This window comes from Staurois parvus, unplaced genomic scaffold (genome assembly GCF_062004578.1).
Source record: "Staurois parvus isolate SC_StPar_1 unplaced genomic scaffold, SC_StPar_1.0 ptg000634l, whole genome shotgun sequence".
In the NCBI taxonomy this organism is placed as follows: Eukaryota; Metazoa; Chordata; class Amphibia; order Anura; family Ranidae; genus Staurois; species Staurois parvus.
In genome coordinates, this window is record NW_028318430.1 from 5592504 (window position 1) to 5664592 (window position 72089).

The window sequence follows — 72089 nt, forward strand, 5'->3', positions numbered from 1 at the left end:
GTCAGGAGCCCCCACTGTACCCACCTTATTGCATCAGGATTGCTAACCTGCACCCCCCTCTAATGCTACAAGGAAGGAGTGATAACCACAAAGTCACTGTGGCCTCTCGCTTCTCCCACTGTGTTGCTATTAAGCTGCTCACTGAGACAAGCTTACCTGGAGCTTGGTCTAACCGCACAAGCTTGCAGGTAGAACATGCAGATTAACCTCTTAGCGTCGGCCACACACAAATGTGCGGCCTCCAGGCGAGCGGCCGCACATTTGCGTGCAATTAAGAAAAACATATGTGCTGAGAGCCCGAGCGCCCTGCACGCTCCGAGCACACATGTCCGGTACTCACAGAAACGTCCCAATCTCTGCTTTCGATCGGGACCTTTCCCGATCATGTGACAGCGAATCAGGACAGTCACATGACCCTAGAACCCTGCCCCGCCTCCCAGCTTCTGAAACCCTTAAAGGGCCAGGAGGTGCCGGCGCCAAGGGGTTAAGAACCACCCCCACTGTCTTTCCATTAACCTCTATGGGGGCTGACTCTGCTCATATGTCAAGCACACTAGAGCAAGGACACACTACACCTCTGTCTCCAATCTGGCAAACATTTTCCCAGAGAATGCTCAATGTTTTTGGCCCCTTCCACAAGGACTTTCTGATTGTGTCTGTTTTTCAGGCAGACCCGATCAGAACCTCCATTCTCCTTTATGGAGCGGCAGGTGTAAATGGACATGTGTCCATTTACACCCGCCAACATCCATTCCGATCCGCCAAAAAGAGATGGATGGGGATCTGTTCCCCTTCTGTCCTCTGGATCGGATGGAAACGGGCAGGCGGTACCTGTACCACAGTACCATGCAGTTTGATGCAGCGCAATTTGTGAAAGTAGCTCCTGGATTACTTTTTGCATGTTGCAGTGCATTTGGTAGCCCATTGAAATAAATAGGCTGTCAAAACCGCAACATGTGATTTGTAGTGTATTATTATTATTCAGGATTTATATTGCACCAACAGTTTGCTCAGCGCTTTACAATATAAAGGGAGACAATACAGCAACGATACAGTTCAATACAAGAGGATTAGGGGGGCCCTGGACTGGTAGGAGGAATAGAAGATTCCGTTATTAGCTGAAGGCGAGATAGGCTTCCCTGAAGAGATAGGTTTTCAGAGATTGCCTAAAAGTGGGCAGAGTAGGCAATAGTTGGATAGATTGGGGTAGAGCGTTCCAGAGGATGGGGGAGGCTCTGGAGAAGTCCTGGAGATGAGCATGGGAGGAGGAGAGAAGGAAGCTAGAGAGCAGGAGGTTGTGGGAAGAGCGGAGAGGATGGTTTGGGTGATATTTGGAGACAAGATTGGTGATGTAATTAGGGGCAGAGTTATAGATGGCTTTATATGTTATTGTTAATGTTTTGAATTTTATTCGTTGGGCAATAGGAAGCCAGTGGAGGGATTGGCAGAGAGGGATGGCAGATATGGAACGGTTAGTAAGGTGGATAAGTCTGTCAGCAGCATTCATGAAAGACTGAAGAGGGGATAGCCTGCAATTAGTGTAAACCAGTCTTGCAAAAAAAAGAAAAACAACTGTCTAGCTCTGGACTGGTGGCAACCCTACAGCTCAGTGAGTGCTGTTGACATACTATCCACAGACTGTTTGTAGTCTGCTCACTAACCTTACAAGTCCGGCTAGTTAGCAACCCACATTTCCTGACCTGTTGCTAGGATGTAAAAAAAAAAAAACATTGGATGCTCACTCCTAGTATTGCAGGAGTGAAAAACAATCATTGTCACACCCCAGAAACAAGTCAGGACATGGGGATTGCTAACTAGGAGTTTTTTAGTCAGGCTTCTGAGGGGACCCAAATGGCCTACAGGTAAAACAAAAAAGTAATGATCATTGTACAAAAATGCACAGATTTTCAATATCTACTTGGGCCCCTTAATTGCATAGGTTATTTTCTGGAAAGGTGAACTGTAAAGTCTTGTTAAACCCAAAGCCAAAAATCTAATAATACATTGCAGCTTATCAGTCGTTAGATGTGGTGGCTGCAATATTTTTATTTTTTAAGCTTTTTCCTTCTGTTTTCACCTGGCAGTAACACACCTCCTGTATTAGGGTACCTACACTCTGGATAAAGGTGTAACAGAGACACCTTTGGACAGCAGCATTGTCAGTCTGGGGGGAGGGAAGTGTTAGATGTAATAGCAGATTTAAAAACACTAACAAATTGAAGCCTACCTCCAGCTAACATTTTTTAAGTTGTTACAGCAACAGCTTTTTTCTTTTTGGGATAAAGGTTTTATATATGTAGTGCTACCCTCGTGAGAACCCTTGTGTTGGGAGAACCCCTAAGCTCTGCACAGCCAGGCAACCAGCATTTTCCACCCTTTCATTCACAGTGAGTGAACAGCAAGCTTGGTTTTGTTATTTTATTAGGGGAAATATAGAATATACCGTATTTTTAGCTCTATAAGACGCACCTAGATTTTAGAGGAGGAAAACAAGTAAAAAAATATTCTGAACCAATGGACTGCAGACATAGTACAGGAAATGACCAGAGACTGCATATGTTGCAAACGTGCGCACCAGAGACTGACGCAGTCCGCCATTTTGTTAAGAATCTCTATGTTCTCCCTCATTCTTCCCCTTCCCTTCCTGAGAGGCCCAGGGACATGTGGCCAGTATGTGTGTGAGCTAGGAATGTCACAGGAGGGTCATAGGAGCTATAAAAGCCCCCAAGGGAGTCAGAGCCTCTCTGTCCACAGAACCTGCAAATTGTAACACCTCGTGAGGAGGTGAGAGATATTCCAATCTAATAAAACCTAACTCAGCGTAGGTGACAGAATCAGATAACCTCTGTTAAATCCATTCTTCCCCTATATTTCATATCTTGGAATATGAGAGACTTACATAAAAACCGAGCATATCGCCAGATGGGCTAAGAGGAGCCGAACATTTTGGTAGGTCACTCGCCTTGTCTCGGACACATAGGAAAGCAGAAAAATAGATCTTGTGAACCGTGCAGTGCACACTTTCATAATTCATATCTAATTAATCCTCAGACCTGTCTGCATAATAGTCTACCTGCTGGTGGAATGTCCCTTGTGCAGATGGACAGTTATGGACCAAAATATGAGTTATGGGAGATTTTTGCTCTAGTTGAGGCATCCACCCATATCTCCACGCCCTAAAGCGGGGATTGGTCCTTGATTTCAGAAACACCACCTGCTGGGGACAACAAAATAGGCTGTCAGGCCTAAGAGTGGAGGTTGAAGAATTCTCCCATTGACCATCATAACATAGGGAGATCAAAGCACTCTTCTGCTCTGAAACTTGGATGTGCTAACCCAGGACTTTGGCAAGTACTTTAACCCTTTCACCTCTCTCTGATATCTCTTTGCTGTGCTTCTTTGTATATGTGTATATATATATATATATATATATATACATATATATATATATATATATATATATATATCTCTTAGTTACATCTTTTTCCTGTAAATATTTTTATTGCACCCGTTTGACCTTTTAGTAATAAATCTTTCTTTCTGAAAGTGTTGAACTGTTTCTTTAGCTCTGTATTGCAATTTACAAATCCCTGCCTCTAAAGAGAACGCTACTGTTTGTTTAACCCTCTGTATAACAGGCCTGTGTTATGACCGTGTTGTGCAGTTGATTATTTCAATCATTATAGTGTTATAGCTGATAACGCCGAGTTTCCTCTTTTTCTGTATAAAAAGGAGGTGGTGGCAGTGTGAAGGTTTAATTGCGTAATTAACCTGACCCAGTAACAATCACCCAGGCTGCCGGTACATCGATTGTGGTCCGTTAGCTGGAAAATCGTTGTGCAGGGTGCAGCTGGGAGTGGCATTGTTACGCACGTCACATCGCGGTTTTAGATCGGCTAGTCCTTCGGTCACGAGTTTGGGTGAGAAGGTCTGGGGACTGACGCTGCGATCGTGACAGCATACATAGTACAGGAGATGACCAGAGACTGCAGACATAGTACAGGAGATGACCAGAGACTGCAGACATAGTACAGGAGATGTTAGGATCCACCTGGCGGTGTCTCTAGCAGCCCACAGTGCGGAGTTCCTCAGGGCGCAGGGTCTAAGTCCCAATCTGCTATTCACCAGGGCCCCTGATGGTGGGGATGGACTTGGTGCAGACTGAGACCAGGTCGCGACCCCTGAGTGCGTCCGGCAGTAGTAGAGAGCATCGTCAGAAGTGTGCAAGAAACGGAGTCTGATGTGAAGAGGCTGGCAGACTTACTGACAGGGAGTGATCCATGCGGGATGGATGGATGGATCGTCCGGGTAGCGTGAAGCGTAGTCAGACAGGCCGGGTCGGTATTGTGCGGGCAGCGAGGTACCAGAGGAGTAAGAAGAGAATGGTCGGAGTCACAAGCCAGGTTCAGCAATTAGCAGGCAGTGCGGTACCAAGGATCAGGCAGAAGGATGGTCAGGCAAGCCAGGGGTTAATCAGGAGAAGTCAGCAGGGTCAGGTACAAAGCAGAGGTCGGCAGCGGAATAATCACAGGAACAAGAATCAGGAACAGAGCAGGTAAGACCAAATGGCAATTTGACATACCTCTGTTCTTGTTTAAATAGCCCGCCCTGCGCTGTCATTGGTGCCAGGCGCGGGTCCGCGATCGCGAGTGTGCATGCGTGGCCACTGCCGCAGCCGTGCTCGTCCAGGTCCCGTCGCCCGCCGGCTAGAGCGTGTTGGCGTTCTGCGCATGCGCCGCCTGGCGCGATGCTGCAGAACACCCGCGTCCTAACAGGAGATGACCAGAGACTGCAGACATAGCACAGGAGATGACCAGAGACTGCGGATATAGTACAGGAGATGATCAGAGACTGCAGACCTAGTACAGGAGATGATCAGAGACTGCGGACATAGTACAGGAGATGACCAGAGACTGCGGAGATAGTACAGAAGATGACCAGAGACTGCGGAGATAGTACAGAAGGTGACCAGAGACTGCGGAGATAGTACAGAAGATGACCAGAGACTGCGGAGATAGTACAGAAGATGACCAGAGACTGCGGACATAGTACAGGAGACGACTAGAGACTGCGAACATACTACAGGAGATGACCAGAGACTGCGGACACAGTACAGCAGATGACCAGAGACAGTGGAGATAGTACAGGAGATGATCAGAGACTGCAGACATAGTACAGATGACCAGAGAGTGCGGACATAGTACATGAGACCGCCAGAGACTGTGGACATACTACAGGAGATGGCCAGAGACTGCAGACACAGTACAGGAGATGACCAGAGACTGCGGACACAGTACAGGAGATGACCAGAGACTGCGGACAAAGTACAGGAGATGACCAGAGACTGCGGACACAGTACAGGAGATGATCAGAGACTGCGGACACAGTACAGGAGATGACCAGAGACTGCGGACACAGTACAGGAGATGACCAGAGACTGCGGACACAGTACAGGAGATGACCAGAGACTGCGGACACAGTACAGGAGATGACCAGAGACTGCGGACATAGTACAGGAGATGACCAGAAACTGCGGACATACTACAGGAGATGACCAGAGACTGCAGACCTTTGGGGATGGGGAGGGGAAGGGGGACGAGTATCTGAATTTTCGCTCCCACCTCTGCGGAGTTGTCCCCCCCCCCCCCCATAGTCTTCTGGGCAAGTGACAGGTCCCACAAAACTACGGGGCCATTCATAAAGCGCAACGCTTCTCGTGCATGCGCAATCACAGCCAGGTGCCCACACTGAAGATGCCAGCACCAGACAGAGAATATGGAGAAGATGGCCGGTGAAAGCAGGATACCACTGGACCGAGGAATAGGTAGGACTGAGGAACAGGTTCTTCTGCACAGTAGAGCCGAGCGGCCGGCCCGGTATGCTAACACGGCGGCGGTGACGGGGGGGGGGAATACCGGGCCGGCTGCTCCATATTCGCTCCATAGGGCACACAGACATTTTCCCCCATTTTTTGAGGGGAAAAAAAGTGCATCTAATGGAGCAAAAAATACGGTACATACTGTAGAATATAGAAAATAACTTGGATAGGGAAATAGGGATTATGGGATGCCCAGTTGGCTTGAATCAATGAAGGGGGGGGGGGGTAACTTCCTTCCTATGTACAGAAACATATCCTGGACTGTTTTTTTCCTTGAAAGCCATCAGTCTTTGTGGATCAGTAACAACAGCCCTGTATGGATGAGGAACTAGCAGCCCCTCAAATACAGTGCCTTGAAAAAGTATTCATACCCCTTGAAATGTTCCACATTATGTCATGTTACAACCAAATAACGTAAATGTGTTTTATTGGGATTATATGTAATAGACCAACACAAAGTGGCACATAATTGTGAAGTGGAAGAAAAATGATAAATGTTTTTCAAAATTGTTTACAAATAAAAAAGTGTGAAAAGTGTGGCGTGCATTTGTATTCAGCCCCCCAGAGTCAATACTTTGTAGAACCGCCTTTTGCTGCAATTCCAGCTGCAAGTCTTTATGGGGATGTCTCTACCAACTTTGCACATCTAGAGAGGGACATTTTTGCCCATTCTCCTTTGCAAAATAGCTCAAGCTCTGTCAGATTGGATGGAGAGTGTCTGTGAACAGCAATTTTCACGTCTTGCCACAGATTCTCAATTGGATTTAGGTCTGGACTTTGACTAGGCCATTCTAACACATGAATATGCTTTGATCTAAACCAGGGGTGTCCAAACTTTTTTCAAAGAGGGCCAGATTGGATGAAGTGAACATGGTGGAGGGCCGAACATTTTTCCGAACATTCTTTGAACCATTACAATTAAATGCAAATAAATTATTTTATGCCAAGTTAATTGCAAACGACATACTTTTTATTTCAGAACATTAAGATCAACTGACAGCTGAGTTTTCACAATGTATTGAAAATAAATTTAAAAAAAACTTACCTGCACTAATGTGAAGGGTGAAAAAGGTAGCTGGAGCTGAAGTCTCTGCTCGGCAGCCGGGAGGGGAAGAGAAACACACTTCACGCTGGAAGCCCGGCCCTGACATCACCACCCTCTGTCGCTCCCAGCGCGGCGCAGTCACGCATGCGCACTGCTCTCAAGCAGAAGACTGTCTGCCACAGAAGGGAGGGCCGTGCGACAGCCGCATTTACACAGACCAGGGAGAACGCGCCGCAGTCAGGCATGCGCACTGCCCTCTGCTCTCAAGCAGAAGACTGTCTGCCATAGAAGGGAGGGCCGTGGGAGGGCCACATTACACAGAGCAGGGAGGGCTGTTGGAGGGCCGTATTAAACCGACCCCTGGGCCGTAAATGGCCCGCGGGCCGGACTTTGGACATGCCTGATCTAAACCATTCCATTGTAGCTCTGGCTGTATGTTTAGGGTCATTGTCCTGCTGGAAGGTAAACTTCCACCCCATTCTCAAGTCTTTTGCAGACTCTAACAAGTTTTCTTCTACGATTGCCCTGTATTTGGCTCCATCCATCTTCCCATCAACTCTGATCAGCTTCACTGTCCCTGCTGAAGAAAAGCATCCCCACAACATGATGCTGCCACCACCATGTTTCACGATAGGGATGGTGTGTTCAGGGTGCTGTGCTGTGTTAGTTTTCCGCCACACATAGCGTTTTGCTTTTAGGCCAAAAAGTTTGATTTTGGTCTCATCTGACCAGAGCAGCTTCTTCCACATGTTTGCTGTGTCCCCAACGTGGTTTATCATAAACTGCAAACGGGACTTCTTATGGATTTCTTTCAACAATGGCCATGCTTCCATAAAGGGCAGATTTGTGGAGTGCACGACTAATAGTTGTCCTATGGACAGATTCTCCAACCTGAGCTGTGGATCTCTGCAGCTAATCCAGAGTTACCATGGGCCTCATGGCTGCTTCTCTGATGAATGCTCTCTTTGCCCGGTCTGTCAGTTTAGGTGGACAGCTATGTCTTGGTAGGTTTGCAGTTGTGCCATACTCTTTCCATTTTCAGATGATGGATTGAACAGTGCTCCGTGAGATGTTCAAAGCTTGGGATATTTTTTTATAACCTAACCCTGCTTTAAACATTGGAAGGCAATTGGTTCCACTAGATTTTAGTTAGGGGTATCAGAGTAAAGGGGGCTGAATACAAATGCACGCCACATTTTTCAGATATTTATTTGTAAAAAATGCTGAAAACCATTTATCATTTTCCTTCCACTTCACAATTATGTATCACTTTGTGTTGGTCTATCACATAAAATCCCCATAAAATACATTTAGGTTTTTGGTTGTAACGTGACAAAATGTGGAAAACTTCAAGGGGTATAAATACTTTTCCACGGCACTGTATTAGCTTAGCTCCTTGTAACTACATGCAGAGATGTCTAGTCCCCTCCTGTAGAACTGCTCCTAGCTCCACAGCCTGCAGACACTGAAAGCCCTCCTGGCTGCTCTGAAAATCTCCCGGGACAAAGGATTGAGCCCAGCACTGTCCTTTGAAAGCTTGCTACATGTGGCAGTCTCTCCTTTTGTGGCTCCCAGGGTGTGCTGATGTAATCACTCTGTTCTCTTTGCTTCCACTGCTCCAGGTCTCAATCCCATTCATACTGCACTGCTGAATGTATCTTCCTGAGCCAACTCGAGCCCAGCCTTGAGGCCACTCCACCCTCCCCCCTCAGACCTAGGGGACCCCCTCCTAAGCACCAACAGTCTTCTCAGCACTCCATCTTCCACCCGACTTCCCTGTCATCCTGACTCTCCCATATTTATTGATCAGTCCACCACTCTACCAGGGCCTCCAAACCTGGGATTGGCCGGACATGCATAAGATTATGCAGACAGACATAAACATGCAGTTTTGGTCTGCACCCCTTCCTGCTTACTGATTTCTGGAAGCTTCAATGGTCCTCCACAGTCAGAAAGAGGCGATACAGCCACAACCTCTTAAGTCATCCAGCTGACCCTCAATAACCCAACCTCAGTAACAGACTCACACAGTTACCATGAGCCCCCTACACAATGATTTTTCCTGCAATACACTACACTAGCATACTAGAGGCTGCTACACATAAATAAAAACAAAGTGATTATTGTAAGCACCCCTGCCAGTGGTAAATGGTTTGTTTCAACCCTGCAACTGCTACATCCACAGGACAGCTTGGTCTGTTAAAAAACAACAGAGACTTACTGGGTTGATCACCAGCTGAAAATAAAAGAAAGAAAGCCTTAAAAAGAAAACAAATGCAGCCACCACACCTAAGAAATAGTAAGCTAAAATATAATATATGTTTGATTTGGGGCTTAATACCACTTTAAAGACTCATGCAGACAGGCAGTTTTCCTGCATTTGACATACAATTATAATATACAGGTAATACAGATCAACAGATTCCGAATTACTTTAATGGTGCAGTGTGAATGACAGTTATGAGGCTGTGTTTGACCTGCTATTCTTTGCGTTTCCTTGGACAGGGAAAACAAGGCAAATGCAGCTTTTCGCTTTGTTTTGTGTTTGAATGCATGTCTTGACCTTTGACAATATCACCCATCTTCTCACTTTATTCTTCACAGCATAAAATTTGAATAGAAGCTGTGTCTGTTACAAATATTTACAGGTAAAGTTGATCTAGGGAATATCGGATTGCCTCTTGAGGGATCAGGTAGGAAATTTTTTCCCTGCAGGAGCAAATTGGATCATGATTTGCTCGTTTTTTTGCCTTCCTCTGGATCAACTGTGGGTGTAGGATTATAATTTTTGTAAGTTATTATTTATTTATATCTATTTTTTTTATGGTTGAACTTTTGCCTTTTTTCAGCCAGACTGTGTAACTATGGATGCACGGTTTACAGACTCACCATACCACTCAGAAATGTTTCAATGCCGTGTGGCACTGGACTACAGCATGGTCTCACCCTCCCAGTGTCCCTGCTACTCAATGCCCACTGGGTTTTATCCTCCCTATGAACACTGACTCCTGGGACATTTGTACCTATTGATACTGGGGCATTTTACCGCATATTGTCAACCAATGCTTGGCCATTTGTCTTCTTTTCTAACCCTTTTACAAATGCCAGGGCATACACTATGCTCTTTTCCAGCCCATAAGAGCCTAAAAGAGTGCAGGGTATCTTTGTTTTATTGGAAGAAGCTGGATTTACTTCTTTACATTGTTGCTTGATTCATGGTTGCTAAGGTTTGATAAGTTAACTCAAGTTAAGTAAATCTTTTTATTTCTACTGACCACTGACACTGTACTTTATATAGTTCTTACTACTGCATTCTACCAGAGTTTACCAAAATACAGCTCACTGGCTGCCATAACCCAGCGGCATGCAATGAGAGGGCCAGCATTCAGGCCTTTCTCACTGCACTCCATGGGAACCCGATTGCAGATTGGTAATGTATGCTAGCAGATGGAATGCAGAGCTTTCCAGCACCCAGCAATATATCAGCCATTGCGAGGCAGTGTGTTCTCCTGCCCAGTGGTGCCTGTATATTTTTGACTGTGTGATGTCATTGCAAGGAATGGCACCAGATATGGAGCCTACATAGAGGTAGGTATACTGAACACCATTGCTGAGAAACTTTTCCTTCCATTGAATATCTATGGTAGGCCACCAATGCTCTACTACCACTACCACTGACATGGAAGAATGTATTACTCCCACTGACACAAGATCATTTTTTTTTACCTCAGGGGCATTTATTACTCCCACTGACCACTGATGTAGGGGAATGAATTACTCCAACTGACCACTGATGCAAGGTCATTTATTACTCTCGTTGACATAGGAGAATTAATTACTCCCTCTGACCACTAATGCAGGGGTATTTGTTACCTCCACTCTGTATCAAGGTGGGGGAATTTATTTCTCCCACTGATGTAGGGGCAGTTATTACTCTCACTGACCATCAAGGCAGGGGTGTTTTTTACTCCCACTGATGGCTGATGCAGGGGAGTTTATTAGTCCTTTGACCACTGATGTATGGAAATTTATTGCTCCCACTGACCATTGACGTGGGCCATTTTTTACTCCCTCTGACCACCACTGATGGAGGGGCATTTATTACTCCTACTGTTCACCGATACAAGGCCATTGTTACTGATCATTAGACCTTCCTTTAAAAAATTGCTGTATACATTGTCTTCTATTCTGAATACTGTGTCCCATATGCTATGTTGTGCGTTACATACTACTGCCCTCTGTATATGCATAATGAACAATATATATGCTATATTGTACATACTGCAGGTTGTACCCTGAAAAATGTGTTGTACGTTACAGCCCTAGCCAGTAGTTTTGAGAATAACACAAATTTACCTGCAAGGAAACACATGCAATCATCATTGCTTCGCACCACAAGGGATTCACAGGCAAGGATATTGCTGCTACTAGCCCTAGGTTCACACCTAAGCATTTTCCGCAGTGTTTTGCAGAAATGTAGTACAGTCCATGTAACATGATTTCCTATGGGGCATGCAAAAATACAACGCAAATGCAATGTAGAAATGGCTCAAATGCAAACTGCATAGGCGTGAACCTAGCCTTATATTGTGCCTAAGTCAACCATTTATTGGATCATCAAAAACTTCAAGGAGAGATATTCAATTATTGTAAAGAAGACTTCAGGGCACCCAAGAGAGTCCAGCAATTGCCAGGGCCATCTCCTAAATTTGGTTGAGCACACCCAGTGCAGAGCTTGCTCAGGAATGGCAGCAGGCAGGTGTGAGGGCATCTGCACACACAGTGAGGCAAAGACTTTTGGAGGATGGCCTGGTGTCAAGAAGGGCAGCAGAGAAGCCACTTTTCTCCAGGAAAAACATCAGGGACAGACTGATATTCTGCAAAAGGTACAGGGATTGGACTGCTGAGGACTGGGGAAAAGTAATTTTCTCTTATGAATCCCCTTTCTGATTGTTTGGGGAATCCGAAAAAAACTTGTCCAGAGAATAAAAAGTGAGTACTACCATCAGTCCTGTGTCATGCTAACAGTAAAGCATCCTGAGACCATTCATGTGTGGGGTTGCTTCTCAGCCAAGGGAGTGGGCTCACTCACAATTTTGCATGAATAAAGAATGGTACAAAAACATTCTCTGAGATCAACTTCTCCCAACCATCCAAGAACAGTTTGGTGATGAACAATGCATTTTCAAGCATGATGGAGCACCTTGCCATAAGGCAAAAGTGATAACTAAGTGGCTTGGGGAGCAAAACATTGAAATTGTGGGTTCATGGCCAGGAAACACCCCAGACCTTAATCCCATTGAGAACTTGTGGTCAATCCTCAAGAGGTGGGGGAGCAAAAAAACCCACAAATTCTGACAAACTCCAAGCATTGATTATATAAGAATGGGCTGCCATCTGTCAGGAAGTGGCCCAGAAGTTAATTGACAGCATGCCAGGGCAAATTGCAGAGGTCTTGAAAAAGAAGGGTCAACACTGCAAATATTGACTCTTTGCATAAACGTAATGTAATTGTCAAGCGGGCTGAAAGTGCTAAGGACTAATGATTTTGGGACTACTCCTATCCACCTGAGCAAAACCTTATCGGTGCATATTCCTGGTAATTTTGACCCATTTTTGGGGGAGTTTTTACAGGCTTTGCGCAAGTGTGTTTGCAAAGTGTACCAAGCTTTAGACGTGTTTTCTGGGATGGGCAAGTGGAGGAAAGCAGTTCTAGAGGAGATGAGTTTTTCAGGAGCAAAAATGCACACATGTAGTGTGTGGCACGTTTATAGGCACACCCATTGAAGTCTATGGGGGACAACACCTGAATACACTAAAAAAAAAACCATACATTTTCGAATGCAGGGCAACTGTGCACAAGGTTTGAAAAGATATGATTAGAAAGAATGGGATTCTGCATGTTGAGTGTAGTGAGGCATGGCAAACAAGATGAAAAACAAGCAAGTGTAAATAGAGGCTTATGTTACTGATTACAGGAGGTGTTCCTCTTTCCCTACACCTGCATCACTTATGTTCTTTGCTGGAATTTCCACTATATCCAACTGTTTGAGGATTACACACGTGGACTTTTGTTCTTTATTATCAATATTGGTGGCTCATATTTTGGGCCATTTCTGCCTAGTAGTGGTTTTCTATTTATGTAGCACAGTGTGTCACTTGTCAATTATCTGTGTTGTCACACTTTGATGTTCATTTAATAGCACTTTTAGTCCCAACTTTAGGGACTTGAGCACGCTATTTATATTCATATGTATTAATTAATCACTTCTGTGATCACCTATCACATTTCGGATACACATATATGTGGAAGGACTTCGGGTTGGCCCTATGTTTTGTCTTTAGTCAAGTTTCATCCTGACCGTCTTATTGTTTATTTGTAAAGGCACCATTTATGCCAGTTGTTAGTCCCTTTTCACTGCATAGTTTCGGGCATAATTTATGCCAAGTGTCCATCACCTTGTGATTTTGTGATTCATGTCACCTTACCTTTGTTTTAGGGACACGTGTGTTTTTTGCACTATTTCCTTTTACATGCATTCATATATTTGTTTTTTCCCCATATGGGTGTAGATTTTGCATATGATTGTACAATATTGTGAATTTTAGATGTATATACATCTCACACAGCGGACTGTATAAGAGGATTATTTATTTATTTGTTTAATTCTTTATTGAGTATATATAGTATATAGGTAATTGTGTGTGAACGCAGCACCATTTTTTCCTCTCTTTGCCATTCTATACAGGTGTTCTACTGCTGCTTTTGGAGGCTTGTTATTCAGCTGTCAAATAAAGAGTGTAACACTATTGGACTGCAGTGCTTAAAAAAAATACATGTTTCTTCTCCTGCAACTGATCATACACATTATTAAAGGTGTCATATTTTAGATTTGCATTTTAGATTTGCAATAGGCTCTTGCTATTTTTATAGTTATTGTTTGCCAGTCAACTGTCCTATTGTGAAATTAGCAGCCATTGGGACAAATAATCATTACAGCTTCAGGGGACAAATCGTCTTTCCTACAGAGAAGTCTCTTGTTGATTTTCTCTGTTACTGATAAAAATGTAATGGAGTGGAAGTAGATGTGGGGATGGGATGTGCTGACATATTCCAGAAGAAAAGAACCGTGTTAGGACTGACATTGTTACTTTTAGTGCAGCACAGGCAGTGTTGTTAGCTTACTATAGGAAGTTAGGAACTGCATTTCTGGCAGGATTGTCAAGTATTTTCGGTACTTGCAGTGTTGAAAAAAAAAATATGAAATAGAGAAATGTGCATGCATATGAAGAGTTGTGATGAATGATGTCCTAGATTGTAAGCTCTAACGAGCAGGGCCCTCGGTTTCCTCTTGTACCAATACTGCGCTATATAAATCCTGTATAATAATAATAATGTTTTTTTTCTTAGATGTTAAACATACACGTTAAACTATTCCAACATAATTCTGAACCATCTATCCTCTACTGGTAATTGCAGAGAAAATCTAACCAAACTGAAATTGCCCCCACATAGAAAGATACAGTAGATTAGACTTCGATTTCCAATTTTGCCAGCTTGAATTAACAATATGCAAGCGCCCTCTACTGACAAGTTCAGGAAGGTATATTTCCCACTTTGAAGAAACATATTTGCTTCTGAGGAAGCAGTTTTGCTCTTCCACTTGATCTAGATAACTTTGGTTCAGATATGTTGATGTAACCGATGGTAAGCAGCCTACAACCTAGGTATTAATGCGAGACACATTAATAGTTATGTACTCTAAAAAATGCTAGAATAACTTGATGAAAATAAATATTACCTGCTCTCTTTTATTTCTGAATCACCTTTTTAAGCACTTCAAGTCCAGACACTTTTACCCCCTCCTGTCCAGGCCAATTTTCAGCTTTCAGCGCTGTCACACTTTGAATGACAATTGCGTGGTCATGCAACACTGTACCCATATGAAATTTTTAGCATTTTTTTGAGACAAATAAAACTTTATTTTGGTGGCATTTATTCACCACTGGGATTTTTATTTTTTTTTGCTATATAAATGAAAATGTCCAAATATTTTGAAAAAAAGTGTTTATCTTATAAAATTTTGCAAATAAATAATCTTTCTTCATAAATCTTGTCCAAAATGTATTCCACTATATTGTTAGTAAAAAAAAATTATCTAAAATTAGTTTATAACCAAAAATTATAATTTTTCTAAATTTTTTTACATTTTTATATTATTTATGGTTTTTGGTTTTTTTTTTAACTTATTGTCACCCTAGCAGTACAGTGTCACCATAGTGACACTGTACTACTTGGGGGAGGTGATAAAGTTTGTTTTTTTTAATGATACACTGATTGCTTTTTACACCCAATAAGGCTGTAAAAGCAATCATTTCTCCTTCTCTCTGACTGCATTTTTGCAGTCCATTGAGAAATACTGTGAGAGCGGTGATTGGTCACAGCTTGTCACATGGTACAAGGCTGTTGTGATAAGCCTTGTACCATGTGATCTCTGTGATCATTCACAGATTTCACAAGTAGTAAGCAATGATATCAGAAATGACATCTTGCTTACTACTATTTATGTGATCACTGATTGGCCAATCAGTGATCGCATGAATTGGGACCTCACACAGAGGTTCCGTACAGCAATCGGTGTTACCCTGTGTCTGGAGGACACAGCAGGCACCTGATCGCGGTGCCGTGCGTTCCCAAGTAGCATGCACAGGCTGAAAATGCGGGCAACATTTATGAACAGAAATCTGCTCCTGTCCAGCCATTTATGTACATGGGCCAGATGGGAAGTGGTTAAGTATATTATATATTTAAACCAAACATAAAACAATTTGTAGTATGCTTTACTTAAAGTGGTTGTAAACCTCTGAAATGAAAAAGGAACAGAGCATATCCCTCTAGTGTGTACTAGCCTCAATCCAAAGAATTGAGTGTTATTTTTGTCTCCCTCTCATTCCTCTGTTATCTGCATGAGTCACTTTTGACAGGTTTTTCCAACACCACAGAATGTTGGGAGATGGACCTGCTGTCATTTAGCTCTACTGCTCCATCACACCTGCTGATCTTATTCCAGCATCCGTTTTTTTTTTTTGCTGTTATACATTCTCCTTGTCTGTCCACCTGCAAGGCGATTGATGTGGCCAGTTTCAGGGAGGAGACCAAATCTGATTTAAGCCAGCCAAGCCTGCAGTCTCATGCTTGTTAGAGCATGTGTAATACATACTCAAGCTCCCTATCTGTCTTGCTTTGCTGTTTGGATTCCCCTATTTTTGACCTCAGATCAGATATTGGCTATTCTCTGAACTCTGACTGCCTTTTAAGTACGGATTGGACCCTTACTAATCTGAACCTTGCCTGCCTTGTGCCTAGACTGTCATTGAACTACTTTGTCTGCCAACCGTAAGTACCTGTTTGTTGTGCTCAGTTCATGCCTGCCCCAGCGTGGTAGCCAGGCCCTATAGCATTGCATATACGTCCGGGGGGCAACCAAGTACCGGTAGGCCTGTTTGCCTTATGGGAAAGGAGGCTGCTATAAGTGAAGAACACAGAAGCCAGCTATAGTGTCTGACCACCTACATTAGGGGTAAGTGCAACACCTGTCCCCTCCTGCACACAGAAGGCATTTAACTTTGTAGAGGAGCTGTCCTTTCCCTCCACTTAGGTCTCAGATTACACTTAGCTCTGTGTTGTGCAGTGTATCACAAGAGATCCCCACCCCTTGCCTCCAAAGGATGAGAAAAAGCCTTTGAACTGTGTGTTTTAGAAGGCTGTAGAGAAGAGGAGAAGAGAGGGCTGAATATAAACAGGTACAACTTATGTAGGAGGATATATTCATCTGTGTACATCACCTGAATCCAGTCACGTCAGTGGGCATATGTAAGGGTTTCAATCACTTTAACAATGTAACCATGTCGCCTCAGTGCCAAAACAAAATTGCTTATAGGTGATCTCATTCTGGAAGCCAGCATCACTTAACCCACTTCCTTTGAGCCCAGGTCTTCCCAGACCCACCCCAGCCTGTTACTGGACCTTGAAAGAAAAAGCAGCTTTTTCATATGTAACATGTTCCCATAGCTGCAGCCACGCCCGCCACCCCCCATCCCACTGACAAACAGGAAACCTCTCCCCGTACTGTATGTCAGATTTGAAAACAGTGTGGCCGTGTGGGGCTCCACCCACACGGCCGCATCATTCATTCATGCACTTCTGTGAATGAATGAACTGCAAGTCCCGACAGCCTTAGCGGCTGTAGGCTTGTAGTTTTCAATGAACTACCACAGCGCTGTTGAGCACTGTGGTAGTTCATTGAAGCTTCCTGTCAGAATATCCGCTTTGCCATGCATCCCGTACAGGCAAGCAGATATTCTGACAGGTCTGCAGGAGACCTGCATGGCATCAGCGATCTACTGATCACTGGTGCAATGCTTTCCAGGCTCCTTTGGACAAAAATATTAAATGCACATTTTTTTACCTGCAAAAAAATGTGCATTTATTATTTTTGTCCAAAAGGTGAACTTTTCCTTTAAAGTGAAATTAAACTCATACTCATAGATACAATTGTCCATAAAAAAAGGACACATTTCTTCCCAGACCAATACTACATCCTCAACAGTGTAAACAATTTCTTCAGTGCCCACACACAAATATCATTTGTGCAAAAATGAACATAGTAATAAATAACATATATAAACAATAAAATAAGACACTCACTCTATATTCCCAGCTGCATGTTGCTTCTGAGCTGTGTTGCTTCAATGTTGCTAAAGCATGTGTGTACCTAGTAGGAACAGAGCAAGGGAGAGGAGCACTAATCAACTTGACACAGACTGGGCCCTGGCAATTGCCAACCAACATGCATGCAATGACACTGATGACAATGCACACTCCATAGCAATGCTCCTGTACTGGTGACATCACCTCCTGCCTATACCGACATGTTTCAATTGGATACCACCAATCTTTCTCACATCCTCAACAGGCCTAATATGAAACTTAACCCCAGCTTGGGGTCATGTCCAGGCAGTGGCAGGAGCAGGGATTTTTTTCAGCAGGAACACAGGGGAACACAGTTCAGGCTCCTACAGCACTGAATGCATGTAATGGCAAGGGGTGCTCAGCCTGGAGGGTCTATTAATTCATGTAGTTGGGGGATCTATTGTTGCAGGAGGGGAACTATTATTGCAGGGGGGTCTATTGTTGCTGGATGATCTACTGTACAGGGAGGGGGTCTATTGTAGCTTGGGAGGATCTATTGTTGCTAGCTAAAGGGGATCTATTGTACTGCCTTTCTTGTTATGAACAAATTCCATACAAATTACTTAGCACCACAAAATGATACTTGGTTCTGAATTCTCTAGAAGGGGCGGTACTTGGAGGTGGGTCGGGGGTAGAAAAAAGGAAAAGTGCTCACAGGTGGCTAGTGGGTGGAAGACTAAGGTGACTCAGAAGTTTATGCAGCTATTATCTTAGAAAAAAAGCCTGGACAGGAGATATTATGGAGCATAAAGCTCCTCTGCACATGGGGCATGGAGGGAAGATACCGTGGCTGTACTTTGCAAGTTGCTAAGCAGAAGGCGGGAGTGGAGGCACAATACTGGAACTGTATTCTGTAACAAAAACTGTTCCGATATGGCTGGGACTAAGACACATGTAAAAAAAAATAAAAATACAATTTAAGTTTGACCTTACCCTGTAAGAAATAATATTGCAACATTAACTCCAATAATAAAAACAAATCCCTTGAAGTGCCCATACAATATAAACTTCACCATACATAAAAATATGCTAAAAATCACCAATAAAAACACTATTACCCTGCTGGATAATGCACCTATATCCTTAATGTTGTGCATATGATAACAAATTAAAAAAGCATAGTGAAATAAAATATTAATACTCTGATTTACATATACCTTACTGGGTATTTATCCCACCATTACAGTGCTGCAAATATTATAAACAATAAACAGAAATCTTCACACTTAATCAACACTAAAGTTCATATAATGAATAGTATCTATAAAATTGTGGTTTCCAGTGATCTCCACACTAACACACATACATTGTTCATTCCACCTTGATTAGTGCCTTTTAAATACAAGTGCTCCCACTGTGCTCCAAACACCTCGTACAATGGCCGCTCACTTTATTTCCAGACATATTCTCATACAGATCTGAAAAATGCTTGTGTCATATCTCCTTGTGAAGTCTTTTCTGCTTCCAAACGCTTCTGTTACACTCTCCTGCTTGCCACAGAACTCCTCACATATAGTGGGCATATAGAAGGAAAATATTTTTTCATAGTGTAAATCCATTTAAATCATCATTTATTATATTGAAATATTACTCACATGCAATGAGAGTATGCGCTTTGGGTATTACAAATTCAATCAGCGACATTCTCACCGACCTTATTTTTTCACTATATAAACATATTAAAAGTGCACTGTGCTGTTACATATAGAAACCATTCCAAGCTGCCTCGCCAGGAGAAGCAATAAGACAATGGGGATTATTTACTAAAACCTGAGAGTGTAAAATCTGGTGCAGCTCTGCATAGAAACCAATCAGCTTCCAGGTTTTATTGCCATAGCTTAACTGAACAAGCTGAACTAGCGCAGGCCATAGACAGTTCGTTTATCAGCCGATTTTTCGTCCGAAAGAATAATCGGATGATTTTTACACTGTTAGTGGGGCAATGGCATCAGCCGATTTTCGCGGTTCCTCCTCATTTCTTTTATCAGTCATGCTGGAAAATTTGTGAAAAACAGTCGATTTTTGCAATCATTGGTGGCAACAGAACGACCAATGTTTTGTTTTTCGGACGGAAAATCGGTTGATAAACGAACCGTCTATGGCCTGCATTAGAAGCTGATTGGCTACCATGCACAGCTGCACCAGATTGTGCACTCTCAAGTTTTAGTAAATAACTCCTCAAATGTTTGTTAGTGTCCAGCAGTCCAGTGGTACAAAATGAACAGTGCACAATAATGATCTGGTACTTAAATTACAGGCAAGTCACATTGTACTCTCAGGAGCTCAGTGTATTCAAGCATGGTACCGTGATAGGTTGGCTCCTGTGTAATAAGTCTATCTGTGAAATTTCCTTGCTACTAAATAGTCCACAGTCAACTGTTATTCTGTATAACTGTTAGTCAAGTGGTATCATAACAATGTGGAAGCAACTGGGAACAACAGCAACTCAGCCATGAAGTGGTAGGCCACATAAAAAATGACAGAGCGCGGTCAACGCATGCTGAAACGCACAGCGTGAAGAAGTCTCCAGCTGTCTGCAGTCTATAACTAAAGACCTCCAAATGTCATGTGGCCTTCAGATTAGCACAACAACAGTGCGTAGAGAGCTTCGTGGAATGGGTTTCCATGGCCGAGCAGCTGTATCCAAGCCTTACATCACCAAGTGAAATGCAATGAGTCAGCTGCAGTGGTATAAAACATGCCACCACTGGACTCGATTAGTGGAGATGTGTTCTCTGGAGTGATGAATCACGCTTCTCTGTCTGGCAATCCAATGGATGTGTCTGGGTTTAGCAGTTGCCAGGAGATCGGTTTTTGCCTGACTGCATTGTGCCAAGTGGAAAATTTGGTGGGATTATGGTGTGGGGTTGTTTTTCAGGGGTTGGGCCCCTTAGTTCCAGTAAAGGGAACTCTTAAGGCGTCAGCATTCCAAGACATTCTGGAAAATTTCATGCTCCAAATTTTGTGGGAACAGTTTGGGGATGGCCCCTTCCTGTTCCAACATGACTGTGCACCAGTGCACAAAGCAAAGTCCATAAAGACATGGATGAGCGAGTTTCGGGTGGAGGAACTTGACTGCCCTGCACAGAGTCCTGACCTCAAACTGATAGAACATCTTTGGGATGAATTAGAGCAAAGACAGAGCCAGAATTTGTCGTCCGACATCAGTGCCTGACCTCAGAAATGCGGTTCTGGAAGAATGGTCAAACATTCCCATAGACACAATCATAAACCTTGTGGACAGCCTTACCAGAAGTTGAAGCTATTATAGCTGCAAAGGGTGGGCCAACTCAATATTGAACCCTATGGACTAAGACTGGGATGCCATTAAAGTTCATGTGCGTGTAAAGGCAGGCGTCCCAATACTTTTGGCAATATAGCGTATATTGGGATGATTTTCACTGGATATATACAGCACTTCTCATTGTTTCAGCAGGGACTATTTACATCACTCTAGGTATTCTTAACTAAACAGAATAAATTCCACTGGGTGTCAGGGACTGAATTATATATTTTTACAGTTTGTAATTCTTGCTTTATTTTAAATCTTAGTTGAGATCAGTAAGTGAAAGCATTATTAGGTATGGTATGATAATGTCAAGAGCTACACAATGATTTGTACTAAAAAAAACACAAGGAAATATACCTACTTAAATCCAGGTGGGTGCAAGATGTTGGGGACTTGAAGGACAGGGCCTGGGATGAGATATTGGAGGCTTCCAAACAGGTATCCCCCAAGCTTTCAGAATGCCTTACACAGCTATATATCCTCCATAGAGCAAACTTGACCCCAGTACACTTTGCTAGATATTGCCTGTGACGATCGCGGCGTCAAACCCCTGACCTTCTCACCAAATTTGTGACCGAAGAACTAGCCAATCTGAAACCGCGATGTCACGTGCATAACAATGCCATGCCCAGCAGCACCCTGCACGATTTTCCAGCTCACTGGACCACAAATGGATGTACCGGCAGCCTGAACGCGATTGTTACTGGGTCAGGTTAATTACGCAATTAACCCTTCGCACTGCCACCACCTCCTTTTTGTACAGAGAAAGAGGAAACTCGGCAATCTCAGCAATAACACTATAATGGTTGAGATAATCGTCTGTATAGCATGGTCGCCGCAGACAGGTTATACAGAGGGTTAAACAAACACAGTAGCGCTCTTTTAGAGGCAGGAATTCATAAATTGCATTAAGGAGCCTTAGAAATAGTTCAACGCTTTCAGAAAGAAAGATTTATTACTAAAAGGTCAAAAGGGTGCAATAAAAATATTTACAGAAAAAAAGATGTAACCAGAGAACAATAGCACAGCAAAGCGGTAACTGAAAGGAGGTTAAAGGGTTAAAGTACTTGCCAATCAGCCTTGGGTTAAGCAGTCCAGGACTACATGGGAGCTTGTGAATGATCTCAAGGCAGTTGGGACCACAGTCACCAAACAAATCATTGGTAACACAATTTGCCATCATGAATTGAAATCATGTAGCCCCCACATGGTCCCCCTCTTCAAGAAGGCACATGTACAGGCGCGTCTGAAGTTTGCCAATAATAAATCAGAGGATTGGGAGAAAGTGCTGTGGTCAGATGAGACCAAAACTGAGCTCTTTGGCATAAACTCGACTCTCCATGTTTGGAGGAAGTAAAATGCTATGACCCAAGCAACATCATGCTTACTGTCAAGCACGGACGTAGAAACATTATGCTTTGGGGCTGTTTCTCTGCTAAAAGACACAGGCTGACTTTGCTGTATTGAGGGGCCAATGGACGGGGCCATGTATTGTAAAATCTTGGATGAGAACCTTCTTCCCTCAGCCAGAACACTGATGATGGGTCGTGGATGGGTCTTCCAGCATGACAATGACCCAAAACATACTGCCAAGGTAACAAAAGGAGTGGCTCAAGGAAAAGCATATTAGGGTAATGTAGTAGCCTAGCCAATCTTTAGACCTTAATCCTATAGAAAATTTATGGAGGGAGCTGAAACTTGAAGTTGCCAAAAGATAGCCAAGAAACCTTAAGGATTTAGAGAAGATCTGTAAAGAAGAGTGGACCAAAATCCCTCCTGAGATGTGTGCAAAGCTGGTAACCAACTAAAGAAACGCTTTACCTCTGTGCTTACCAAGGGTTTCTACAGCAAGTGATAAGTCATGTTTTGTTTGGGGATCAAATACTTTTTACTCACTGATCTGCAACTCAATTTATAACATTTGTATCATGTGTTTTTTTTGGATTTTTGGTTGATATTCTATCTCTATCATTTAAAATACATCTATGATAAAAATTATAGACCCTTCATTTCTTTGTAAGTGGGTAAGCTTACAAAATCTGCAGGGGATAAAATAATATTTTCCCCACTGTAGGAGGTGCCCAGCCACAAACAAGATCTGGGATCAATGGTTGGCTGTTCCAGATACCTGTTTATAGGTACATGTTGTCCCTGATCAGTAATTATTTTAGCACCCCAGTCTCTTCTGTCAGTGTACTTAAGTCTTACAATGTAGCCCTTGATGTTCCTCTGTAACATGTATTGTGTAATCCTTATATGACTATTCTTGCCATGTTGTCTTAGATTTATGACCCTGCTTACTCAATTGTGACTATACCATATTGTATCTACTATGGCTGTATGATTTTTTCCTCTCAATAAATCACTTTTGAAAGTTAAAAAAAAAAAAAAAAAAAAGGAACAAAACAGACATAAGGAAATATTTTTATACCCTGTGCTTTGGGCACCAAAGTCATATGCCCTGACACTTGACTTTTGGCAAGAAGAATAGAGTCACATGTCTTCCACCTTTCTTCCATGAAAGAGAAACAAGACAACACAAGATTCAGCAAAAAGATTTAATATATTATCTTCAGTCTTCAATATATTAATACAATCTATAACTTACATATACTTTGTGTAAAATAGACAGTGAAGCAATAACATTAAGTTAAAAATATGGAATGAGAGCAGTTCAATATAATTTACCTTAAAACCACTATTTTGCTATTAAAAAAAAAAAGTCCTCTGTGCCCAGAAAATCATTAATACTACTCACCCCCTATAGAGTGAATTTGACATTTGATCTTTGTAATTATATTTTCATTGGAAACGTCTTGATGAGGCCTTTTCCTCTTCTTCAATGTCTGTACTTGCATACTTGAAATCGAATAAAACTTTATTCTTAGAAAAAATAATAATAAATCACCCCTTTGTTATTTTTATGCTAAGCTTACTGAAAAAATCCCTCCCCTGTTGCACTCTGTGGATCTCCCTATATCACTACAGGTCACAGTAGACACTAAAGCAGCCCATAGATTATGCAATTTTCATTCTTTCCACCATGGGTGGGGCTGATGGAGGGAACCACAGTGCACTGCAGGGGACCAGACACACCCAGAAATATGCCAGAGGGGGTGAGCATCAATTCTTTTCCTTGCAGGGAAGTTTTCATATGATTTTTTAAATAAATAGTGACAAGGTTGCTTTAAAGGAGAAGTTCATGGGCTGAAAGTTGTAGGTCTTGTCTGCAGGAGCCCAACATTGCACTCACGATCCACTGATCACGGATGCAATGCTTTACAGGTCCCTGCAGGAAAATATAATAAAAGCACTTTTTTTGCTAAAATATGTGGCTTCATTATTTTTTCTAAAAAGGTGAACTTAGGTTTTCCTAAAGAAATTTATATTAAAGGATAAGTATTAGTTTTAGCATATGTCTTTTCTTAAGACCTGTTGTTTGATAAACTGCTTAAAAACCTATCCTACTTAAAGTGAACCTACACCCAGATAATGCACACTAAGGTGTTTACACATTCCAAGCAAGCACGCATTCATCTGTTTCTATAATCATTTTGGAAAAATTTTAGCTTTTTTCCTATGACAGCAGATCCTGGCACCCTGCCAGCCGTCCAATGCAAACAACCGGCAACAGTTTCTAAGCTGTAGAAACTGAAAACTCCTTTGTTGTGATCTTTAAGAACGCATAACTTTGCATTAAAAGCAGCTAGAGAGGTCAGAGAAGGCTGGTCCTAAAGGTATTTTACTTCTTAAATATATGTAAATAGTTTAATTGTCCATAGTCTGGGCACATGTTCATTTTAAAGCAGGCTTGGCATATATTTTATAAGTATAACTTTTTTCAGCTAAATGTATCTTTAGGTACAACAACCTTCAAGACAACTATTACCAGGCAAAGCTCTTGGTGACAATTAAGCAATAAACTCTCAGTTCTTACATATATTACCATAACTGGCAGTAGTAGAAACTGTTTATTTCACTCATACAGCGCATTAATCATTTCCATCTGTTTGGACGTGTTGTATTAAGAGGGTACTTGGCTCTGCTCATTACTTTCACCTTTTGATGGACTGACACTATGATAAAGCTGGTTCTTTCATTTCTGCAGATCTAAAAAAAAAAGGTTACCTGAAAAATTCACAGCTCTTGCAGCTTACATTTGATTATTTAAAGCATAGGGGTTGATTTACTGAAAGGTAAAAAGTCTATGCACTTTGCATGACAGTTGTACCAATTTTCCCAAAAGCTTAGATAATGTGGTGAAACTTCATTTTATAAAATACCCAATCAGATGCAAGGAAAAAAACAAAAACAAAAAAACTGTTTTTGCTTGCACATGATTGGATGTTAGAAATCAGCAGAACTTCTCCACATTCATAATCTCTGGGGAAAAGGAGTATAACCACACTTGCACAGTGCAGTCTATTTGGCTTTAGTAAAATCAACCAAATATTAGAATATCTAATGAAATGTCAGAAAGGCTGTTTTGGAATCTTATTTAAAAAAGCTGCAATGACGTCTGGCATCCAATGAGAGAACAGAAAAATCGAAGCATTGTTTACTTATTGCCAGTTATTGCCCTTCTCACTTCTCTCTGGGTAATGCATTTTCTTTCATTTTCCTTACTAGTCCACTATCGATTGTCTGGCTAAATGTTATTTTGTTTTTAAATGAAGAAGCTGTTCCAATTGCTTTGGTAAATGATTGTGTGTTGCATTCAAAATGAATCTGATGCCCAAATTTCACACAATTTACCTTTTTTGTCTTTGATACTATGGATTAGCAGACAAAATGTAAGATGCATAAATATCCTTCAATATCTCTGCCAAGTTGAATTTATTAACCAAAAGCCCTTGGGTCAATTAAGATATGAGCAACACCAAGGTTTCTTGCAGGATATATGCTCAAATATTTGAAAAGTCTTGCGAGCCAGAAGGCAGACAAAAATTCCTTATTTTATACTCTCTAATGTTGGATCGCAAACCTCTAGCACATAACTACCAATGTGATAAAATGCAAAATAAAAATATATTGAGTGTTGCGCTCTCAAACCTTCAATCAATACATGATTATTTAAATCATTTAATTATAAAAATTACAATAATTAAGAATGATGTGTGTGAATAAACATAAATTGTAATAATCTTATACTCTGAATCTTCTGAATCAACTCAGATAAACCATGTGCATGGAACAGTGATGAACAAACAAATATAAAATAAAATAAAAATAAAAAAATGTCCCAAAAAGTGACTTTGTGCTGAAAAATCTTCAATAATTATAAATCGGTGACTGCTTGTGAATCCTCCCTCAAGTGAAGATATGCGCTCACCTCATAGGAAGCCTACAATTAGGCTATATAAGCTTGCGGTTCACCTCCTTTGGAACCTGCTTGTTTGGAACTCCTGTTATAAGATATCCATGGTATACGGCATATGCTATGGAATGAATCTCCTCTCCAGAGGGTGCTATTCCTCTATGTTTTCATCTCCATGCGGTTCTCCACATACAAAAAAGATCTCGACATGGTGCTTTATCGTTTTAAAAGATTGACTTTTATTTACTTTAGGGTATGGCACTCACATGTGTGCGGATAGTGGTAGTACAAATACGATCCCAGACTGCCGCTGACTGCCGGAGCTGTGTACTCGTGGTCCGGCGAACGGACTGACTCCCTCCGAGTGACGTTAACAGTCCCACCCCTACGCGTTACGCCACTGGTCACGTGGCTTCATCAGGGGGATTTGATCAAATCCCCCTGATGAAGCCACGTGACCAGTGGCGTAACGCGTAGGGGTGGGACTGTTAACGTCACTCGGAGGGAGTCAGTCCGTTCGCCGGACCACGAGTACACAGCTCCGGCAGTCAGCGGCAGTCTGGGATCGTATTTGTACTACCACTATCCGCACACATGTGAGTGCCATACCCTAAAGTAAATAAAAGTCAATCTTTTAAAACGATAAAGCACCATGTCGAGATCTTTTTTGTATGTGGAGAACCGCATGGAGATGAAAACATAGAGGAATAGCACCCTCTGGAGAGGAGATTCATTCCATAGCATATGCCGTATACCATGGATATCTTATAACAGGAGTTCCAAACAAGCAGGTTCCAAAGGAGGTGAACCGCAAGCTTATATAGCCTAATTGTAGGCTTCCTATGAGGTGAGCACATATCTTCACTTGAGGGAGGATTCACAAGCAGTCACCGATTTATAATTATTGAAGATTTTTCAGCACAAAGTCACTTTTTGGGACATTTTTTTATTTTTATTTTATTTTATTTTATATTTGTTTGTTCATCACTGTTCCATGCACATGGTTTATCTGAGTTGATTCAGAAGATTCAGAGTATAAGATTATTACAATTTATGTTTATTCACACACATCATTCTTAATTATTGTAATTTTTATAATTAAATGATTTAAATAATCATGTATTGATTGAAGGTTTGAGAGCGCAACACTCAGGATATATGCTCAAAAAGGTACAAATATACAGCAGCCATAAATGTTGCCTAAGGCCTCGTTCACACAGGCATACTAAAGCATATGCCCGTGGAGGGCCATGTTTACCTACACAGGCAAGCACAAGGGTGGAGTGCATCCCCATGCAGACAGTCCCACTGTTGTCGACTGAGATGCAGCAGTTGCCCGTGTGGGTAGGGGTGCATGTCCCTGAACATGTCTGTGCAGCTGCTGCGTCCCAAATGACATCAATGGGACTGTCTTCACGGAGATGCACTGAAGATATCTGCTTCCCTGTGTGGGTAAACACGGCCCTCCACAGGCATACGCTTTAGCATTACCCGTATGAATGAGCCCTAACACCTGCCACCTTCTGCTGTTTAGGTCTTACAGACTAAAAATCTTTGGCCTTTATTAACCAATACATTTATGGTTTCATTTTCTCTTCAAATGTGACAAAAATAGAATGCTTATTTTGATAAATAACATTGTAATGTTACACATCAAAGTGGTAAAGATGGTCCTAGTTGCCCCAAGGCACTAAACACACAGGCAGCATTTAAAGCAAATAAGGGAAAGTACTGAGTAAGCAACTAATTCTATTTTGTACAAGTATCAACTGTGTTAAAGTCAAAATGTTTAAACAGTTTACCTTCTAGTAGTAAGAAATCTTATTGCTTTTTCTAATTAAAATACTGATGGTAGTACTTACATTGGGGGAGATTTACGAAAACTGGTGCACACAATCTGGTGAAGCTGTGAGTAGTAACCAATCAGCTTCTAGGTTTTATTGTCAAAGCTTACTTTAACAACCTGAAGTTAGAATCTGGTGCAGCTCTGCATAATCATCAGTCTCTAAGTACATCAGTCTTAGTAAATCTCCCCCTTTGTGTTCTGCTTTATCTACAGCTTTAGTCTTCTTATTTTACCAAGTGCCCCCATTGCTGGCTTTGACTTCCATTTTAAGGGTGGCTTCAGGGTCCTATCAAGCCTCACTGGAGCCACCCTATCGCACATGCTCAAAGTATACCTGAAAGAAGCATCAAGCGGCTAGCGTACAGTGCATGTGCTTTGGTGCAAGGAATGATGAGACAAGTAGTCGTGAGGAGAGAATTCGATTTATTTTTTATATTCAGAGTGCAAGCTCCCAAGGTGGAAATTCAGAGAAGCTGCGCAGAAGAAGCTGGATGCTGAGCTATTTCCATAAAGGAAATGTGATTGCTATGTACATATAACACAAGGTATACATGCTACACTCATTGTCTATATAATGTACAGTCAATGAGACCATGTACAAACTACTGTGTCTCAAGCTTCCTGTATAATGCCAGCATTAAAGAAAAGAACAGTAAAGGAATAATTCCTTTTTACACAACTCCCTGCGTAACCCCTTCACGCCTAAGGGTAAAATAAATCTAAATGCCTAAGCACAATTCTGCAACGTTGACATGTGTTAGTAAAACCGTGCATATCACCACAACTACTTTTTTTTACCTACAACACACTGACACCAATTTCTTTTTTTTTAAATCCTAACCTTTAACCTTGACCTTTGACCCTGAGCTTGACCCAAACACTAACCCTGGCACTGAACTAGATCAAACCTTGATCTAGGTATTTTTCTTTATTTTTTAATATTTATTTATCTTTTTTTTTTTTTTTTTTTTTTTACAAACATTTTTTTTTTTCTTTCTATGCCAGGAGTTAGAGATACAATGTATCTCTCTTCTCCATTCATAGAGAGAGAAAAAAACAAGGGGGCTGGGCTGTACAGTGACTGATCACTGTGATAGCCAATCACAGGCTATCACAGCGATCATGTGACTCAGAATCGGGAGCCCCAGGTCCCGATCGTTAGAAGGGGACCCGGGGCTCTCAGTGACACCACGGACTTTGTGCTGGGAGCGCGCCGCACAAAGACAAGTATGCAAATATGTAGCCCCACGGAAAAAAGCCCAGTTCCGTGAGGCCGCATATTTGTGTGACGTCGGCGTCAAGTGGTTAATACAGTCTGTTTCTCATAATACCACCTTAGACAAACTTGGATACAATAAAGGGAAAACACTTAATTAACCCCATTGAGGTTGGTTTACTAAAGGCAAATGTACTGTGCACTGCAAGTGCAGTTGCTACAGAGCTTAGTACATAAAGTAAAGCTCCCCTTTGCAAAAAATATCCAATCACATACAAGGAAAAAAAAACCCGAGCATTCTTGCTTGCATGCAATTAGATGATACAAATCAGCAGAGATTGCCCTCATTTCAAAGCTTCCCCTCAGATTTAGAGCAACTGCACTTTCAGTGCACAGAATATTTAGTGAATCAACCCCAATGAGTCTACAGAGATAGGGTCAGGTGAAATAAAAACTGCCTCAGCTCTGAACCAACTAATTTCTAGGGAATCCCCAGACAGTGTTCTCTGACCTGAATAGTGGAATCCTGTGTGTAGCCGAACACAGGACAGGAGCTGACTAGAGAAAGGTCCATAAATTCAGGGCTATCCCAAGAAGAGCACCACTGGGTAAACCTGTGGTTGGTGGCTGTCTGAAAACACTGTCAGATCTTAATATACCCAGCTAGAATCTATCAGCAGAAGTTGATGAACAAAACAGCAGAGCGGCAGAAAACATCTACTCTACTGAGGACAATATAAAAAAAAACTGTAATGAAAAAAAAAAAAAAAAAGGAGTGGTGTTGCACTAATTGCCAAAATCCCTTAAATGACTAACAACAAACCCAAATATTCCCCATGGGACTTTGCAGGCAATATACACACCACATAAGTAAAGGGCAATGTATGCCAATCTTTGTTACAAAGTTTGGCATGCTGTATGGCTTGATCAGATGATTCGTCGTCAGCGGAAAGAAGGGTATACCGAGTCTACAATATAGTCACATTATTAAGTATAGATACATATGTAGGACTAAACCAACAAATCTTTACATATTCCATATCATACTCACATCATGTGTTGTATCAAACAAACCAAAATGTGTCAGGCTCTATCCAGGTATTTCATCCAGCTGATCAAGCCATACAACAGGGTGGATTTTATTGGTTTACCACGAACAATGGGGTATCTCAAATAACATACTGTATGTACACATTTAGACCAGCTATACTGTATTTTATTGTTTTATTCATTCTTTGTAATAAAGAGTGGCATACATGGCCCTTTACTCATATGCTGTGTATACTGCCTGGAAATTCCCATGGGGGAAATTCTTAGTTTGTTGAGTATTATTATTATACAGTATTTATATAGCGCCAAAGGGTTTGCTCAGCGCTCTACATTAGCGAGGGGAGCAGAACATGAGACAATACAGTACAATACAATACATGAGGGGTTTGAGGGCCCTGCTCTTTCGCGCTTACAATCTAGGAGGGAAGGGATAGTGGTACAGGAGGAAGTGGCTGTGGGGGATGGAGTGGTAGGAGGAGTGGAGATCGGTTGTTAGGTGAGGGTGGGGTAGGCTTCCCTGAAGAGATGGGTTTTCAGGGTGCACCTGAAGGTGAGGAGGGTAGGTGACAGTCTGATGGATTGGGGTAGGGAGTTTCAGAGGATGGGGGAAGTCCTGGATAAGTCCTGCAGTCGGGCGTGGGATGAGGAGACCAGGGAGCTGGAGAGTAGGAGGTCCTGTGAGGAGCGAAGATTATGGGTAGGGTGGTATTTGGGTATCAGGTCAGTTAGCTAGTTTGGGGCAGCGTTGTGAATGGCTTTGTATGTCAGAGTTAGTCATTTGAATTTAATGCGTTGGGCAATCGAGAGCCAGTGAAGGGATTGGCAGATGTGGAGCGGTTGGTGAGGTAGAGAAGTCTAGCCGCAGAGTTCAGGATAAACTGGAGTGGGGACAGCATTTGTTTGGGTAGGCCAGTGAGAAGGGAGTTGCAGTAGTCCAGGCGTGAGATAATGAGGGAGTGTACGAGTTGTTTAGTAGTGTCTGGGGTGAGGAACGTGCGTATCTTGGAGATGTTGCAGAGGTGGAGCCTGCATGACTTTGGTAGTGATTGGACATGAGGTTGGAAGGAAAGATTTGAATCCAGGGTGACACCCAGGAGTTTGGCGTGTGGGGTGCGAGTGATGGTGATGTTGCTAGTCGAAATGGGCGCGGGCTGGGGGGAAAACTAGGAGCTCGGTTTTGGACAGGTTTACCTTGAGGAAATGGAGCGACATCCAGTCTGATATGTCGTTCAGAAGGTGGGCGATGCGGGCGGAGAGTGAGGGGGTGGGGTGAAGGGTGGAGAGGTAAATTTGTGTGTCATCAGCATAGAGGTAGCAGTTGTAGCCGTGGGAGTGGATCAGTTTGCCAAGGGAGGCGGTGTAGATGGAGAAAAGGAGGGGTCCAAGGACAGAGCCTTGGGGGACTCCAACAGAGAGCAGGAGAGAGGGGAGGTGGCAGCGTTATAGGTGACACTAAAGGAGCGTTGGGATAGGTAGGAGGAGAACCAGGAGAGAGTGGCGTCCCTGATGCCAAAGGAGTGCAGTTTAGTAAGGAGGAGGGGGTGGTCGACTGTGTCGAAGGCCGCGGAGAGGTCGAGGAGCAGGAGGACTGAGTAGTGGCCATTAGCTTTGGCGGTTAGCAGGTCGTTAGTGATTTTAAGTAGGGCAGTTTCGGTGGAGTGTAGGGGACGGAAGCCAGACTGTAGTGGATCAAGGAGGTTGTTGTCAGCGAGGTGGGAGCTTAGGCGATTGTAGGCTAAGCGTCAAGGAGCTTGGAAGTGAATGGCAGCAGGGAGATGGGTCTAAGGTTGTTTAGGACAGTGGGGTCAAGGGAGGGTTATATATATTTTTTGAAAATCAAAAAAAGGCAGAATGATGCCTTTTGTTGCCACGGTCTATTCCTCCTGTTTGTGGCAGTATAATCCAACAGACTAAGAATTCTATATTCACCTCCTCTATGGCAATGTGTCCTGTAGACCCACCATAGTCCAGCACTTTTCCTCTCCACTCATGAATGATGTCTAATGTTATTCAAAGCATTAAGGGTGCATCTTTGAGCTGCCCTAGTCTAAGGGGAGAATGCTGCAGAGAACAACAGTGCAGTCATTACATAAGTATTGTTTTTTGCAGAATTCAGGACTGCCCAGCACTGGGGGGTTGGGGGATTTGACAACAGAAACCTGGAGCTGGGCTTTAACACTCCCCAGACAGAGCTGAACCTGTAGTTATAAAGCTCTGCCTGATTAGTAAGTACCACGAGGTCTTGTCCTCTGAAGAGAGCTTATGGGCACCCTAAAAACTCTCTGTAATGCATAGTTTCTGTTCCACCTAATGCATGCTACTGGTCTGCCACTGCAACAGTTGATCTCATTTACCAACTCTATAATGCACATGTGGTGGCAGAGTCAGACCATAGAAGCATGTTGGTTATCACATTATATAGCTGTCTGAGTCTCTGGGTACGCAGGCACCCTGTTGGGGAATGAGGCCCATACACAGGAAGATGGAGGTGCAGGTTCCCTGCTTTGCAAATATTGCTGAAGTGGACACTCTTTAGACTAACATCTACAAGCTAATATTAAACCATCTCCTTGAAGCTTCTTTAGTGCTTTGCAAATGTTTGCTGGAACTGCTGCTCTATAGATTTCCATTTACAAGCTAGAATTAAACAGTACCTGTGTGTTTAGAGCCTGGGGCTTGGAAATGGGAAATACGACATTATGTAATTGCGGATTATGCAAGAGCATAGGAAGCATGCATTCATGTATCTTTGTAGATTAATACAACAATTATTTTTTATTTAGGTAAAAAAAAAAAAACTTGATAATACTGCCTTATGTACCATTTAAATGATCAGTGCTATCAATTACTTTCTCCTTCAAAACTGGATAACAATCTCATAATCATCCTGAGTGGTCTCAATCCTGCAAATGTACTTCTCGATTGCTCTTAATACTGTACACAAAATAAAGATGTAAGTATTCTATACAAATGGAGAAAATGAAAGGCAGCTGGATTCTAAAGGTTTGCAGCGAGCAACATGTCTGTTTTCTTTTTCTCCAGATTTATAGAATGACTTATTTTGTACATATTAAATGTTCATTATGTATTTGTATTACTTTAATCTTTACGTGCATTATAACGGAAGTGCATCAAAATATATTAAAAAGTTATTTAGACATTATTACAATGTAATAGAGATCAAGTACAAGTAACCTAGCTGGCCAAGTATTCATCATATTTATATGAAATAAAATTGAATTAGCTTGTCATACGCTGCCAGGAAGCTTTCAGAGATCAGCTCCGTTGATGAGATTAAGAGGTCCAGTGTATGCAATTTGCTCCTAATATATCATAAGCATACAGTGCATATTGATATCATTACTCATCATACAAATGCCAACAGTATAAATATGCACTTCATATCCACAGAACAATTATCAGGCATGTTTGTTGCTATTATGTGTTCCATTTTTCACTTAAGTAAAGCAACATTTATTAAATAATACTGAGTAGTTTCACTTTTGTTACCTGAGAATGACCAGAGCATTGTGTCACAATAACATTTTAACAATTCAGAATATTCTACTTTACACAATAATAAAGTGAATATTCCCAGATATAGTTTATATGCAAAACAGCAATTCCATGTGAATGTCTACTTGCAACTGCTCAGGTTTCACTCAGTTATGTAGATAAAGAAAAATGCAAACACACTGAGACTCAAAAGGTGAACTATATGTTATAGTTTGGCTGATTACTACCTTATTGCACAATCTTTCTTTTTCTATACTGTATTTTATATGACTATAACCGAACCTTTGTTATGTAGACTGATTAACTGAGCATTAGTGTGGGGCTGACTACAACCTAATCACTACAATGTCTTGACAGCTGTAACATGAATTTTCAAGACCAGAACAAGCTAACTAACATGTCTTCGATAACATGCTCTGATTTAGCATCACTTGGGATCTTTACAGTATATTCTTTGTAAACAATTTCACCATGCAAATACTATTGTAGGGCCCACACTTGCATTAATAAATAACTATGTGAGTTTTGTGTATGGCAGCACGGTATTCCAAGAAGAGGCTTTGACTCAGGTATGTGTAATGGCTGTGCTGGGGGACACAAGCTATTAATGTGTAATGGGGGGGGGGGGGGGTAAAATAGAGCTACAGACAGGCCATTACAGCAGAAGCACACTGGTCCATAAACTACAATATGAGAAGACAGGCCTCAAATCTGTGCTGTAGTAAATGTAGCATCAGCGATTGCAGTGATGTTCAGACTACAAGAGGATGCAGACACCAAGCTGCTTAAAATTACACAATGTCAGATTAGCAAACACTAGACTGACTGTTGTGTAATATGTTATAAATGACACTCAGCCTACCTGCAGACCCTAAATGACAGTGAAATAAGCACACAAAATGTAAACAGCATGTCAGATATTGGAATGCCTATGCTAGAAGACCAGTCAACAAGAATGATCCCCTTTAGAACTACCACCTCTGAGAACCAAAGGAATGGAGATCAATGTGAAGGCACAAAAAAAAAAAAAAAATATGCTGAGCATTTAAATTATTTTAGTTGCAAGATAGACATGTTGAATTTGAACACGGAATAACTGTTCTACAGTTTTAGGCCTAGTTGTTTCACTCTTTTTTCTCTATTGTCTTGTTCAGCTCTCGGAAGCTGATGTTAAACTCTTTAAACATCTGGATTAATATAACCCCAGTGGATACAGTGATAAAGCCACATAGTATGGCCAAAAGGTCCACTGCGCCTACGTTAGTCCACTCCTGAAAAAGGATGGCTGTTGCCAGTAGGACTAATGTTGTGAAAGTCACATAATAGATGGCGCTAAATATGCAAGAGTCAAAGTCTTCCAGTGCTTTGTTTATGTAGCGAAATTGAATGAGGATGCTACATCCCAACACTGCTAGGAGGCACAGGAAAAGGTGTCTTGCCCCTGGGCTGCTTGGATCACTGGTAAAGGCATCTTGTGCAACCAGGCCAATGCCCTTAGTGCATGGAACAGTGAACGTGCCCAGCAGTGAACATACCCCAATGTAAACCATGATATTTTTCTTCCCGTAAACTGGTGCAAGCCAAAATATCAGCAACGTCAGCATCAGGAGCACAACACAGAGGTAGCTCAGAAACACTGAAAAAGAAGGAAACAAAAAGTTATAGCTTCATTATAATTATTGTGCACACTGCTATCTCACATGTAAATTCATTCATGTTCAAGCTTTGTCAAAAGACTGCTTTTCAGTCTTCGCTTACATTTTGCCTAGATGTTCTCCACAAGCATATTCAGAAGCACCATAAAAGCAGTGCACTGGTGGGCCATTTCACAAAGCATAATGCACACTGCATTTTTATTACCATGTGTTATTTAAAAATTGTGAAGCACAAAAATTAATATTTCAAAAAGAGAGGTTGATTGACTTTACTGCATGCAGGGTAATTGCCATTATTTTGTGTGAACTAGTTAATGTAAACCAAATACTTTCTGCTCTTTTAACATCTGTTGAGAGCAGAAAATGGGAGAGCTTAAAGCGTGTTTTGCAGCCAAACTGGGAGAACACCTACAGTTGTGTTCAAAATAATAGAGTGTTGAAAAAAGCGAATAAAGCTCAAAATCCTTCTAATAGCTTTTATTTCCATACACACAAATGCATTGGGAACACTACACATTCTATTCCAAATCAAAACATGAAAAAAAATATATCAAATTTGTGTTGTTCCTATAAAAAAAATTGAAGAAAAATGAATATTAGACTGTTCAAAAAAAATAGCAGTGTTTGTATTCTTCTTTACAAACTCAAACATTCACTATATAAACTGAAATATGTTTGAAGATTTTGCTTTCCTTTGAATCACTTAATGAACATTTAGTTGTATAAGCACTGTTTCTGAGAACTATGTACATCTGTGTTGCATGGAGTCAACCAACATCTGGCACCTGTGAACAGGTATTCCAGCCCAGGATGATTGGACTACATTCCACAGTTCTTCTCTGTTTCTTGGTTTTGCCTCAGAAACTGCATTTTTGATGTCACCCCACAAGTTTTCTATTGGATTAAGATCCGGGGATTGGGCTCCATAACGTCAATCTTGTTGGTCTTTAACCAAGATGTTGCACGTTTACTGGTGTGTTTGGGGTCGTTGTCTTGTTGGAACACCCATTTCAAGGGCATTTCCTCTTCAGCATAAGGCAGCATGACCTCTTCAAGTATTCTGATGTATTCAAACTGATCCATGATCCCTGGTATGCGATAAATAGGCCCAACACCGTAGTATGAGAAACATCCCCATATCATGATGCTTGCGCAACCATGCTTCACTGTCTTCACAGTGTACTGTGGCTTGAATTCAGTGTTTGGGGGTCGTCTGACAAACTGTCTCCGGCCACTAGACCCAAAAAGAACAATCTTACTTTCATCAGTCCACAAAATGTTGCGCCATTTCTCTTTAGGCCAGTTAATGTGCTCTTTGGCAAATTGTAACCTCTTCAGCACATGCCTTTTTTTCAACAGTAGGACTTTGCCGGGGCTTCTTGCAGATAGCTTGGCTTCACATAGGCGTCTTCTAATTGTAACAGTACTCACAGGTAACTTTAGACCTTCTTTGATCTTCCTGGAGCTGATTGTTGACGGAGTCCTTGCCATTGTGGCTATTCTTCTATCCATTCGAATGGTAGTTTTTTGCTTTCTTCCACTTCTTTCAGGTTTTGGTTGCCATTTTAAAGCATTTGCGATAATTTTAGCTGAGTAGCCTATCATTTTCTGCACTTCTTTATAGGTTTTCCCCTCTTCAATCAACTTTTTAATCAAGGTACGGTGTTCTTCTGAACAATGTCTGGAACAACCCATTTTCCTCAGAATTTCAGAGAGAAATGCACAGTAACTAACATGTACAACATTTGCTGCCTTCCTTCCTTAAATAAGGGCAATAATTGCCACCTGTTTTTCAAAGAATGAATGACCTCACTAATAGAACTCCACACTGCTATTATTTTGAACATGCCCCTTTCAATTAGTGATTCAATTACACAGAATCAGCAGCATGCATGTCATGACTGTTGGGTCTGTTGGATTTCTATTACTCTACTACACCTGCCAGTAAATTATTTGCCTTGTAGAAATGTAATTTCTACCAAAAACAGTGATTGATCAGGTTAGTGATGTCTGACTGCTATTATTTTCAACACAACTGTACTTTGTACTTGTTACATTTTCCCATTACCATAGCGTAGCACAGGACTTAAAATTTCAAGTCCTGAGCTACTAGCCAGACCTTAAGAGTTACTCGCCACCAACAAACACAAACAGAGACACCTGTACACACACACACACACACACACACAGAAATACACACGCACAGACACATGTACATACATACACATGTAGATGCACACACACACGTACATACATGTACATACATGCATACACATGAACATGCATACACAAACACACACATGCTGTTAAGTGCTCTCTCCTCTCTCCTGAAGCCACCACAGCCCTATAAAAAGTTGTAGTACTTCGTTGTTCATGCACAGAGCCGGGTACTGCACTCTAGGGGGAGGCAGAGAGCACAGCACACACTCCCTTTGCTTTCACTGCTATTGAGCAGTCTGACGGCTCCCAGTGCCAATGGCAGATCCGGCCTGAGCTCCGAGCCTGCTCCGCAAGACGTCCCTGGGGTACACACTCGCCCCCACCATAACTGCCATTGGCGACTGGAAAGTTCAAGGCCTGGCGTAGCCTACACAAAAAAAAAAAAAAAAAAAAAAAAAAAGCAGCTGACTACTTTTTATTACTTCCCTAATAATCTTTACATGCTCTCCCTGCTTTGTGATCTTTAAGAGGAGGCTTTGGAGTAATATTGAACATAGCTAACTCTGTAAGAACTGTATTCTCAGTTCTTAGCTTTGAACACTTTGTCCTAACAGAGTTAAAAATTTAGAATCCACCATTCTGCATTGTATTTTAATGATACTTGGAGTGATGAATTACTGGCACTGGAATCTTAGTTGAACAGAGTTTTCATGTTTGGATTTGATTTTGTCACAGTTGTACTAGCGGTGAGCCACTGGGGTAACCAAGTAATATGTGGGCTGCTTTCATACGTTCACATACTGTCACAGGAACCCCAGGAAGTAAATGCAGTGTTCAGAGTCTAAAAATCAAAGCACCACTCTAAAACTTCAGAGTCTATAGAAGTAGGGTTTTATTCCAAACTTATAGTGAATAAATGACCCACTGCATTTCAGGGACCACAAGGCTTACGGCTACAATATAACTTAAAAACAACATGTAAATCATATGTAATTAAAAAAAGTTAAAAAAAGAGGAAAAAAAAAACAACTTTCAGTCTTTTAACCTATACATAAAAATCCTAACCTAAAAATAAAAAATCTTTTTATGTTGCAATGTAGCACTGATGAAGGGGGAACTGCATGACCTGTGAAACACGTTGGCTCATTTATTCAATATAATATATAAAACCCCCCTTTTTTTTTTACTTTCACAGTTTAGTGGAACTTCCACTCCACCTTTGTCCTAGTCATAACTCTTATCAGGAAAGGAATGTGTTCAATACATAGAAAGCAATAACAGCTAGACAGAAGGGTTTCACCTCTTCCCCACTCTATGCAAAATTTAGGATAATACACTGTGTATGATGTTAAAAAACTGTGCATGATGTTATTTAGTATAACCGTACTAAAACTTTATATAGTGCTAGGAAAGACAATCCATGTGCCAACATTGCATTCTCTTAAAGTGGTAGTAAACTCTCTGTATACTTTTACCTACAGGTAAGCTTATAATAAAGCTTAGCTGTACTTAAAATGAATATCTCCTAAACTTGTACTGTTCAGGACATGTTCACTCTTTTTGAGAGCCAAAGCTTGTGTTATAAAAAGGGACGACATACTGGTGCTGTTCTTTCAGAGCACTGTGCCATGGCCCAGGACTCCCATGCGCAGGAGTGACGTCACTGCAACTCGGCCAGTCAGATGGCCGGAGCTTGCGAACCCGGAAGACCGGGTGAAGATGGAAGCCTCTGCAGCGCTGACACTGTGCCGCTGCAGGGTTTCGTTTTAAGGTAAGTCCTTCATAATGTGCTAGTATGTGATGCATACTAGCACATTATGACATTACATTGCAGAGTATTTTACTACCGCTTTAAGTATTGACATTCCTGCCACAGGTTCTTGACATTAGACTACATGCTATGAGTATATCGTCTGATCAATGACCTCAGCAAAAATTATTGGTTCTTTCCTGGACTGTGGACTTTTGACACTTAGGGCTCATGTACACTGCAGCTGATAAACTGACATTCAGGAGCTTTTCTGCATTTTTTTTTCAGCAGCCCCTGAACTCTCCCTAATGTTTTCCTATGTGTCCACGTGCACATAGTCGTTTAAAGTCATTTACAGGCAGTTGAGTTTACAGTTGTTTTTTTGAACGCAGCAAAATTGCGTTCACGAGTAGATTTTACCGGCGTTTCAAATGCCAAACACTTGTAAATGCATGTAAACGTAGTTAACCGCATTTATAAGCGTTTGCGTTTAGAAGCGTTTTTTGACAGGTCCATATCCAAGGCACAAGTGGTATCCGTCCGCACCCGAGTATGCGGTAAGATACCGCATAGCATTTAAAAAAAAAAACCATTGAATCCACTAAAAACGCTACTAAAATACCACGAGTTATTTTATCAAGTGATGAGGAATTTTGGTAGTGAAAAGCATGCATCATGTTTCGGCTGTCAGCGGGGTTCCCCACTGACAGCTGAATGTAGAAGAAAGAATTGCCGGCAATTAAAAAAATAATTATTAAAAAAAACAGCATGGGGTCCTCCCTCCCATGTGGTATAGATTTTGAGGGGAAGCCCCACGCCACAATTAAAAAAAAAAAAAAAAAAAAAAAAAAAAAATGGCGTGGGGTTCCCCCCAAAATCCATACCAGACCCTTATCCAAGCATGCAGCCCGGCAGTACAGGAAAGAGGGGGGGGGGGCGCGAACCATTCCAGGCCACATGCCCTCAACATTGGGGGGTGCTTTGGGGTAGGGGGAGCTCCCCCCCAAAGCACCTTGTCCCCATGTTGATGGGGACAAGGGCCTCTTCCCCACAACCCTGGGCTGTGGTTGTGGGGTCTGCGGGCGGGGGGCTTATGGGAATCTGGAGACCCCCTTTAGCAAGGGGGCCCCCGGATCCTGCCCTCCCAAGTGAATGAGTATGGGATACACGGTACCACTGCCCATTCACAAAAAAAACTAAAAAAAAAAAAAGCTGTAGTGTGAAAAAAGACAGGAGTCATTCTTTGACAAGTCCTTTAATAAAAGAATGTCCTCCGAAGTAGATCCAACATCAATCACGAAGGGCTGGGTATGGATGGAGAGGGGACCCCACGCGGTTTTTAAATTATTTTTTAATTGCCGGCAATTCTTTTACATTCAGCTGTCAGTGGGAATCATGATGCATGCTTTTCACTACTAAAATGCCGCATGACTTGATAAAATAACTCATGCAGTATTGTAGTAGCCTTTTTTTAGTGAATTTATTATTTTTCAGTGCATTCTGGGCATTTGGGAAGGTCTCCTGAGGTTATCTTTTAAAAATGGTTCTAAATGCAAACGTGTGTAAACATGGCTAAACGCGGTATGCAAACGCGGTTAACTGACTTTTTTTAAGCTACGTTTTCCAGCAGTCAGTTTCGATCGTTCAGAAGAGTTTTCCCAAACATGAGTCCTTACTTGAAAGCTGGATTTTTTTTCCATACATTTATGGCTCAGTTGCTCTGACTCATCCATATCCATAAGAATTTGGTATGTTGGTTTGCTTTAGATTTCTTAAATGCTGTATGTGCGGGCAAAATGATTGTTTAGTACAGAGCCAGAAATCTTTTCAACAGACAAGGCTATTATTCATTATTTTTCCTATACAATTATTCTTACTTTTTTTAGTCATTAACTCTTACTTTTATAAGTCATTACTCTTGATAATCCTTATTAAAATTATTTTCATTACATTCCAATTTATAGACAATCCAAGTGTATATCTGCAGCATACTCAGAAGCCAAATGAAGGAAAATGGCTCGCATTTGAGACAGCTGGATTTTTTTTTATTAAATAAGCTTTTTATTAAAGCCCAATTGCACTTTTTCCTCCATCCCTGCCAGAAGCAACCACACCACTTTTATTTTTATTTTTTTTTAAAAAGGAAAAAAACATAATACTTTTTTTTGCAGTCTTTTTGCTGGTCCAATGACATCAAAGGTCAGCAGACTAGGATTAAGACCCTCCAGTCTTCTGGCTAAACAACATGGCACTTTGGCATGTGAGCCCAGGCCAAAATGATGATAGTCCCACAATGGGTGTGTTCACAATGACCTGGGCTTACAATAAATGTTTTGAATAACACTGGGTATTACTCAACCCATGAGACTGACATATAGTGGTGGAGAAGAAGCACTGCAGTGGATAGCTTTTTTTGCAAAAAAGGGTGGAGTTGGCCATCTATGGGTTTGATTTACTAAAGGTAAATAGACTGTGCACTCTGCAAGTGCAGTTACTCCAGAGCTTAGTAAATTAGGTAAAGCTTCCTTTTGCCAAGAATACCCAATCACATGTAAGGAAAATAACAAAAACAGCATTTTTGCTTGCACATGATTGGATGATGGAAGTCAGCAGAGCTTCTGCTCATTTACGAAGCTCTGGAACAACTGCACTTACAGAGCTTAGTAAATGAGCAGAAGCTCTGCTGACTGCATCATCAACTACACATCATAGTGTAGTTTAGTTATAACCCACTTGTTATACGGTTTTCAATTTTCAACCATCAACCAACACAAATCACTCTGTCAGATGTGATAGACATAGTAAATTGTATACCTGGGTTAGAAAGCTTCTCTTCAAACTCAGCTCGAGACAAAATATTACCAGACTTAGGAGAGTGAATAATCAGAATGACAGAGCCCACACAGCTGAGTAGACATCCCAGTTTACCCAAGAAGTTGAGCCTTTCTTTCAGTACATATGAGGCTAAGAGAGACCTTTGAAATAGAAAAGAAGAATAAACAGTAAACTAGAGATAGCAGAAAGTAAAAGAATAATAAATAAGGAAAACAATATGCTGATTGCTTTTTCTTGAGGCTCAAAAAGGAACTCAAGAATACTGCTGGCTACAGGAGGTTGGGACACTGGCAAACAGAAAAAAGAAAGTGTTGTACTTCTACCCAGGATGCTTCAATTTTCCAAACAAGAAGTACATAGGGCCAAATAAACAGAGGGTTGGGACCAATATCCTTCAATAAACCTAAAATATTTTACAGTAAGTACAAAAATCTTATTTTCTTTATCATTCAATAATGTGGTAAAACTTTTTACCTTACTGAATTCTCTGCACTAAGGTAAAAAAAAAACAAAAAAATACCCCCCTCCCTCCAATACTTACCTGAGTCCTGTATCAAACCAGTGCTGTGCCCGTCTGCTGGTCTTCTCTACTCCCTTTCATGGGCTTAGCTGAAAGCCGTTGGAGCCATTAGCCATTGCGAGCTTCTATAACACATGTGCTGAGCATGTTCCTTGGCTGTCTCTGTAGCAGAATGTTTTAGGAAGTGCAGTAAACATGCACAACACCAGCCTGAGACAAGTCATGATGGGAAAAGACTGCCAAATTTAAAACCAAGTACAAATATTTATGGTGCCAACAAAGTACAACTGAGTAACACAATAAAAAGTGAATAGCTCCCCGATCCTGTACCTATGTACTTTGCATACTTTGTGTGCTAAGCACTGTGGGTTGTTTATAGCCAGGAACGGTCCAAATAACAGGAAAACCTTGTCTTATCTTATTCATGTTGCTGGGTCCATTACAGGTCCAGACTTTGCTCGTCACGGTGGTCATACCCCAAAGGGGGTATTCAGGGTGTGGTAACTATAGAAATGGAGGCCCATGACCATGGCCCTGGATCTGTATAGCACTTTGAGGCCAACTACAATTGTTGCAACAATGTTCCTAGGTGAGCACCTAATACAGGATCCAGTGCACAAAGCAGACATTACAGGCCAGCCCCACATAGTGGGGTCCGACTACAGTCTCCTAGGTAAAAACTGAAGGTTACAGATCCAGAAACTGCTAGACATATTGAGCAGTAAGCAGTTAAATCTCAATACAAGCGTCTGAAGGAAAAAAAAAAAAAAGAAAAAAAAAAAAGGAAAAAACCTTCTCCAAAAGGAGAAGAGGTCCCTTTTCAAAACTCATGAAGTGGCTGTGTGTAAAAGAGTGTGCACTAGGGGAGGGCCCTAGCAAAGGTTTGCTCGGAGTTTGCATGTTCTCCCTGTGCCTGTGTGGCACACTCCAGAGACATGCTGGTAGTTTGATTGTCTCCTGAATAAACTGGCGCTAGTATGTGTATGTATGCATGTGAGTTAGAGATCTTAGATTTTACACTCCTTACGGGTGAACGTGTAATAAAAATGTAAAGCTCTGCAAAAATTGATGGCATCATATAAGTACCTGTAAAAAAAATAAATATACGATTCTATGAATTGTCCATCCTACCCCTGGATCATCTGCTGTCAAGTGAGGGGTAGGAATCCTAGTACTAACACTGGGATTATTCAGCTGACAGTTAACAGGAAAGTGAAAGAAATCTAGGGAGACTTTCAGGAAACACCGTAGCCTGGTCAGAGAAGGATTTATCTTTCAGTAATCAGGCCTTCAAGGCCTCTAGGCTATTATACTTGGGGAAAATCTGCAGCAGGGTAACAGAGTGTCCTGCTTGCTAATCCTTCAGGGGAGTACAAAACCTTCCAGCGATGGACAATTCCTTGCCAGGAAGAAACAATTTAAAGTGGGACTCACCAAAAGAGGGCATTCAAAAGACAGTATCTTGACTAGGTCTGTTGCAGGGGGAGTTCTCAATCTTTTTGGAGGTCATAAAACTGAAACCTCTACACGAAGTCCAGCAGAGATCAGATCAAAGGACCGACAAAAGGAAACTTTGACGACTCAGGAACTGTTTGTTCCAAAGAATCAGACTCAAGGAGTAGTCACTAGGATACATCCATTAGGTGAGTCCTCCTAGGGTGGGGGACCATCCCCACCATGGCCAGAGTCTGGTAAAACGCACTCAGAAATTCATGGTACTAGGAGACCAGCTTGGTGCCTTGCCTAAATTCCATACTCCCTAACAGGCAGACTGAAAAGGCTTAAGAAACTGTATGAAAAGGGAGACATGCTAAACAAGAATTTCATAACAATGCCATAAACCCCAAAGGGGTGAAAAGGAAGAAATCTTCTACATGCCAGAAAAGGGCCAAGGGAGTGGATTTTTTTTGCCAGCATTTGAACTGGGCAATCCTGCTCAAACATGACCCAAGATTACTAGCATTGGATAGTTGATAAGGCAGATCTAGACAAATATCACACACAGGGCCCTTAGCTTTGCACAATCTGAAAAAGTCCAGGAAATTGAATCTGTGTTCCACAATGGGGATGCCAAGAAAAGGCACCCAGACCTGCTGGAAGACACTGAGGAGTCAGGTCCTTATTATGGAATGGAGCAGTAAGGACTCATACTTGTCAAACCATATAGGTCAAGAGGTCCCTCAAGACAGGGACAGGGCTGAGGAGCATTATCACAAGGTATGCAATCACATGTGATGGAAAAAAAGAGTGCAAATTTAAGTGAAATAACTTTTCCAAGGATATGTGTCTACCAGAGTATGAATCTGAGATCTCAGGATTAGGGGAACCCAAACAATCCTGAGAAAGAGCTCAATGGGGTGCAGTAATACCTGAAGGGTGAGGAGGGCTGGCTGAAGGAGATGCCTGAGCATCCAAATTGTGAAGAGTTAAAGTACTGTGCAAAGGGACCCAATAGGATGAGCAAACAGGTTTTCACTTGCAAAAGAGGAGACAAACCTTCATTTAGAAGGACAGGCAGATGAGAGAGGACTTCTGGCTTTGAGATCTGTGGCTTGAGCGTGAGGTAGACTCTAGTGACCTACAAGGTACTGCAGTAGTAAATAAGGGTTTGGGTTTCTCCTCCCAATCCACAGATCTCCTGAGATGAGGCAGGCACACAGTCCAACCACCAGTAGCATAAAAACGAACATTGTAAAGAGCAGGTCCAAGGAGACGTGTCTCCTTAAAGGGCAAGTAAATCAGATGTTCTTTGAGCATATCCTCTATGTTTCAAGCCATTAGTCCAAAACCCAAGCTTTCACAAATCTTTGTGACGGAGGGGTCAGCATTAAGGGATTTGATCCATAGTGAAATGGTTTTACAGGTCCAATTCACCACCAATAGGAGGATGGAGAGTCATTTGAGTTAACTCAAACTGAGACTTAAGTATGGGATTTGTTAGTGAAATCCCTAAAGGTAAAAATACCATCAACCTGTTTGGCAGTATGCTTGGTCATATGTATGACTGGAGTATACAGAAGGGAAGAGACCACTTACAAGCTCCTTCACATTTTTAAGAGGGTCCTATAATATTATAGGTTGCTTCCAATCATCACAGAGAGGTATTTAATTACTGAATGTATTGGGAAGGTCTTTGCAGCTGTAACAGCTCTAAAAGACCCTAGACCTAACACACTAGGATGATCTTTCAAATGCAGGGTAGAATGTACTGCATCTATCAGGTTAGCAACACATCCTTGTAAGTCTGAGTCATATGGAATTTGCTCAAATACAGTATTTTCAGGAGTTGGATAATGTCAATTACAACTGCTTTATTAGGAGATACTTTATTCAAATAGCTTTTTTGTTTCACTTACATATACACAGCTATTTTACAAGATAAATGATGCCTAATATATTTGTTATTTGCCATAAATATATACAATATAGTGCGTTACCTACCCAAACGGGATGCCCAGGGCACCCAGAGGAGTCACAAGCACAGCTGGTGCAGCAGTATATGCTAGGAAATTTCCAATCTGCCCCAAAGCCACTGCCAAAAAAGTAAGACTATCAGAAATCTATATAGCTGAGCCACAGGAAACTGAAGTTAACACATGAAACATTTACTCCAAGTAACACGTCTGGGATTCACAGTAGGTTTAAGGATTCACACAGGGCGGAATCCACTTTGCTCAGCAGGAAATCTGTCCCCTGATCCTCTGCTGGTCAGAGCAGAGCGGGCAGATGACAGACCTGTATCAGGTCAGTTTGGACACTGACACAGCCCGCTCTGCTCTATGGGCGGTAGGGTGTAAAACTTTACACCCACTGATCTAATGTACCATTTGATCAGGACCGCCTGAAAAACTGATAGGCGGAACGGTTTAGATCATCCATGTGAAAGAGGCCTTAAAGTATAACTAAAGGCAAAACTTTTTTTCAGTTTTGGATAGAGTGGAGATAGAACACCTGTCAGTTTTTATTGCTGTCTGAGCCCCCGGTCAAGGAGATCCACCTTCGGATTGTACTATTTACCATTATCATTGAAAGTGAAAGTAAAAGAAAACCCCATATTCTGGATTGTCCTCAGAAAAGGAATAGAGGAGATATCTTCCAATGGGGACACTAGTTATGGTGACCTGGGGGTCCCCAAGAATTTCCCTTAATTTGCAGGGATTTTCTCTCACTTTCTGTTTGGCTATGGGACAGGAAGTGAAATCTCTGCAATGGGACACAGATGGTGAAAAAAAAATCTGACAGGGGCTATGATCCTCCCTATAGCTTTGCCTATGGTTCTACTTTAAGTGAAATCTATGCTCACAGCATACACTTATTTCATAATATCAACATTTTAATAGCAATACAAACAGTAGTAATTTTTGACAATTCAATATATGCTTCCCTAAAAAAGCTTTCATATTGTGAGTGCTACCTGTATGGTAACCATCTCATTGCACAAGTTCCTGGATTCCCTTCATGCTTTGCAGCTTTTTCTCTGTGGTTTAGTTTCAATTTATAATGACTACACTACTTCAACGGTACCTTGCTACCTGCAATCAATGATTTCTGTACTGGCTCCACATTCTGAAACTCTTTCCCTCTGTAGTTAGGAAGGCAGGCTCTGTGAATTCTGTGACACACGGGGCATAGTGAACATGTGTCAAGGAATTAAAAAAAGTAAATGTGTGGGGAGCATCATAAAGTAAGTTTACAAACTTCCAGTTTGTTTAGATTAAAAGGAGTAGGCTAGAAATAATTGAATTTCAATGTGGACATTTTCATGTGATTTTAAATTTTGACCATTGCTATGCTTTAAGTGATATTTAAACATCTACAATATGAAAGTACCATGAACAATCCATATAAATGGGTCAAATGTACTGTTTTCCCACCTGCAAATATGTAACTGGAATACTGTCCTATTCAGTTAAATATGAAAATCAATCTCTACCCTCACTGCATAGGCAGAGTGTACAGGTATGTAAAGGCTTAGAAAAGCCTAGACTGGTGGAACATAGTAAAAAGCATTTACAGGTCATCTGTTATATAGAAAATATACAGGTTGGCATTGTTATCCTTCTAGCTGTCTCTGACCTCAGAACTTTCTGTGTCAAAGTCCTGAACCAAGTGTGTAATCTGAACTTTTGATATAGATTAGTGACTCGGAACGCATTGAAACCAGGTTAGCATCACTGCCAGGCAACTAACATGTTTTAGTTGGAGGTTAACAGCAGCCCATTTATCTCTATTTAAGTTTAAATCCTTCCTGCCGAGCATATATGTGACCTCATGGAAGTGGGTCTTTATCCAGGGGCTACTTATATGTACTACTGTGTCTGTGCTGACAGCGCTCTGCTACAGGTCTCAAACGAATGCTTGGGAACCATGATGTTCCCGATCACATTGATAACTTGTGATTGGCTATCACAGTATTTAGTCACTGTACAGCCCACCCCTGTTTTTTTTACCTCCCCTTGAATAGAGAAAAGGAGTAAAAGAAAGACATTTCAACATTCAGAAATCAGTCCCAAAGAAAGTGGATCAAAGCTGTTTAACCCCTTCCCACTGGTGCATCCCAGACCTTTAAGAGGTTCCAGATGCCGTGAGTTGGAGAACGGCATTTCGCTCATGTAAATATAAACACTCCACAGCACAAAAATTGTTTATATTTATATTTGATTGGTTTCTTCCTTTTTTGAACAGCAGCATTTAAATTTGGATTGAAGTTTATATATTTTTTCTGTGGCGCAAGTTTATTTTTATTTCGCTCATGTGACCGCCGTGATTAGCTGTCACAGTGGTCACATGATCAAAAAGCTCCCGATTGCAAACAGAGATTGGCAGCTTTCCTTTAACCTGCCAGTAACTGTGCCGGGAGTGTGTATGGCATGCGTTCCTGGCACAGCATTGTCTACATTTTGGTATGCATACATGTAGCCTCTCGGTGCTAAGGTCCACTGGCTGAGAGGCCACATATATGGGTATGGCTGGCTGTAAGAGAATAACCACTTGGAGACCAGACCTTTTTCTGACCCTTTTTAGTTATAAGTAAAAATGAGTATTATTTTCTAGAAAATTACTTAGAACCTTCAAACGTATTTTTTAGCAGAGGCCCTAGAGAATAAATTGGTGGGTTTTGCAACTTTTTATGTCACACGGTATTTGCACAGCAGTTTTCTGAATACAAATGTTTTCGAAAAAATACTTAATGACATTTATTGCAAACAAATAAACCATCTTTTCTAATTTTGCATGCTCATGGAATGGCAACGTCACCATAGACAACATTTTGGAAGCCTTTACAGGTTACCAGTTTAGAGTTACAGAGGCCTGGTGCTAGAATTACTGCTTTTGCTCTGGCAATACCTCATATGTGTGTGCAATCACCGTTTACATATGCGTGCGGGACCAACATGTGCGTTTATCTTTGCGTGCAAACACGGGGGAGGGGGCAGGGGTGCTATAAAAACACGTTTTTTTATTTTTTACACTGTTTCTTAAATTTTTTTAAATCACTTTTATTGCTGTCACATCCATTGTGACAGCAATAGGCAGTGACATGTACTCTTTATCTAATAGACCCTCAATCTCTCCACTGCCCTAAAACCATCTCATCACACCAAGACTGGTGTGTCCAGATGCTTTTCATATTTAAAAATTGCTGTTTACTTCCCGGAAACTGAAAAAACTTGTTACTTCAGGTTTCCTATACCATAGAGATTACCAGGGACATTCTGATCCTTGGCAATCTCTGTGGTAAGCCGGTGTAAGCACTGGCTTTCATTCTGGGCTTGCCAGTGGGACAGTAGAGCCCAGAGAGGCACCAGCCGGGGGGGTGACCCAGGTGACCCTCCCCCCGCCACCTGTAAAATTCATCCAGCAGCTAACTAGCCACTAGGATGACTTTTACATAAAAGCCATCCACTAGCTTAAAAAAAAAAAAAAAAAAAAGGGGGACACCCAGATGATGCCTGCAGGCATCATCCTGGTACAACCAGTTAATGCTAAATGATGTACGTGTACATGATTTGGCGTCACATGGATCATTTATAAAACACTCTTTTACTAGGTATAAGTGTAGGTTAGACATATCAAGGGTTCCAACGTGTTCAATTACCTCAACAATGTAAGAATATTAAAGTGTACATACAGCCAACCTTTTTTATTTTAGGATAGAAATTAGAAGGGTTAAAAACCATGCCAGGTTTTAAAAGCAGAACTATACTCACCTTAGTTCCAGTGATGCAGCGTCCCTCTGCTCCCTTCCCATCCACTGACATTTTTGAGTGCCTGGCTTCCGGGTCTTGGTTGCCCACCACTGTCATTGGCCAGGCGCACAAGAGTGGGAGTTCAGTCAGATTCGGCATTGCCAAATTTGTACAGCAAGCTGCGCATGTGTGGCTCACTGTACAGCGGCGGAGAGGCAGGTAAGTAACTTTAATGCAGAAAAGACAAAGCATGCCTCTTCTGCATATTATTTTAGCTAAAGTTCCACTTTAATTGCTGTGTGTATTCCCACTTGGGAGATACACCCTCACAATTGGTCCTGGTAACCATTGTTTTACTTCATTTAGTTTAGAGGTCTGGGTGGTGGAAGGTTCGGAATGGATCGAATGAGTATTAACTTATTGTGCTCTGTTGGATTCTCCTTTGTAAATAATGTCTTAAATGTAACATTTGGCAACAAACTCCCTCCTTCTGCTAGATGACCACTAATACAATGTATCTTTGTATTCATCCACAACTGTGAGGGCCAGTTTATGCCAGAATGCAGTGCGAGCAGACCCCAGAAGAGAAAGTTCAGGGCCACTCTGTGCAAATGTATTGCACAAAGAAGGCAAGTATAACATGTTTATTACAATCACTTTAAATGCTTACCTTTTCTTACTGAATATATCAACAATCTCATGAATGATAGTTCAGATACATGTAATTCTCTAAATAATACATTTAAACAACAAACATGATTGTCACTTACTTGTAATAGTGCCGATCCACCATATAAAGTCTGTGAGGTAAGATGCACCTACAATAAATGTGGAACACATGACACCTTTTTATGATACACAGTGCTGTCATTCAGTTAGGATTTAAATATGCTTTCAGAACAGACTTTAAAATATATGTATATCCAATAACTAAAATGTCATATGAACTTTAATATGAAAAAATGTTCAGGCACCTCCTGTTGTAGGGTGACAATGTTCTGTTCTTGGCTCCCAATTGTACTGCTTTGTTGTCACCCTGTTATACAGACTTCCGATGGAATCTACAAGTAGTTGTTTTAACAAACATTATACAGGCATTACAATTCATAAAACCTATCTTAAGAAATGCCTTGCAGCCATTGCATGAATGTAGATGAGAGCGATTCACACCAGACATCCCAAGAATATTGCTACACTGAAACAGTTTTGTGAAGAGGAGTGGTCCAAAATGACTCCAGATCGTTGTGCAGGTCTGATCTGCAACTACAGGAAACGTTTGGTTGAGGTTATTGCTGCCAAAGGAGGGTCAACCAGTTATTAAGTCCAAAGGTTCACATACTTTTTCCTCCCTGCACTGTGAATGTTTACATGTTATGTGCAATTAAACCATGGCAACATCTAATGTTTGTGTAGTATTATGTTCAGCAGACTGTGTTCTTCTATTGTTGTGACTTCAATGACGTTCAGAGCACATTTTAAGCCCAATTCATGCAAAACTCCACGTAATCCCAAGGGGTTCACATACTTTTTCTTGCAACTGTAGGGTTGCACCAATACGTTTTTTTTAATGGATGAGTTGAAGTACCTATACTTGCGCTCAAGTACTCACCGATACCAACTGCTGATAGCTTTGCGGTGTGAACTGATTCCATACAAAATGAATCGGCTCAAATCGCACTGCAAAGAATCGCATGTAATTTGAACTGAAATTGCTCTACTTCAGCTTAAGTAGCAGTGCGATTCCTGTCCAAATCACACGTAGTTTCCCTGAGGGTGCAGTGGGATTTGCAGTGCAATTTAAGCCATACAAAATGAATGTCTCAAATCACACTGCAAATCGCACCACACCTGCAGGGAAACCGCATGTGATTTGGACAGAAATCGCATCGCTACTTCAGCTGAAGTAACGTGATTTCACTTCAAACTACACACAAAACTTTGCAGTGCGATTTGAGCCCATTCATTTTGTATGGGCTAAAATCGCAAAACAAAGGTAGCAGAGCATTTGGATGAGTGCCAGTACTTTTGCAATTGCTTAGTATCGCACCGATACAACTAAAAACTTAATCAACTAATTTATGTTAGAAAATGACCTAAAATCACCAAACTATTATATCTTTTCTGAAAGCAGAGGCCCTGTAGAATACAATTGTGTGTTGGTGCTATATAAATCCTGTATAATAATAATAATGGTAGTTGTGATCTCTTTATGCTGAATAATATTTGCGTAGTTGCTTATCCGCTGCATATTTTTTGCAAAAAAATTTACACTAAAATTAATTTCAGCACACGCTATATAATACCCATTTGGTAAAACATACCATTTAGTTTTGATTCCAGTAAAAAGATTCCAGACATGTTAAGCCTTAAATTTGCATGCATCAGTGAAATGGAAAAAAACTGCCCCAAGATGACACTTTAATAGCGCATCACTTTAGAGTTAACTGTGAATGATAGAATGATTATGCTCACTAATGTTTGCGATGATATGTCGCATGTGTGAAGAGAATTGCTGTTTACCGCATTCCCCAAGTGGCTGCAGTTGAGCACCATTTATAGGGTTAAAACACACCATGAGGAGGTAACATATTGCTTCCTCACCCCTTGTCAAACACCTTCTGAATACAAATCATTTTTCACAGATGAGGCAATCTTGCCACACATCTCTAAAAGTAACCATACTGTGGTGATTAGCATTTTTCTGCACTGGATCAATGGCAGTCACTGCAAGGTCACATAGTAAACAATTCTTTTCTCAGTGCCCCATTCACACCAAAACTGGTCTGAGCTGTGTTGCAGTGCATAATGGAAAAATGCAGGTATTTTTTGCAGCACGCTGAATGGCACTGCAGAGACCTGAAGGCTAGGTTCACACTATGAATTGCCTATAAATCGCACAGAAATATGCAGCACATTCCTGTGAAATTCACATCTGATTCAATGCGGTGCAATTTGACCACATTCATTTTGAACAGGCTCAAACTGCAATGCATTGCACCAAAGTAGTGCATGCATTACTTTTAGAAAAGTGCCCTAACCAGATCACATAGTACACTAATACCATGCGATCTGGAACAGGCAAACGCACTGTGTTTGCAAGCTGCGTTTGCGGTCTCATTAACTTAACATTGACACCCACTGCAGATTACAACTTCAGTGTGATTTGAATGCAGTGTGGGAAATGTGCAGGGATCTCGGGTTTCCTGCACTGTTTTAGTGTGAACACATCCAATAAAGTAACAAAAAAAAAAAAAGAAAAGACAAAAATATGTAAACAGTGCCTTTCATTACAAAATGCAAGGATACTGGATAAACACAGGTCACTAGAAAACAACTGTCTTTCACAGCACTGGATGGCACCTGCATGACCATACCAGGCCATTGTGAAATGGCATGAATGAAGTGTTACTATTTAACAGTTAAGGAAAAAAAAAAAAAAAATTTGCTCTGCTCCCAGCTGGAGCTGGCACTGAACTAGCCAGCATTGTAAAACACTGCATTTTATTTGGCAGGCTATTGTGAATGTAGCCTTATGAAAAGTTCACAAAGGCACTGATATTCAAAGCAGCTTTTAATGCATGTTAAATGCTGATTCACTGCACAGGTGTTCAAGCCTTGTCAAGTGATGCTCCTCAAAGGCCTTGTGAGTTTTTTGGTTTTTTTGATAATGCCAAAATGGGAAATGGTCGCTTCGGAGGCTTTGCACCCATGACTTAAACGCACTGGAAACACCATAGGCACACGTATGATGCATTTCAATAGAAGTTAATGATGGCGGCTGCAAAGCACCATCCCCGATCAAACTCTGCAGGCAGGGTGATTTTTTGCCTTACTGCAATACAAGCCAATGCGAACGCTGCCTTGTGTACACCTCCATCTGCTCCTTGTTTTAACAATTGTAAGTGGCATTAACGGGCAGTTGAGAGACGTTAAAAAAAGCAAACCTAACTGCCTATTTTTAATGTCAAGGATTTACAGACAGGTAACATGATCATGTCAGGCTGCTGGCTCTGCCAAGCTGCATTGGAGCCAGGATTATGCAGGCAACCATCAGATAGCAGGTCAATCAGCCACAGCATGAGAAACTGCTAACTAAAGCATAGACAGTCAGTTTGTCTTTTTCAGCCAGTAGGAAGCTGTCAGAATACACTGATCAGCAGGTGCAGCCGCTAATTGAGGACGGTTTTCAAGAATGTCTTTTGGCAGAAGTTGATCAAAGGAACAAAGTCTATCAAGCAGGGACAGCTGCACATATACAGGTGAAACTCAAAAAATTAGAATATGGTGCAAAAGTTCATTTATTTCAGTAATGCAACTTAAAAGGTGAAACTAATATATGAGAGAGACTCATTACATACAAAGCAAGGTAGTTCAAAGCGTGATTTGTCATAATTGTGATGATTATGGCTTGCAGCTCATGAAAACCCCAAATCCACAATCTAAGAAAATTAGAATATTACATGCAATCAATAAAACAAGGATTGTACATAGAACAATATCGGACCTCTGAAAAGTATAAGCATACATATGTACTCAGTACTTGGTTTGGGCCCCTTTTGCAGCAATTACTGCCTCAATGCGGCGTGGCATGGAAGCTATCAGCCTGTGGCACTGCTGAGGTGTTATGGAAGACCAGGATGCTTCAATAGCGGCCTTCAGCTCTTCTGCATTGTTCGGTCTCATGTCTCTCATCTTCTCTTGGCAATGCCTCAGATTCTCTATGGGGTTCAGGTCAGGCGAGTTTGCTGGCCAATCAAGCACAGTAATCCCATGGTCATTGAACCAGGTTTTGGTGCTTTTGGCAGTGTGGGCAGGTGCCAAGTCCTGCTGGAAAATGAAGTCAGCATCCCCATAAAGCTCGTCGGCAGAAGGAAGCATGAAGTGCTCCAAAATCTCCTGGTAGACGGCTGCATTGACCCTGGACTTAATGAAGCACAGTGGACCAGCACCAGCAGATAACATGGCTCCCCAAATCAACACAGACTGTGGAAACTTCACACTGGACTTCAAGCATCTTGCAGTGTGTGCCTCTCCATTCTTCCTCCATACTCTGGGTCCTTGGTTTCAAAATGAGATGCAAAAGTTGCTCTCATCAGAAAAGAGGACTTTGGAACACTGAGCAACAGACCAGGTCTGTTTTTCTTTAGCCCAGGTAAGACGCTTCTGACGTTGTTTGTTCAGGAACGGCTTGACAAGAGGAATACGACATTTGAAGCCCATGTCCAGGATCCGACTGTGTGTGGTGGCTCTTGATGCACTGACTCCAGCCTCAGTCCACTCCTTGTGAAATTCCCCAACTCTTTTGAATGGCCTTTTCCTGACAAGCCTCTCCAGGCTGCGGTCATCCCTGCTGCTTGTGCACCTTTTTCTTCCACACTTTTCCCTTCCACATAACATTCTATTAATGTGCTTTGATACAGCACTTTGGGAACATCCAACTTCTTTTGCAATTACCTTTTGAGGCTTTCCCTCCTTATGGAGGGTGTCATTGATGTTTTCTGCACAACTGTCAGGTCAGCAGTCTTTCCCATGATTGTGATTCCTACTGAACCAGACTGAGAGACCATTTAAAAACTCAGGAACCCTTTGCAGGTGTTATGGCTTAATTAGCTGATTAGAGTGGGACACTTTGAGCCTAGAATATTGCACCTTTTCACAATATTCTCATTTTCTGAGATTGTGGATTTGGGGTTTTCATGAGCTGTAAGCCATAATCATCACAATTATGAGAAATCACAGCTTGAACTATCTTGCTTTGCATGTAATGAGTCTCTCTCATATATTAGTTTCACCTTTTAAGTTGCATTACTGAAATAAATTAACTTTTGCACCATATTCTAATTTTTCGAGTTTCACCTGTAGTCAGACTGAAATGCAGCTAGTTCAGCAGTGACTGACCAAATTTTGGGCTGCCTATGGCTGGCTTAAAACAGACTTAAAGTCCCACAATAGAAAATTAGAATTACACTTCAGCATTCATGCTGGGATGACTGAACTCCTGCACATCCGCAGAAGTGACATCATTTTACGCCAGCTGATGAAGACAGCCCAGCACCCAGAAGAAGCCAGGTAGGAGACGCTGGCCCCGGCGAGGGACGTTGAACCGCTGAAGAAAAAGTAAGTATCATGGAGTTTATTTGCACTTTAGCCCTGGTTCACACTAATGCGGTACAGGCAAACGCAGTGAATCCTGTGCATTTCCCGCACTGCAATGGGACGGCATCCATGCGATTTAATATGGGTGTCAATGTTAAATTAACGACACCCTGAAACAGATCGTAAAATGCAGTGCAAATACCAGAATTCGCATCGCGTGGGTGTGAACACCCACGCGATGCGAATCAGATGCGGGGAAAAAAAAGGTCCTGCTCCTTTTTGGTGTGGATGCAATGCGATTTGAGCCATACAAAATGTATGGCTCAAACTGCACCACACAGACATCACATCTGATTTGCACAGGAATGCGGTGCAGTTCCTGTGCGAATCACATGCGATGTGCTGCATCGCATTAGTGTGAACCAGGGCAGATATGGTTGTAAAGGATCAAGGTTTTTTTAAAAAATCCTCTGTGTGCAGCAGCGCCTCCAGTACTTACCTGAGCCCCATCTTGTTCCAGTGATGTGCACGAGAGCTTTGACTGTCCTGGGTCTCTCCCTCTTCATTGGCTGGGACATTGGTTCCAGTTACTGCCAATCACAACCAGTGAGCCAATGAGGAGAGAGCGGAAGGGGGGGGCTGAGTCGCGTCTGCGTGTGAATGGACACACAGAGCAGCGTCTCAGGAGCGAGCCTGCTCGAGTGCCCTTACAGCAAGCTGCTAGCAGTAAGGAGGGACCAGGAATGCCAACGGGGACCAAAGAAGAGGAGAATCAAGGCCGCCAAGTGTAAAACCAATACACACAGCAGGTGAGTATACCATGTTTGTTTGTTTGTTTTGTTATTTAAATCTGCCTTTACAATCACTCTAATTCTAGAGGAACCCTAGTTTTGAATGGCTGCAATGGACTGATCGCTGGGTGCTATGAAAATGGTGGTAAATACCAGAAAAAAAATAAAATGAGCTGGGTGCTATGAAAATGGTGGTAAATACCAGAAAAAAAATAAAATGAGCTATTGCACTGCATATGGGTGATGTGTTGTTACAAAGCATTGCACCATTTACTTTTTTTTTTTACTTTATCGACAAGTCACAAGAGGACACTGGAGTCTGTGCGGTGTGTGGCGCCATGACGCTGTGTGTAAAATCATGCTGCATGGTGTGAACAGGGCACAGACATAACAATTGTTTGCGTTGATCCAGGCAGATGATGTGAGCATGCCCTTCCTCTCACATGACTCTCAATGACATGCCTGCAATTGTGTCCTTATCAATAACTTGGGATTCTAGAAGCACAGGCACCTTTGTCCCCTGTCCTGTCAATGACATCAGGAGTTGTGATGCTGCAGGGAACAAGCATGACTGCACCAGTCTATGGTAGCCAACAGCGCTCCCAGGGTGCAGTAGTCACATGTGTCCTGTAGCTGGCACTCTGCCCTCCCTCCCTCTCTCCTTTACCTCTGGTGCGGGCTCTAAGGATGCCTTTCTTCTGCAGCACAAACGTGGAGCCATTGAGCAGACTGGAGAAGACCGCCACACTCAGCCCCAGCAGGGGCAGCTCAGCCTCCGTGTACATCCCCGGTGTGGTGTCAGTCCTCGGCCGGCAGCCTGGTCATACTCTCCGTGTCAATCTCCTTCCGGAATGACGAGCCGTGCTGCCGGCTGACTCCGAGCTCCACAAACTCCAGCACAACTGAGCAGCGCGGTGCAGGGAGATGAACTGCTCTTTTTTTTTTTTTGTCTCTGTATAAACTTTATTGTTCAGAAAACAAAGTGCTAAAATGGATTTGGATGCCCTGTATTTGCATTCCTTAACCACTTGAATACCAAGCAGAATACCAAGCACTTTATCTACTTGCACTCCAGAAGATTTACCCCCCTTCCTGACCAGTCCATTTTCGTGCGATACGACGCTGCGTTATTTTAACTGACAATTGCGCGGTCATGCAGCACTGCACCCAAATTTTTTTGCACTATAAACAAAAAAAGCCCAACAATTTTGAGAAAAATAACAATATTTTTGACTTTTTGCTATTAAACATGTCCAGTAAAAAAAAATTAAAAAATCAAATTTCATCATACATTTAGGCCAAAATGTATTCTGCTACATATCTTGCCTAAAAATCCCAATACGTGTAAATTAATTGGTTTACATGAAAGTTGGCAGTATATACAGTATGCTGATATTTAAATACAAAAGTTATACTAGTAATGACTTTATAGCAGGACTGCGGGACTGTGGCGGGCATTCTGACACGGGGGGGGGTACTGACTGTCACTGACATCCCCAGTGACACTCATACAGTGATCAGTGCTATTGAAAAGCACTGACACTGAGCAGGAAGGGAATAACATCTGGGGCGATCAAAGGGTTAACTGTGTGCTGTTTAACTGAGCTGTGTGTGTTTCACTGTGTAAGCACATTGCTTTGTATTGCTCTGCTATACAAAGCAGTGTGCAAGAGCTGACGGAGAGATCTGTATTGTTTACATACAGGTCTCTCCCCCGTCAGTGATACTCGGCGATCTCCGGGTGCCTTCGGGGAATCACCGGCTGGAAGCCGGTGATTGACAGCCAAGGCCACTAATAGCGGTGTGGGTGTTTCTTATATTTTTACACTGTCCCTTTATTTATTTATTTTTAATCACTTTTATTAATGTAAACATCACTTGTAATTGAAATAAGGACGACAGGTCCTCTTTAACCAGTTGCCCACCGCCCTATAGCAGAAATACTGTTATAGGGCGCCAGGGCTGCAAACTCACATATATATATATACATGATTTGCATTTCCAGGTAGGGGGCGCGCACCGCCCTACCCACATCGTCAGTAAAGTAAAACTGACAGAGGACGACAACAACACAGGTCTCTCTCCTGCCAGCAACAACATGCTGCTGTGTATTTCTCTGTCTGATTTCGGCCCATTCTTCCACACAGTCTTCAAACTTTGGAGGTTCCTTGGGCCTCTTCTATGAACTCTGATCTTTAGTTCTTTCCATTTCTATTGGATTCAAGTCAGGTGATTGACTGGGCCATTCTAGCAGCTTTATTTTCTTTCTTTGAAACCAGTTGAGAGTTTCCTTGGCTTTGTGTTTGGGATTATTGTCTTGCTGAAATTTCCACCCTCGTTTCATCTTCATCATCCTGGCAGATGGCAGCAGATTTTTATCAAGAATAGCTTGGTACATTTTTTCATTCATCCTTCCTTCAATGACCTGAAGTTGCCAATACTGTATGCTGACAAACAGCCCCACACCATGATATTCCCACCTCCAAACTTCACTGTTGGTATGGTGTATTTGGGGTGATGTGCAATGCCATTTGACCTCCAAACATGGTGTGTATTATGGCATCCAAACCGTTCAAATGTGGTCTCATCTGACCACACTATATTCTCCCAGTATTTCACAGGCTTGTCTAACTGTTGTGCAGCAAACTTTAAATGGGCTTCAACATGCTTTTTCTTCAGAAATGGAGTCTTGCATGGTGAGCGTGCGTACAGGCCAAGGTAGTTGAGTGAATTACTTATTGTTTTCATTGAAACAATTATACCTGCTAATTCCAGGTCTTTCTGAAGCTCTCCACAAGTAGTCCTTGGCTCTTGGACAACTCTTCTGATAATCCTTTTCACTCCTCTGTCAGAAATCTTGCAAGGAGCACCTGGTCGTGGCTGGTTAATTGTGAAATTATGTATTTTCCCCTCTTGGCTTATGGCCCCAACAGTGCTCACTAAAACATTCAGAAGTTTAGAAATCCTTGTTCAATACATATTAACCCGCTGTGTATATATACATACACAACCACACTATATTGCCAAAAGTATTGGGACACACCTCCAAATCATTGGATTTAGCTATTCCAATTACCTCCATGGCCACAGGTGTATAAATCAAGCACCTAGACATGCAACAAAGTGGAAGCAACTAGGAACAACAGCAACTCAGCCACGAAGTGGTAGGCCACGTAAAATGACAGAGCAGGGTCAGCGCATGCTAAAGCGCACAGTGCGCAGACGTCGCCAATTGTCTGCAGAGTCAGTAGCTACAGAACTCCAAACTTCGTGTAGTCTTCAGATTAGCACAACAACAGTGCATAGGGAGCTTCATGGAATGGGTTTCCTTGGCCGAGCAGCTGCATCCAAGCCTTACATCACCAAGTACAATGCAATGAGTCAGCTGCAGTGGTGTAAAACACACACCGGACTCTAGAGCAGTGGAGACGTGTTTTCTGGGGTGACCAATCACTCTTCTCTATCTGGCAATCCAATGGACGTGTCTGAGTTTAGTGATTGCCAGGACAATGGTACTTGCCTGACTGCATTGTGCCAAGTGTAAAGTTTGGTGGAGGGGGGATTATGATGTGGGGTTGTTTTTTAGGGGATGGGCTTAGCCCCTTAGTTCCAGTGAAGGGAACTCTTAAGGTATCATCATTAAGACATTTTGGACAATTTCATGCTCCCAACTTTGTGGGAACAGTTTGGAGATGGCCCCTTCCTGTTCCAACATGACTGCACAACAGTGCACAAAGCAAGGTCCATAAAGACATGGATGAGTGAGTTTGGGGTGGAGGAATTTGACTGGCCTGCAGAGTCCTGACCTCAACCCGATAGAACACCTTTGAGATGAATTAGAGCAAAGACTGCGACCCAAGCCTTCTCGTCCGACTTCAGTGTCTGACCTCACAAATGCACTTTTAGAAGAATGGTCAAACATTCCCATAGACACACTCCTAAACCTTGTGGACAACCTTCCCAGAAGAGTTGAAGCTGTTATAGCTGCAAAGGGTGGGCCAACTCAATATTGAACTCTTCGGACTAAGACTGGGATGCCATCAAATTTCATGTGTGTGTAAAGGCAGGCGTCCCAATAATTTTGGCTATATATATTGTGGCAGAGCGGTATCCTGCCACGGTGGAAATCACGATGGAGACCCAGGATTCTCACCCATACAGGTTGAGGGGCTCCAGGCAGTTCTCATAATGCAGAGGAAACTGGTTTATCAGTTTCCTCTTTGGTTTGTAAAGCCTGTTTTGGGACCTGTAGCCTGGAGATTTCTAAGAGATTTGGGAGGGATGAAATCTCCAATCCTGGGCCCATATTTTGAGAGCAGCCAGTGCGATGATTGCACAGGTGTGTGCAGGCCTTTTTGTGGAGGCCAGGTCATGATTCTGAGCTCCACCCCAGCAGATAGGAGTCAGGAGGGCTCCACCCTGGCAGACGGAGTCAGGAGTCAGGTCTCTGTCTTGGAGTCAGGTGGGCTTCACCTAGTAGTGGTGGAAGCCAGACTAGCTGTGTGCTAGACGTTTGCTGTGTGCAAAAACAACCTTGTGGAAGGAGTCTGTAGGAGACATATATAAAGCGGTATAGCTGAAAGAGCCAGAGGGCTGAATTGGTTTGATGTTGGATACCCCTGTGTGGGAAGCATTTGTGTTTCTGGAACTTTTTCTTTTAAATAAAATTGGGCAACAAGGCCCTGAGAGAAGCGAGTTGCTGTGTGCTTTAACAAGAAAAGCTCTACCATTCTGAAGCGAGTTCCCACAATATATATATATTTATATTTTTTTTTACCAGAGACCCTAGAGCAGTGGTTCTCAACCTTTCTAGCGCCGCGACCCCTTAATACAGTTCCTCATGTTGTGGTGACCCCCAACCATAAAATTATTTTCGTTGCTACTTCATAACTGTAATTTTGCAGTAGGAGGAATAGTGTCCCATCATTGGTGTCATTGGGAGGAATAGTGCCCCGTCATCGGTGTCAGTGGGAGGAATAGTGCCTCGTCATCGGTGTCAGTGTGAGGAATAGTGCCCCGTCATCGGTATCAGTGGGAGGAATAGTGCTCCATCATCGGTGTCAGTGGGAGGAATAGTGCCCCATCATCGGTGTCAGTGGGAGGAATAGTGCCTCATCATTGGTGTCAGTGGGAGGAATAGTGCCCCATCATCGGTGTCAGTGGGAGGAATAGTGCCCCATCATCGGTGTCAGTGGAAGGAATAGTGCCCCATCATCGGTGTCAGTGGGAGGAATAGTGCCTCATCATCGGTGTCAGTGGGAGGAATAGTGCCCCATCATCGGTGTCAGTGGGAGGAATAGTGCCCCATCATCGGTGTCAGTGGGAGGAATAGTGCCTCATCATCGGTATCAGTGGGAGGAATAGTGTCCCATCATCGGTATCAGTGGGAGGAATAGTGCCCCATCATAGGTGTCAGTGGGAGGAGGAATAGTGCCCCATCATAGGTGTCAGTGGGAGGAGGAATAGTGCCCCATCATTGGTGTCAGTGGGGGGAATAGTGCCCCATCATAGGTGTCAGTGGGAGGAATAGTGCCCCATCATTGGTGTCAGTGGGGGGAATAGTGCCCCATCATTGGTGTCAGTGGGAGGAATGGTGCCTCATCATTGGTATCAGTGGGAGGAATAGTGCCCCATCATTGGTATCAGTGGGAGGAATAGTGCCCCATCATTGGTGTCAGTGGGAGGAATAGTGCCCCATCATTGGTATCAGTGGGGGGGAATAGTGTCCCATCATTGGTATCAGTGGGAGGAATAGTGCCCCATCATTGGTATCAGTGGGAGGAATAGTGCCCCATCATTGGTGTCAGTGGGAGGAATAGTGCCCCGTCATTGGTATCAGTGGGAGGAGGAATAGTGCCCCATCGTTGGTGTCAGTGGGAGGAATAGTGCCCCGTCATTGGTATCAGTGGGATGAATAGTGCCCCGTCATTGGTGTCAGTGGGAGGAATAGTGCCTTGTCATCGGTGTCAGTGGGAGGAATAGTGCCCCGTCATCGGTATCAGTGGGAGGAATAGTGCCCCATCATCGGTGTCAGTGGGAGGAATAGTGCCCCATCATCGGTGTCAGTGGGAGGAATAGTGCCCCATCATCGGTATCAGTGGGAGGAATAGTGCCCCATCATCGGTATCAGTGGGAGGAATAGTGCCCCATCATCGGTATCAGTGGGAGGAATAGTGCCCCATCATCGGTGTCAGTGGGAGGAATAGTGCCCCATCATTGGTGTCAGTGGGAGGAGGAATAGTGCCCCATCATTGGTGTCAGTGGGAGGAATAGTGCCCCGTCATTGGTATCAGTGGGATGAATAGTGCCCCGTCATTGGTGTCAGTGGGAGGAATAGTGCCTTGTCATCGGTGTCAGTGGGAGGAATAGTGCCCCGTCATCGGTATCAGTGGGAGGAATAGTGCCCCATCATCGGTGTCAGTGGGAGGAATAGTGCCCCATCATCGGTGTCAGTGGGAGGAATAGTGCCCCATCATCGGTATCAGTGGGAGGAATAGTGCCCCATCATCGGTATCAGTGGGAGGAATAGTGCCCCATCATCGGTGTCAGTGGGAGGAATAGTGCCCCATCATTGGTGTCAGTGGGAGGAGGAATAGTGCCCCATCATTGGTGTCAGTGGGGGGAATAGTGCCCCATCATAGGTGTCAGTGGGGGGAATAGTGCCCCATCATAGGTGTCAGTGGGGGGAGGAATAGTGCCCCATCCTTGGTGTCAGTGGGGGGAGGAATTGTGCCCCATCGTTGGTGTCAGTGGGGGGAGGAATCGTGCCCCATCCTTGGTGTCAGTGGGGGGAGGATTTGTGCCCCATCGTTGGTGTCAGTGGGGGGAGGAATAGTGCCCCATCGTTGGTGTCAGTGGGGGGAGGAATAGTGCCCCATCGTTGGTGTCAGTGGGAGGAATAGTTCCTCCCACTGCTCTGTTGCTGGTGTCAGTGGGGGGAAGAGGGTCCTAACGAATGCATAGAATGTATGAAGGTAAAAACCTTAAAAGCCTTTACAGGTTATCGGATTAGAGTTACAAAAGACGTCTGGAGGTAGAAGTATTGCTCTTGCTCTGACGTTCACTGCGATACTTCATGTGTGGTGCGATCACCATTTACATAAACATGCAAGACGTATGTGCCTGTTCACCTTTGCGCATGAGCATAGAGGAGTGCTTTGCATTTTTTTTTACACTATTTGACCCCAGATGTCTCCTCTGGCCTCCAAAGCATCTGATCAAATCAAGGTCAGCTTGATAAAGTGCTTTCACAAGCTTGTTTACATCAGACCAAAATTGGGGGTTATGAAATCCTTGTCGCCTCCAGTTTTGAAGTTACATAGTGGAAGGAACAACATCAGTTCCTTCCTCTCCCTGTGTCTGACTGTGTCTGCTGCCAGTCACATCCTTACTGGGCTCCCTGATGGGACGGTAGAGGTGGCTGAAGGAGGGGCAGGGAAACCCCTTCTTCCACCTGTAAAAGTGATCCAGTGGCTATACAGCCACTCAGATCACTTTTACCTAAAACAGAATCACCAACAGAAAAGAACAATACCAGGATCATGACTGTAGCTGCAGTTATGATCCTGGTATAACCACCTCAACCTGAGCCCATTTAAAAACGGCCTAGGGACAGAAAGTGGTTAAAGCAGACCTTCACCCTAAACGTTCATTTTGCCTGCCTCCTACCCCCATCCCTCTCTCACATTTGGATACTCATTTTATTTAAAAGATTTTATGGGCTGCAAACCATTTCTCGTCTAGGCAAAAACATGTCATTATTACCCTCTTCCCAGATTCTGTGGGTGTGCAGATGTGCCAAGGGCTTTGGGTTCTGAGCCCTATGGCACATCTCCACGCAAATGAGTTTCCCATAAGTGCGCAAAGATGGCTATTAGAGAAGAGCCAAACCTTTGCAGAGTTTGCTCATGCCTGGGAAATCTCCTACATGTGTGCAGATGTGCTGAAAGACTCCGCCAGGATCCGAAGGCCAGGCAAAGACCTTCGGTACATCTGTGCAAATGGTGGTACCAGAGGGAAGGTTAGCAAAGCAAAAATGGACTGAAGTTCCTGTTTAAATATGTGAAATCATTTCATACATTAAAAATCAATATACTCCAGAGAGCTTGTTTGTACATATAATGTATTTAGAAGGCAACAGATTACTATGCTTAGGAACTATATTAAAGCTGAAAGTCTAACTCCAGATATCTTGTGACTTTAAATAATTCTTGTGGACCAAGCTGGTCCTAGCAAACTATTTCCTTCACTAACAGATGCACCCTCTGGGCAAATTCACACTACATTGAGAGCTGCCGCAGGGCTTTATCGCTGCAGCAACTCCCCATTGCCGACTGTGCTAGGGGGCAGTGTGATGTGCAGTTTAGCGCACTGCACCATCCTTTTTTTTTTTTTTACTTTGTAAGAGCTTTATTTGAAGTATACAGAACCTAAAACCTCATTCACTGCAATGTCGGGTGGTGCGAATCTGCATTGCAGTGTGAATGTGACACATAGGAAATAATTGTTTCCTGTGTGTCCCTGCAGTGTTTTATCATGCTGTAAGATGTCTGTCTCCGCACATAGTGTGAATTGGTCCTCTTGTGTGCGCTGTATGAGAGGGATGTCTGGTTGGCTGAAGTGGAGAGGCTGACGGATGATATCAGATCACCACTTCAGCCAATCAGAGGAAGCCTTGTATTCATTGATGAAATACAAAGCTTCCATTGACTCTATTTTGTTCCAGGAATGAAACACAGCACTGCAAACTGTAGATAGCTGATGCTACCGACAGTTCATCTCTTAGATTGTAAGCTCTAACAAGCTGGACCCTCTGTTTCCTCTTGTACCAAATTGTATTGTAACTGTAATGTCTGCCTTTATTTTGTAAAGCGCTCCGCAAACTGTTGGCGCCACATAAATCCTGTATAATAACAATAATAAAACAGCACTTACAGTGGGTGCATCTGTCAGTGAAGGAAATTGTTCATTTGGACCAGCTTAGTCCAAACAAACTACCGTATTTTCCGGCGTATAAGGCGACTGGGTGTATAAGACGACCCCCTAATTTTCCAGTTAAAACATAGGTTTTGGGCTATACTCGCCGTATAACACTACCCCCCTTTCCGAGGCATTTTTTAATTCAAAATCTTCGTGTTCATCCTCTGACATCATAAGTTTATGAATGACATCTTGTGATACATTTGTAAGACAGTCATCATATGGATCAAATTCCAAATCAGATGGTTACCGCTGGATGTGCGGTAATACGGTAGCTTCGGCTACATACAGTATATATACAGCCCGCTGGATGTGCAGTAATGTACATACAGTATACCACGCTGAGCCAAGCTGGCTCAAAACAAATGTCCCTATGACAGATTAATCTGTCAGCCCGCTGGATGTGTGATATATACAGTATACTGAGCCAAGCTGTTTCAAAACGTACCGGTACGTCCTACTGTAATCAGCCCGCTGGATGTGTGTATGTATGGTAGCTGCGGCTAGATACAGTATACACTGGGCCAATCACGGCGATGTCAAGGTCCTACCTTTTCCCAGAGACTGTGCGGCTTCATGTACTGGCGTCCATCTTGGGAATCTTTTATGCCTTCAGGTCTCTGAGGTCCATCCCCCAGAGGGGTGTGGCTGAGTACATATAAGCCTGTGATCCGCACATGCTCTTTGCACTTGTGTCTTGTGTCTCTGTGTTGCTACAGCTCTGTGTATACTCTCGTGACTCTTCTGGTATCTGACTCGGCTTGTGACTAGACCATTCTCTGTGTTTTCCTTTGATCTGACCTTCCGTTGCATAACCCGGCCCGTGACCTGTGATTCTTGTCTACTGTTCTGTACCGTTTTGTCCCGTTGTTGTCGACCCGGCCTGCCTGACTACACTATTGTCATTCCTACCAGCTACACGCCATTGGCGGCGGCCATTACCGCAGCGGGGGTGTCTCGGGGGCCGCGACCTGGTTCCTGGCTGCGTCAAGTCCATCCCCACCATCAGGGGCTCTGGTGAAGGGCAGCCTGGGACTTAGACTCTGCGCCCTGAGGGACTTCGGTTTGTTGGTGGTGGTTGTCAGTCAGTGCGTTACCCTGCCACTAGGCCTACCTGTCCGTTCCACAGCCCTGCCCTGACAGGCGAGCGATGTATTCTACTAATGAATACAAAGCCTGCTCGGATTGGCTGAGGTTGTGACATCATCAGCCCACCTCTCTGACTCAGCCAATCCGAGCAGGCTTTGTATTCATTAGTAGATTACAGTAGGGACGTACCGGTACGTTTTGAAACAGCTTGGCGCAGTATACTGTATATATCACACATCCAGCGGGCTGACAGATTAATCTGTCATAGGGACATTTATTTTGAGCCAGCTTGGCTCAACACGGTATATTGTATGTATAGTATTACCACACATCCAGCCAGCTTGTCCCAAACAAACTCAAGGTTCACATTTTATACCCCGCGTATAAGACGACCCCCAATTTTTGGGGTATATTTTTAAGTATAAAAAGTAGTCTTATACGCCAGAAAATACTGTATTTAAGTTTACAGGAAACCTGGAGTCAAGCTTTAACCACTTGCCCTCCTGAGGATTTACCCCCTTTCCTGACCACGCCATTTTTTGCTTTACTGTGCTGCGTTACTTTAACTGACAATTGTGTGGTCATGCAACGCTGCACCCAAATTAAATTTATGGCCTTTTTTCCCCACGAATTGAGCTTTCTTTTGGTGGTATTTGATCGCCTGTGCATTTTTTATTTTTTGTGCTATAAGCAAAAAAACCCGACAATTTTGAGAAAAAAACAATATTTTGGACTTTTTGCTATTAACCACCTCCCGTCCGGCCGTTGTATATAAACGGCCGGATGGTGGCAGTGCAGGGTCGGGTGGCCGTTTATAAATGGCCTCCCCACCCCCTGCTTATGTGCGCTCCCAGGGAGCGTGCTGCACTGCGATCCAGTGCCCACAGTGGAACACCAATCGTCGTACAGGACCTCTCTGCGAAGTCCCGATCATGTGATCACTGATTGGCCAATCAGTGATCACATGCAGAGTAGTAAGCAAGATATCACTTCTGACATCATTGCTTACTACGTGTGAAATCTGTGAATGATCACAGAGGTCACATGGTACAAGGCTATTCACAACAGCCTTGTACCATGTGACAAGTTGTGACCAATCATAGCTCACACAGTAGTTCTCAATTGCTGCAAGAATGCAGCCAGAGAGAAGGAGAAAGTATTGCTTTTACAGCCTTTATGGGTGTAAAAGCAATCAGTGTAAAAAAAAAAAATCTTCATCACCTCCCACAAGTAGTACAGTGTCACCATGGTGACACTGTACTGCCAGGGTGACAGTATGTAGAAAAAAAAATAAATAATAATATAAAAAATAAATAAAAATGTAAACAAAATGTTTAAAAATTATAGTTTTTGGTTATAAACTAATTTGGGTTATTTTTTGATTGATGAAATATTATTTATTTGAAAAATGTAATAAGAAAAACACTTTTTTTCAAAATTTTTGGACATTTTCATTTACATAGCAAGAAAAATAACAAAATCCCAGTGGTGAATAAATACCACCAAAATAAAGCTTTATCTGTCAAAAAAAATGCTAAAAAATTCATATGGGTACATCCCATTTGATCTGTGAATGAATGAACAGAAAGATACAAAATTAAACAATGTTTCTTTGTATCTTTCTGTATTCATGATTGAGCAATGTTGCTGATAAACATTGCCAGACTTCTGTTCTTTGGCAACTCAAGCTGTCAGAACTTACTTGAGTACTGGGCAATGCTGATTTGATTAATTAGAGCTGAATTCCCAAGTACTGGGATGTGGGATATCCTGGCAGCAGGGCAGAAGGACACATGCCCTGTGTATAATTGTGACATTTTTTGGGCATGTCTAACATGTCCAGGGTCTGCAACTGGTTAAAGCTGAATTCCAGGTATGCAATTTTCACATAGTTTTATTAATCCATCTTGGACCAATGTAAGTATACTATATTGCCAAAAGTTTTGGGACACCCCTCCAAATCATTGAATTCAGGTGTTCCAGTCACCTCCATGGCCACAGGTGTATAAAATCAAGCACTCGGGCATGCAGACTGCCTCTGCAAACATTTGTGAAAGAACGGCTCGCTCACGGGAGCTCAGTGAATGCAAGTGTGGTACTGTAATAGGTTGCCACCTCTGAAAAAAATCCATTGGTGAAATTTCCTTGCTACTAAATATTCCACAGTCAGTGGTATTTTAACTAAGCAGAACCAACTGGGAGCAACAGCAACTCAGCCATGAAGTGCTAGGCCATGTAAAATGACAGAGTGGGGTCAGCGCATGTAGAGTGAGCAAAAGTCGCCAACTGTCTGCAGAGTCAATAGCTAAAGACCTCAAAACTTAATGTGGCCTTCAGATTAGCACAACAACAGTGCATAGATAGCTTCATGGAATGGGTTTCCATGGCCCAGCAGCTGCATCCAAGTCTTACATCACCAAGTGCAATGCAAAGCTTTGGATGCAGTGGTGTAAAGAATGCCGCCACTGGACTCTAGAGCAGTGGAGATGTTCTCTGGAGTGATGAATCATGCTTCTCTGTCTAGCAATCTGGTGGAAGTGCCTGGGTTTGGCAGTTGCAAAGAGAACAGTACTTACTTGACAGATGAGATTAGGCATGCAAAATCATATGGGAAGGTCCCCAGGGTGATCCGGCTGATGGGATATTCGCCCAAATCCAGACAGGAGCAGCAGCAGGCTGCCGAATGCCGCTGGAACCAGCGTGGAATGCAAAGATGGCATTGTACCAGAAGTGATGACACTGAGGAGACGTCACTCCGTAAAGGGCTGGTAACACGTTTCTTCATCAGACCTGTTTGGCTGAGGAGGGAGGGCAGATGTGACGGGAGTGACTTTGGGTGGGGGCCCATGGAACACAGCCCCCTTTGGAGGGGTGGGGACACCCCTGTCTCAGCTCCCCATATCCCTCTTATGTGTAAGTCATCCTGTGCCTGTTAGGGGTACAGGGTGGAATGTCCTGATATTGTGTAGACATGTATAGGGGTGGTGTGGGGGTTGTTCAATGTTTACTGCCATGTGGTATATCCCATTGTTCTATTGTGTGTCTTGCTTGGGAGCAAACTATTATGGATGTATGTGTTTGTGTATTGGCTTGGTGGGGGGGTGTCTGCTGTGTGTCTCGTTACTAAATGTATTGCCCCGCCATGTGTATATATCTTGTGTCTGTGTTAAAGTAAGGCAGTCTATTTCCTGATTTTACTTCGAGTGGTGTCCGTGGATCTGTGTTTGGACAGGGAAGTGGGAGTCTAACGGAAATACCCAAGTGCAGTCGATGTCCGGTTCCGTTACAGCGGATATATAAAGGCTCTCAGGGAAAGACGGAGCTGAAGGACCACCTCACGGTCTAAAAGGAAACTCTAACCTTGGAATACATGTTGGAATTTATATGAAAATTGATTGTAAGACTCTCTAAAAAATTCTAGCATTTTTAAAAAGAATTAAATAATTTAACCACTTCCCGACCGGCCGTTGCATATAAACGGCCGGACGGTGGCACTGCAGGGTCGGGTGGCCGTCTATAAACGGCCTCCCCGCACCCTGCTTGTGCGCGCTCCCTGGGAGCGCGCAGCACCGCGATCCGGTGCCCGCTGTGTCCTCCGGACACAGTGAAACACCGATCGTCGGACGGGACCTCTGTACGAGGTCCTGATCATGTGATCACTGATTGGCCAATCAGTGATCACATGCAAAGTAGTAAGCAAGATGTCACTTGTGACATCATTGCTTACTACGTGTGAAATCTGTGAATGATCACAGAGGTCACATGGTACAAGCCTATTCACAACAGGCTTGTACCATGTGACAAGCTGTGACCAATCACAGCTCAGTCAGTACTTCTCATTGAGTGCATGAATGTACACAGAGAGAAAGAGAAATGATTGCTTTTACATCCTATATGGGTGTAAAAGCAATGTGTAAAAAAAAAAAAAGAAAAAATCTTCATCACCCCCCACAAGTAGTACAGTGTCACCATGGTGACACTGTACCGCTAGGGTGACAGTATGTAAAAAAATAAATAAAAATAAAAAATAATAATATAAAATAAAAATGTAAAAAAAATGTTTAAAAATTATAATTTTTGTTATAAACTAATTTGGATTTTTTTTTTTTACTAAAAAGATAACGGAATAAATTTTGGCAAAGATTTATGATGAAATATTATTTATTTGCAAAATTTTATAAAAAAAAAACTTTTTATCAAAATTTTTGGACATTTTCATTTACATAGCAAAAAAAATAAAAATCCCAGCGGTAAATAAATACCACCAAAATAAAGCTTTATCTGTTTAAAAAAAATAGTAAAAAATTCATTTGGGTACAGCGTTGCATGACCGCGTAATTGTCATTCAAAGTGTGATAGCGCTGAAAGCTGAAAATTGCCCTGGTCAGGAAGGGGGTAAAAGTGTCCGGTCTTGAAGTGGTTAAAACAGCATAAAGGACAACAGTACTAAAAATAACATTCATAATAGACATGGTAATCATAATAAACATGAAAATTCAACACACGCCCAAGTAAGGACACAGCATAAAATGGCTCTATATTAGTTGTAACATTTTCTCATAATTTTTGGAAAATTAAGAAATTAAACAAAATGTTTTTTGCCCACAAAGTTGTTATTTTAACAAGTTATTTCTTACACGCTGCATAGGCATACTTACAATTACATCCCAAAAAACATTCTACTACTCCTTCTGTGTATGGGGATACTACATGTGTGAAACTTTTTCACAGTCTAGACGTTTAGAAGGGTCCAAAATCCATTAGCCTTTCAAGAAGCATAAAGTTATGCAGCTAACTTCCTGACCACCTGTTGCATTTCTTGAGTCCGTAAAGTGTCAAAACAGGAGAAATACCCACAAATAACCCCAGTTTGGAAAGCAAACATCCCAAGGTATTTTCTGAAAAGCATAGTTAGTATTTTAAACACACAGCATGGGCGTGCCTACGTTCACACCAGCAGTGTAGGCTGGTGCGCCCTGTGGCCACAAGTATTCATGGCTGTCCACTCAGCTGGAGATTACCTGATTTGATTGCTGCTGGACACAAACTGTATTCAGCAGTGATTATTGCAGGTAACCGCTGTCTGTGCAGAAAGATGTGAATAGCTTCGGCCA

General features: G+C 42.4%; 1 protein-coding gene across 1 annotated transcript; it reads right to left on the reverse strand.

Annotated features, from left to right (window-relative positions):
* Positions 1 to 28534: 28534 nt before the first annotated feature.
* Positions 28535 to 57817, reverse strand: NIPA1 (NIPA magnesium transporter 1). Its single transcript, XM_089693503.1, has 5 exons — positions 57575 to 57817; positions 50791 to 50838; positions 46272 to 46362; positions 42290 to 42450; positions 28535 to 35546 (listed from the first exon to the last, which is right to left on the reverse strand). Exons 1-5 carry the CDS (start codon positions 57690 to 57692, stop codon positions 35035 to 35037), a joined length of 930 nt encoding a protein of 309 aa, XP_089549629.1. The 5' UTR covers positions 57693 to 57817; the 3' UTR covers positions 28535 to 35034.
* Positions 57818 to 72089: the final 14272 nt, after the last annotated feature.

Bases quoted from the DNA above. Each gene is read 5' to 3' on its own strand.
- NIPA1 (XM_089693503.1), bottom strand. From the start codon at position 57,692: ATGTACACGGAGGCTGAGCTGCCCCTGCTGGGGCTGAGTGTGGCGGTC. The intron at 46,363-50,790 runs GTAAGTGACAAT...CTTTTTTGGCAG, and splicing joins GTGGATCGGCACTATTACAA to TGGCTTTGGGGCAGATTGGA. The intron at 42,451-46,271 runs GTAGGTAACGCA...TCTATTTCAAAG, and splicing joins GCCCTGGGCATCCCGTTTGG to GTCTCTCTTAGCCTCATATG.